Here is a 72089-nt window from a genome sequence, read left to right as displayed (position 1 = left end):
TGTAAGTAGTTTTTGTTTTCGTGTATATTTAATACTTCATACATGTGCCGTAAGATTAGATGTGACGAAGAATCTTAAAAAAATTTCGGATTGTTAGGTAAAACGGTAAACCGCTGGGCGGCAGAGCAGCTGCGATAGGCAACGCCAAGAGCCACGTTCCTAGTGGTGCTGGCCGCCGACAAAGCTTAAAGGGAAAAGAGAGGCGGCAGCCGGAAGGAATCGAAGCATCAAGGACAGAGCAGCCGTGCCGAGCCGAGCTGAGCAGCGCAGAGAGAGAGAGAGGGACACCCAGACAACAAGATCCCCTCCCCCCGCACGCCCGCACTCCACTCCCCCGACTCACACGCGCGCCCGCCATTGCTCCCTTCGCTTTCTAGCTAGCTCCCTTGTCCCCTCCATCGCTAGCTAGCCCGCCTATATCATCATTGCCCTGCGCCGCACGCTGCTCTGCTCTGCTCTGCTTTGCTCGTCTCGACTACGCGCCAACAATGGAGAGGTGGCCGCCGGTTCCGGCGCCGGAGAGGCCGAGGCGGCGGCCTGGCCAGCCGTCCTTCTCGTCGACGCTGCTGGACGCCATCTGCGACTCCTTGGACGAGCAGGCCGGCGGCCAGGGAGCTGCGGCGGAGCGTGCCGCCGAGGCACCAACGCCTGGCAGCGCCAAGAAGCAGCAGCAGGCGGCCCTGCATTACTACTACTACTACAAGCCTTCCTTGGCCGCTAGCCACCGGGCGGCGCGTGCCGCGCCGGCGCCCGCCGACGACTGCTCCTCCGGCCGTGGCTACTTCTCGTCGTCCGAGGTCGAGTACTCCCTCCGCCGCCTCCGCCCCATCCGCACCTCTGGCGGCGGCGTCGGGCCGGCCTCGGTGGCTCCGGCGGAGAAGCAGCAGGCGGTCCCGCCTGGCTCGGCGACGGCGAGGAGGGCGCGGAAGCCGTCCGCCGCCCCCGCCAGCCATGGAGGCTGCCGCAGGCCGGCCTCTCCCGGCGCGCGGCTCGCCAGCCTGCTCAACGCAATCTTCTCCGGCAAGCGGCATTCCGCGCGGCAGCACCCGGCTCCGGCGGACGACGAGCCGACGGCGTGCTCGACGGCGCCCTCCAGCGCGCGCCCCTGCCTCGCCAAGACACCGCCATCGGCGACGGCGCGGGCGCGCGCGACCCACAGCCGCAGGAGCAGGACCGTGCGGTTCTTGGACATCGAAGGCGAGGTGGCTGTGGCAGCGGCCGCCGCTGGCTGCAGGCGATTCCCGGTGGTGGAAGTGGAGGGCAGCGACGGCGGCGAGGAGAGCAGCGACGCGAGCTCCGACCTGTTCGAGCTGGAGAACCTCGCGGCGCTCGCTCCGGCGAACGGCGGCTCCGGTTGCCGTAGAACGTGCGAGGACGAGCTCCCGGTGTACGGGACGACTGGAGCTGGGCTTGCGCAGGACATTGGACTTGTCCGTCGCCGCCCGTTTGGGTACGTCAGCCATGGTCGGAGTTGCAGAGGCTTATTTGATTTCAAATAGGTAGAGGGGGTGAACTGTAAAGTTGTCTCTTTTTTTTTGTGGCATTTTGTTCTCCTTTTCAGGACTTTGGAAGCTTGTATTTGCTGCTTTTAAATTGCTCTGGCGGTAAATATAAGGCCTTGTTTAGTTCACCCTAAAAACCAAAAAGTTTTCAAGATTTCCTGTCATATCGAATCTTGTGGCACATGCATAAAATATTAAATATAGACGAAAACAAAAACTAATTACACAGTTTAGCTGTAAATCACGAGACGAATCTTTTGATCTTAGTTAGTCTATGATTGGCTAATATTTGTCACAAACAAACGAAAGTGTTACAGTACCGAAAACTTTTTACTTTTCACAACTAAACAAGGCCTAAATTGTTATATAAATGGTTTTGTTTCGTGTACTCGGTTACATATAAAGTACTACTAAGAAGGTACTAACTTTTTGTGAAATTTTGGATGCCCACCATATAGCTTTCACAGTAAAGGAATGCCACAATTTTGCTCAAAAATAAAGAAAAAAAAAAGGAAATGCCAGAAAAATTACCTCAACGAATATGTCAGTACAAGGTGCCTATCACATTCAGAGATATGAAGAATTCACAAAAGTGTCAGGAAATTGTGGTATTCAAATTCAAAATAGATGTCCACGCGTGGCCCCCTGAAACGGCCATTTTAATTGCCTCCAGCAGCAGCAAACACAACAAAAGTTTCTTTCTGATCTAATCATTGTGATTGCACAGGAATTTGAAGTTGTTTTGGGCTCGTTCAGTTTTTTGGAATGCACCTAGAAATTATTCCCGCTGATCAAAAGTTATATAAATTAGCCAAAAAATACACGTAGGAATCCCTAGCGGCCAAACGAGGAGGGCCTTAAGGCGAAATTGTTTCAGGGTAGGAAGGCGATACCATTATTTCCACACCGAGGAGAAGACGAATGAATCACGAAGAACTTGTCTGTCCCATACATAAAAATAAGATGTTGAATGAATACAGCGCAAAGTTTAATTGCCGTGCTACGCAAAGATGGACTGCCCATGTTGCTACAGCGCTACATGATCACCGCTAAGCTCTCGGTAGCAAAGTAGTGTATCGCCGTACTACCAAAGCGAGAAAAAAAAAAGGGGAAGCAACAAAGAAAGCTAAGCACTGTCGTCGTAGTAGTTCTCATGTAAAGTAGTCGTACAGTAGTACTAAGGGAGGGAAGGGGAGGCGCCTGAGCACCGGCGTGTCTGCTGCTGCTGCTGGTGGCCACCACGGGAGAGCGCATCATGACGGGGATCACCATGCATGGGAGCTTTGCCATGCTCTGCCGTGACAGGCGACGACTTGCGAGCCAAGGGAAATCATGCCACCCGATACCACATGCATCATCATCTACCCCTTTTATTTGGCACTTGGTGCTGGTGAGTTGAGCGGTGCTACTCTGCCTCTGCTCGGTTCTGCTGTGCCGCTTCTCCCATCGGTACGTTTACAGGCTGAGCAAGCATGCACGCACCTTTCAATTTCTCATGAGTCATGAGAAATTTGTAGACACCACACCGCTGGCCGACGCAGCATCGTTTTTATTTGGCTTTGGTCCTGTTTAGTTCACTCTGAAAACCAAAAAGTTTTCAAGATTTCCCGTCACGTCGAATCTTGTGGCACATGTATGAAACATTAAATATAAACGAAAATAAAAACTAATTACACAGTTTAGCTGTAAATCACGAGACGAATTTTTTGATCCTAATTAGTCTATGATTGAATAATATTTGTCACAAACAAACGAAAATGCTACAGTACCGAAAACTTTGGACTAAACAAGGCCTTTGTCGACGAGTAATAGTAGTACGATTTGGCATGGATCTCGAGAAAACAGACAACGGAACCGAGAAAGCAAAAGGGATGGATGGATCGAAAGGCCCTGACGTTTCCTTCTTTCCCTCACACCGAGGCTGCTTGCTCGATCGATCGGTCACCCATCGGGAAGGGAGGGAGATCACGGCCAAGGCCCAAGGACGGCGCCGATCCCCAGCGCTGTCTGCTCGTGTTCCATGTCCATCGCCCTGCTACTGCTACTGCTCCTGCTCCTTCTGCTGCCGCCGGCGGACAAGAATACGAGTAGCACGCGTCTCTACCTCCTTGTCTCCTTGCTCGATCCACCCTGTGCTGCTTGTGTGTGATCCAAGGCACAAGGGTCTCGTGATCCAAGGCACAAGGGTCTCGTCTCACGCATGTTTCCAATGAGTATCCGCCTGCGTCTCGGCGGCGTCATCTCGCTGTTGGATGATTGGATCGCGGGCGTTGCTTCCAGTGCGGATCCAGTATTTTTTTTATTTTACATTGATGGTGTCACCACCACCTAGGTCTTATTTAGTTTCAAATTTTTTTTTTGCAAAATCTTTCACATTTCCCGTCACATCGAATCTTGCGATATATACATGGAGCATTAAATATAGATAAACAAAATAATTAATTATAACAGTTTAGCTATATTTTGTAAGACGAATCTTTTGAGCCTAATTAATCTATGATTGGACAATATTTATCAAATACAAACGAAAGTACTACAATGTCATTTTGCAAAAAATTTTGAACTAAGTCTGTTCGTTGATCTGAAAAGTCATGAAAATACTGTTCGCTGATTTATTGAGAGAGAAAAATATTGTTGGCTGGTAGAAAAAATATGGCTTATAAGACAAGCCAACGGGAACAAGAGACATAAGCCAGAAATCATTGTAGTAACAACGAACCAATTGTGTTACAGAAACCAAAACCCTCCCAAAAAAAAACAAAAAGATGGGGATACCAGCTCACAACCAACCCTCTTAAGGCTCTAGAGAAAACAACCACCGCCAAACCTTGAAACTAAAGAAACTAGAAGCAACGCTCCAAAAAAAAAAAGACACAGCTCCCAACCGTCTCCGGGCTTTGTTTATTTCCACCCAAAAATCTAAACTTTTTCAAGATTCTCCGTCACATCGAATCATTAGACGCATGTATGGAGTATTAAATATAAATAAAAATAAAAACTAATTACACAGTTTGGTCGAAATTGACGAGACGAATCTTTTGAGCCTAGTTAATTTATGGTTGGATAATAATTACCACAAACAAACGAAAGTGCTACAGTGTCGCGAAATTTTTTACTTCCGGAAGTAAACACGGCCCCGGTCTCCTTACAAAAACAAGGGACACAGCAAAGACAAGCTTCATAGCACTCCTTCCACTTGAAGATTCAAAGCAGTTCGCTTCCAGAAGACCATCAACCATTTTTCTTTCAGCTTGTCGATCTTGTGTTTAATCTAGTTAGAAAAGGAGGTTGGAAAGGAAATATGATGGAGCTATGTTTTTGCACTTCAACTGTCTTTATGCAAGAATATAGAAAAATGAGATCTCTTTTCTCGATTTGATGGAGTTGCTCTTAATGTTTAATCTAGTTGTGGCTCTAGATAGTTCTATATACAATTGACCATGTGAAAATATTGGTTCTGGCAGTTACACTGACAATAGGGATAGTCTGCTCCATCGCCTTGTTGACGGCCATGGTAAAGCTAAGCAGAATGTACTGTCAAGCTTCACTTCAGTTGTATGAGTTGATGTCTCAGGTTCTGTTTGCTTACCTAGAGGCAGCTAAATATCAGTACTGGTGCAAAATGAGCTGCTACTCTAGCGAAAAAACAAATCAGTACTGACGCCTAATAATATTCCAGTGAGCAAAAAAAATTTAGCACCCATACCCAAATGTTAAGGTACCAAAGGTTTGGACATGTCTATATCGTCAGAGTAATCATAAGACTCGGCACAACATGGTTCAGAAAATAAGGATCTGTTTAGTTTCCCCAGCTATGCCAAAAGATTTGACACCAAAAGTTTTGACATCGTAAATTTTAGATGAGGTGTTTAGATGCACCAAAAGTTTTGGCATTCTGTAGCACCATATTAAAAGGAGAAGAGAGGCAGCTCACGGCCCAAGGCAATTTTGCATGATTTTGGGCCTCAAGTGTCCCAAATACTAAAACTTTACAAGGTCGTCTTTTTTCAAACTTTGGCAGGGGTGTTTAGATCAATTTTGCAAAAAGATGCGCTAAAACACCAACACTTTTTGCAAAAAAGGGGAACTAAACAGGGCCGCATAACCATGCCAGGCCCAGGTTTTGAACCGGTTGTTGGATTTCATTCAGATAAACAACGTTCAAAACCAGTAAAGTAATGACTGTAAGTCACGTGAGAGTGTAACCGATGCATGAACTGAGCATAATAAGAATAAGTTGTTGTATGGATAAACAGGTCTTGATTACATGATTGGTTAGAGAAGCAAGAAAGTGACGGTTCACGACATGAAGACTGAACCTTAGCAGCTTGCTGCTAAACTGCTTACCCATCGGTCAGATGCATCTGTTGTGCTCCTCCTCCTACTGTCCACTAAGATGAGCCCGATGGGAAGACCTATTGCATATATATAGAACAGCAAAGAAGGCAAACGAACAAAATTAAAGGACCAAAACACAGTTTATGCTACTGCACAAAGTTAATGTAGTAAGCCTGGAAAAGATTTGGTTGAGAAGAAAGACATGTTGATTGCTGAGCTGAAAACGGCATTTGACATAAGCTACATGGAGAGATTTGAGATACTAACCAAGGTTTAGTTCAGCGTGAGAGGCATCAGATTTCTAAGGCAATATTCCTACACATAATAGCAGATTCAGAGAAGGGATAAAACTTAAAGGCAGTCCCAAAGATCAGTAAGCTGTTGTAACCATCTATGTATAATTGAGGGGTTAGATTATATTTCTCAGAACTGCTTAGCGAAATACAAGAAAACGAAAAGAACTGCTAAAGTACGCAGCGAACCAAAAAAAAAGCGCTTGACTGTATTCACATACCCAAGAAAACATGGTTTCTGAGGACGTACATGCAACTAAATATCGACTGACGGAACAAATCATTGATTAATTCACTCACTAACGCCTTGTTTCAATGTTGTTAGCAAGCATCAATTCACATGCGTTGGGGTGAATTGGAGTAGAACTCAAACTAAATTCCATCTCAATCCACCCCAACGCATGTGGATTGAGGTGAATCCAACAACATCCAAATAAGGCCTAAGTCAGACTGGGCACTTTAAAGCCGAAAACCGGAAACCAAACCGAACCGGACCGAACCGAACCGAAATATCGGTTTCTTCGGTTTTCGGTTTTGGTTTCGGTTTTAATTCCTGGCATGTTCGGTCATCGGCTTCGGCTTCGGTTTTGCTGGCCAACCAACCGAAAAGCCGAGGAACCGAGCAAGCAATGACAAGGCACGAATCCTTGTCTCGTCTCCTCTCTGCGTCCGCATGTAACACAAAGCATCGTACACATAAAAGGCTAAAGGCCCATCACAAGAGGCCCATCACGGCAACACCATCCATCCATCCCCTCGCTCACCCAGGCACGGTGTCATCTTATCCTTTCATCGTAACTTCACTTCACCATAGCACGAGAATAGATCGAGCTGGAGCGGCGGCTCATCGATGTCGGGCTCGATGCGGGGCGCTAGGCAGGGGTGATGAATCAGCGACGGCCGGCCAGGCCAGGCCACGAGGCTATGACGCCTACGCATCGGCGGCGGCCGGCGGGGCGCATCGCGTGGCGGCGCATTGTGGTGAGGTCGCAAGGCCGCGGCATGGTGACACATCCACGGCGGTTGAGTCGCCCGGCGACGCCTGCACATCATTGACGAGTCTACGGCGGGCGAGGTGGCGCGACATCGGACACCTTGAGCGCGGCTGTCCGACCGAGGCAAGCGAAGGCAGAGAGCCGCGAGGGAGGTGCCGAGGTACGCACGCCGCCTATTGCCGTGAACTCAGTTTCTTCGGTTGAAACCGACAACCGAAGGGAAGAAACCGAAACCGAACTCATCGGTTCTTGATTTGGTAGGCAACCGAACGGTTGTTGATTTTGAGAAACCGAATTTTTGAACAACCGATTAAACCGAACCGAATGGTCGGTTTAAACCGAATGCCCACGCTGAGGCCTAAGTATGATAAATATCTCTTTGCACACCGTACCTGTCAGAAACTATCTCTATAAGAAAGTAAGGACTTTATTACCAACAAAAATGAGACATCACACGTCTTTCAATCTGCATGATTGTAAGAAAATTTAGGATTAGTCACACAACTTGCGGTTGCAGACAGTGGGTTGGGGTAATTAGTCACACAATCTCTCTAACCTTCTCACCCAAAGGAAAAAAATATCTGAAATTAGAAATCTGGGACCAGTCCCTCCTCACACCTCTCGCTGGCGACTGCCTCCCATAACGACCGCCGCTCACTGAGCTCACTCGCCCCAGTGAGACGGCACCCGCGGCTCTCAGTGCCGACAGGAAGCTGGTCATAGATTGATCAGAAGCAGCAAGATGAGTGAGGCGAACAGGAAAGCAACATGTCACTTGAGATGAATTTTGTCCATGCGCATCTGTAACTGTAATCCCCTTCTGTTGTAGGCTTACTTATTTTGTTTAATTTGGCAAGGTTCTTCTCCAATCTGTTTGGTTCCAAGTGTTTCTTCTTGTATCTTGCATTCATGTATACTCTGAAGAAATGGCATGTGCTACTTGAAATGTTTTATGTAGGGAAATTTAACTAGCCACCTATCCAAAAAAATTGTCAGCACCTTCGCGAATCAACAGATGTTTCAACTAGAGTGAGCCTTTTATGTAAATCAATATCATTGCAGATAAATATGGTCTATTTATGCTTAGATTATCAATAGATATTGGACTGTAGTTCCCATACTTCTGGTTTATTTTTCTTGTGTATTTCTAACAGTAACTCCACCCTACTTTTAGAGCATAGACAACTGGTTGATTTCTTTTTGCCATTTTGGTTTTTGCTGATACAAGACTACTTTTTATCTTAGATTGTATGTTTTTTGTTTAAGTTTAAAAGGTATGCATGCTTTTAAAAATAAGTTTGTGTTTTAAATTAATTAAGCGACTGAAAAAATGTATGGGCAGTTAAATTACGTCTGTTATGGTTGCTAATCTACAATTGTTCAGATCGCGCTATGTATGCTGTAACACTACAACCGCAGAGGTGCCTCTCTATTTGTTATTAGATCATGCCCCCAATATCACATTTGAAGTTGCCTTGCCCTCGCTATTGCTCTTATTGTTGCCAGCACAGGCCTATCCACCACTCCATAAAGCGCCCTACCTCCCCATGGAGCACCTTGTTCTTCTCATTCAGGTGTGTAACACCCCGGAAACCACAAATACACTAGAATGCTACTAAATTACACAAACAACAACTGCACACAACCAATAAACAATTTGGCAATATCTCCTTTACATTTAAAGCAAGCAAAAGAATAAAATATATAAATAACTGAAATACCAAACTAGGATTAATGAACATCCTAACACTTCAACAGGAATCAAGTTTAGCATCCACACTTTAAACAATCGCCTTCAAATCCATTGAGCAAACCAAATTATTATTTATTAAAACACAAGGTCTCTAAATGAAGAAGTGTGTGATGTGCAACTAATTCCCTTCACTTCCAAGCAAGCATCAAGTACCTGGATTGAGTAAAGCAAGGGTGAGATGAAATATCTCAGCAAGCGAACTTGTTTTGACAAGCTATTTAAACCACAAGTTGAATTAACATCAATTTAATATGGTATTCCCAATTGACATGATATCAAATTAAAGTAACGGTCTTCCAATTTGGAACATAGCCAACAATAGAGAGCTTCATAGTAACATGGATAAAATCCCTTCAATAACATACTTCTCATGAATGCATATGAATGCAATGCATATGTCTCCTGCTTGCACACCCAACAAGGTGTGGAGATGCATCCCATGATGTTATAAATGAATGATGCAATGCACTTGGGCATGCTGCAATGAAATTACATACACCACCAATGATAATTCAACTTCATCTTCACATTTGTGGGCTAACCACATATAACAATATGGAATAATAACATCACCATCAATAAATAAATAAGACCACAATTAAATATGATTGAATAAACCAAGGTCAGTGTTGGCGTTTCTTAGCGAAACCACTAAAGATAGAGTTTGAGTCTATCCCTAATGATAACACTAGAAACGTTCTTGGCATATCCTAACCACCATCACTTCAGAATGATAACCCAAGACTCTTTACGGCGCGGGCCTAGGCAGTGCAGTCTGGTACTGATGATTAGTAATGCCAGATTGGCCTTCCTAACCATCCTTACTTACGATATGCAAAGCTGTGGCCCGACGCCGGGTGAGTGCACAAGGATTAAAATCTTCAGTAAAGGTACTTAGGTACGCCAATCGATAGCTCGGTATGAAATAAGAATAACTCTGCAAGTGCACATAACTATCATTGTAGCATTTCAACCCGTAAATGGGTGTCGTATTTATAATTCCCGTAGGAAGGCATTTATATCTAGCATGGTTATAACATGATTACTTATTAAAATGCATGGTAGGCATAGAGTAAATAGGGGTAAGATATGATATTTGGAGATAGTGGACACACATGTGGGTCATCCTCAAGAATAAAAGATAAAATAAAGAATAAAAGAATATAACTACTGAGCAGGCATGGTTTGTATATAACTTGTGCTAAGAACTGTTAGTAAGTCATCTAACTAGCATGTCTAGAGATAGGATTAGGTTTGAGATGATAGGGAGATCCCCATAGTTGGTCTGCCAGCAAATAGAGACTTTACATGACTCCTACCGAATATCCGAATGTGGGGGAATACGAAGGATGACAGGGCTGTCACCACCCTGCCACCTACCCCTTTGCCCGTGGGATACCCGCATATCCACTGATCTTCGCATACCTGAACACCATGTTCACGTATTTGGAAACAACTCTTAACCCCCACGGGCCCCAACCCTTCGGATTGACAGGCTAGGTTAAGAGCAACCGGAATGGCCCAGTGAACCATCATCTCATCCCTAATTCTACTTCTATTCATATAAGTTAGATGAATGATGAAGAACAGGGATGAATATATCAAGAACATAGCACAAGAACTAAAAACTAGTTCATATACTATGAACATGATATAGACATAACTATACTCTAGTTCATAAGCACAATTGTATAAAGATAACAAGAACTTGCTCATGGAAGAAGACTGATTATGATTCATACCAAGAGGATCCTTTCTTCCTAGGAGACAAGCTCTCCTTGGTAGCTCTTGCCTTGCTCTACTACTAGTCTAATACTAAAGATACAAGTGAGAGGTGTGAGGAAATGTAGATTCCAAATGATGTGTGTTTTACAAATGAGGGGGAGCCATCTATTTATAGCCCAACTAGGACGGTTCGGGGGATCTAAATATGGTAGTAGGTGAAACCGTCCTATGCATGGCGACATGCAACCGCAAGAGAAAGGTGGGGCCGGTTTGCTGCCACCAAGGTTGCGCCCGCAACCAGGTGCGCCCGCAACCTTGTGGGCCCCACCTGGCCACCGCCTTCGCGTGGCTTGCTCCCTGCTGCACCTCCTTTGCTGCTTCGGTTATGATTGGGTCTAGTTCGATGTTGAAGGTGGGCTTCTTATTTATTTTTGATTGCGCACTTGTGAATTCGTCTTTTGCGCTTTCTTTATTTTATTGTTTTCTTCCACTTGTCATATTATAAATCCTGCAAAACAAAATACCATGGTACAAGTGGAACTATGCCAATAGCAAAAGCATATGTGATTTAAATATGTTTATTCCTCTTCTTTTTAGTCTAAGTTGGCAGTATAAAATCCTCCATAGTGACTGCCAACAAGACCCCCAAGCTTAACCTTTGCTCGTCCCGAGCAGATAATTAAGTATGGTTGTTGATCAGGAGTTGCTACTATGCCGATATAATTCAGGAGTGTCATGCCTATAACAAAGCATTCATTCACAATTTAAATAAGTTGTCATACTATCCACTCTTTACCTTAATTTCCCATGGGGCTTTTAGCTTCTCCAAATTCTTGGGTGGTTGCAAGATAGAACAGTTGTAACAGACTCACCAATCATTCATCTTTTGATAGACTATCAATCCGGAGGTTTTTTTATAAGTTTTGCAAAATAAATGAGTTCCTCGAATGATTCTCTCAATCGCTCAATGTGTATGAAATCCTTACCAGAGGCATTGCCTTTAAACCTTACCACTAAGGCTGAGAGTGGAGTTTTGGGCAGTTATAAAGGTGGGCGTACTTACGGCACTTGTATTGCTGAGTCAAAGCCCGGACCATGAGGAGATACAAATCGTACACCTTGATTGAGATGTGCAAGTGTGTGGAGTATGAGGAATTGGTGGAAATCCTAATTCTAAATTTTTTTGGTCACTCCTATGCATCATCTCTTTTATTTGGAGGATAAGAGAGAGAGGAAGAGGAAAACATATGGGCTCTATCTAATTTTTTTTCATGACGGGGACTTTTGATTTTTTCTTTCTTTCCTGTTGTTGGGTATTTTAAACGCAAACAGAAAAATCCGCAAGCGCACGGATACCGATGTAGCCTTCACCCGGGAGTATTCCAGAGTATCGATTTTCCACAGGGAACGTGAGTGTACTAATTAAGACCCAAGATTGCCCAAGGATAACTATATAATTATTTTTGGAGGGAAGAGAGGAAGTTTCCTGAGAGTTCTCTAGTTGATCTAAGAATCAAGATTTACTTCAAGATTATCTATATCGGGACATCAGAGCACTAACCACAGAAAGAGATGAGAAGGGGGCTAGGAAGGTCTGACTACGGTCCTACAAACACCGATCCGAACGTGGTGGAATACGTCGACCGTTAGGGCTGTCACTACCCTAGGGCTACCACAACAATCCGTAGGATTGGGTGCAATTCCAGGTAATCGCAAGACTAAACACCACGTCTAATCTATTAATTACTACTCTAGCGTTATAAAGACTAGAGCACTTGATGCAAGCGGGAATCCAATAAATAACTTGAATGTAAATAAAAGTAATTAGAGAACTCAGGAGTTATGAATTGAAGAACCTGGAGAACGATGAAGAACGAACCAGTTGCTGCAAAAGTACAATGTTGAGGAAGATCCGACAGATCCGGCTCCTCCTCCGCTCTCCTCTTCTCTCTCCCTATTTTCTAGATTACAACTAGAACTAACTAGAACTAGAACTAGAGGAACTAGAACTAGAACTAGATGAACTAGAACTAGATCTAGATGAACTAGAGGTAGAACTAGAAGAACTAGAGGGATCTCTCTACTTGGATGAAGAATTGAAACCCTAACTTTGATTCTGTAGAAGAGGTATGATCTCCAGGGGCCAGGGGGGTCTGGTTTTATAGTCCCTTCAAGTGAATCTGGGCCATCGGATCAAACCGACATTGATCGTGTGGTTTTCCTTGAAGTATTAGGTCGGTGGAGCATGATCTCCGAACTTCACCCTGATTGGTCTAGGGGGGAGGGCGGGCGCCCAGTGCCCGGCTCCGTTACGTCTCCCGTTCGGTCCCGTGGCTTCTGGAGTCTTCTAGATGATAGAAAATTGCGCGGCACATTAATATCTCTATGTAAACCCGACTTGTGGGCCTTTCTTCCGTATTTCCTGATAACCCCCTGCAGAAATAGACAAACACCAAAACTTGTGGAATTCTGTCAGATAAAACCCTAAGTCTAGGTGTTGGTTGTATTTGGATCCTTTTCCATGATTAATTGATGGTTAAATATGAGCATTAAGGACCGTCAACAAGCTCCCCCAAGCTTAACCTTTGCTCGTCCCTGAGCAAAGATGAACTCAAGAGTTTCTGCAGTAGTTTCATAACTTAAAGATACACATGCGTTTAAACAAGATTTCATCTCTGGGTTAGGGTAAACTGTTAATATTTAAACTTACTCATTTACCTTTCACCAAGGGACTTGTAACCGTCACTTCTGTCTTGAGTAGTTAAAAGATAGAACAGTCTAGTCAAGCACCATGTCTCTTATTCTTGATCAGCTATAGCTCTGGAGTTTTTGTAGATTTTCAAATAAAACTCAGAGATTCCTTGTATGACTCTCTCTAGTCTCTCTTTTGTGGTATTTCTGGATCCTTACCAAGGCATTAATGGTGTATGCCTTCTCTCAAAGTATGTGGTATTTGTGGTATAAGGCATAGTGGCATTTCCTTCTCTCTCACCCTACTCTGATAAGTCTTTTGATATCTGGAGCTCATAGGTGGGAGACAGCTAATACATACTTACAAGACATTTATTGCATAGTCAAACTATGGATCCAGAAGAACAAGTCAATAAGTCAAATCAAGATGTGCATGTGTGGCGAATGAATGGTATATGGTGATGATGGTGATAATGGTGAAAGTCTAATTCTACTTTTGCTCTTTTGAGGGGATACATACCTTTCTTGCATTTGAGGCTTTTTGAGGAGAATGAGATGCTCTATATTTTCTTTTTCTTTTCTCTCAGGTGGGTATCTTGTACCCCTAATTCTACTGTCGGACACATGTCCATTTTTACCTCTCGTCTCACTTTTTCTTTTCTTTCGAGGTTCCGGGCACTTGCCCCTTTTTATTTCCTCGTATCTCTTTTTTTTTCTTTTTTTTCTCTCATTTTTTTCTCTCTTTTTTTTATTAGAGCACTCATCTCATGAGATAATATAGCAAGTGGTAGTAACAAGATAACTTGAGCATTTATTTCATAGGGGAAAAATAGAAATATTTTTGGCTATTCTCTCCCGGATTAGGAGTAGAATATTTTTGGGTGGTTCTGGAGATGGAAATGGGTGGATATATGTGGATGGTACTTTCGGAGTAGAAGCAGCATGTATGAATGAACGTGCAAGTGAATCTTGATTTTAACCACATGACAAGCTCCTAAGGGTCTACACAGCTTGACCACACTCAATGCTCATAAGCAGTAAAAAGTAAATATGTGGCTCAAAGTCTAGCAAGCATGTATATATGGCTGTGGTAGGAATTTAAACTCTCATCATACAGGAACTCATCGTGCAACATTTTAAAGATTTTCAGAAATAAAATTCTCCAGAATTCTAGCATCTCTAGGAACAGATAAACAGCAGCTCAACCTTCCCATATCATATCCATTAACGACTTAGACTTTAGATCAAGTACTCTCCCCACAAGTTCAGGTTTAGAGCAAACCTTAATTAATAACAGTCATGCCTAAACTTGAGAGAGATTTTAATTTTGAGAACTAATCATGGCAGAGCAACTACTCATCATATCCATGTGAGAGCTTATCATGAGGGTTCATAGCAAACTTTATTTATTTATTTATTTAGCAAACTAAGCGAAGATATATATAAGCACAAAATCTTTATTTTGGTTTCTATGATTATGCATCTTTTTATTATTAGAGTAAAGTATAAACCTGAGTAGAATACTTAGCTCGATAAATGGGGGTGCTCTCCCCCAAGCTGGATTTTGACGCAATTTCATCTGATGTAGCTAGCAGGTGGTTGAGGTGTATTTGAATGTCAGCAGCATCCTGACAGTGATTAGGATGTCCTCCATCGGCTAGTTTTCTTTGATCCTTGAATTCTGTGGAACTCAAATAGACAACAAAGCTTTGTGGAACTGGTTAAGTGTTAGCATAAATATCTAGCCTTTATCATGTTGAGCCTCCTCAATAAATGTTACTCTCTTTAGTAGGATCATAAATTTATTTTTATATTTTCATTTTTATAGGACAGGAATATATTTATTTTATTTTTATGCCACCACAGTGAATGTACTTATGGGTTTTATGCCATGAGCATACTCACATGGGGCTTACTATCTTCAATATTTTTATTTTCTTTTCAAGATGATATGAACCTGATTAACTAAGCAAACTATTTTAAATAATTGAAAGGAAAAAGATAACTACCAAGTTTACCTCTTGGCAAGGCGTTCGGTGTTTTTAAGTCCTCCGAACGGGACTCTCCGTTTTCTCAGTCGTCCTGGGATTCGCTGGATGGCGTAGTCGGTGGTTCCGGCGGCGCCTCCTCTTCGTGTATAACATTCTTCTCTCTACACACCTGACTCGGTGCTACGGTCTCCTTAGGATAGTTATGTTCAAGTTGTATGTCTTCAGACCTTACGACTTCTCTTTCATAGTCTGCCCATCCGTCCTTGATGATTTGCCTCCTCTGGTTGCGGTTGCGTCGTCTTCTTCTTGCCCTGACCTGCTTAGAGTCTTCAACTATATAGTTAGGGTCAGTAAAATAGCAGCGTACCTTCTCAGAGGGGAAGTGCATGTGGACTTCTCCAGTTCCAATGTAGATGATTGCTTTAACAGTGCTGAGGAACGGTCTTCCAAGGATGATGGGTGGATCGTACTTGTCTTCTCCCATGTCAATAACCTTAAAATCATCTGGAGCTGAATGTATGTTGGTTGTAGGGACATGGTTCCATGCAGGAGCTGATAAGTGACTGCGGCCATTATGTTGACGTTAGATCCGGTGTCGTAGAGTGTCTTCTGAAAAGAATATCCGTTGATTGTGCACTTGATGCTTGGAACACCAGGGTCATCCTTCTTGATCAAGAAAGGTGACTTGAGTTGACGATCTTGACCTCCTTGAGCTGTGGTGACCATCTTAGCTGACTCAGTCCATATTTGCTTGTTCCTATTCCACCTGTTGATCCTCTTCCTTGGTTCATGTCGGGATTGCTTTAAGATTTGTGTAGTCTTATTCTTGAAGGAAAACGTCTTCTTTCTCCCTTTGATGTAGAAACTGATCTTGGCAGCACTAGCGTAGATGACAGCTCCTGAGGTGTTCAGGAATGGCCTCCCTAGGATGGGTGCCCTCTCATCAGTACCAGTCTCTATTACCACGAAGTCTGCTGGGGCGTACAAGGTACCAACTCGGACGCAGAGGTTCTTCAATATTCCCTTTGGGGAACTTAGTGTCCGATCTGCAGGCATGCCGATGGAGATCAGGATGACGAGGCGTCCTGGATTGTCTCTCTTGACCGGCAGAAGGTCAGTAACTACTTTCACAACGGGGTTACTCCATTAGTTACGTCCTCAAGCATCCTAGGGCAGTGATTGCCTGAGTGTCCAGTATCTCCAGTGTGTTTGTACTCGTAGATCTAGGTTCTTCACTTGGTGGAGTCTGGGAGTTGTAAAAGTCCTTCATATTTTTCTCGAAGTGTACCTGCTCATAGAGACAAGGCAGAGATCAAGTGCATGGGCCCTGTTGGTGGAAAACACCAACAGAACCAAAAGTGTATTTGTTCTCTCTAACCTCAAGCATAGTGAGCAAGACAGGGTTGATGGATAATAAGATCATGAGTGTAGCATTTAAAACATTTGTCAGATCAGATCGCTCAACCTAATGGAAAGATAATCTATCTATACTTATGTTATATATATATGTATCTTCCAAAGATTGTGTGTGCAAAATTTTAGCTCATATGATTAGGAGTGTGGAATCACAAAGGTGGAAGGACTAAACATGTTGAATCAATTGGGTTGGTTAATCTAGAGTTGTAAATCATACATGTTTGTCTCTTTTATTCATGTGAACGCCAGAACCAAGGATAAGCTTTATAGAAGTGATAGTCAAGTACCTTAAGATGTTACCTTACTTGAAGAGTGATGGTACAGTATCACCTTGTGAAAGCTTTCCTTTCTTATCGGTTGTGCATCGTGTTTGTGGCACACTCCATGGATCATCTCTTATGAGCTATGTCTTCCTTGTGTAAATTGTTAAACTTCATGTGTGTCTCTCTTTGTCTCCAATGTGAGTTTATCTCAGGACTTCTCAGGTCGATATTGAAAGTTTTCCTGCAGGGGTTAGTCCAACAAAATATGCAATATCTACTATAGCATACTATCGGCTCAAAAATCAACCTAGACACCATGTCTAATTTGATTTAGGAGGGTATTTTAACCTAAGCACCATGCTTAATCTAAAATCCCTTAGAAGTAAGATCATCATTCCTAGCTAAGCACCATGCTTAATTAAGAGATAAATGAAACTACTCCAAACCTAGACATATACTAAAGCAAATAAAGGTGGCATGAGAGCATTTATAGAGATCTACTCAAGTGGAGATGAAGTAGCGTGATTAGTATTTAACAAATTGAGCATGTCTCAAAGGTAAGGACAACCAACATAGCAACATGGCAAAGGATGTTTTTATGTAAAGTACTCCCCCAAGCTTGAATTTTGCAAAATTCAAGTTTGGATGAATTTAATTCAATGTTGTATGATGATTGGTTGGACATACCTTGTGCTTGTCATTCATCCGATCTTCTTGCTCCAATCCTGGAAAGGTAAGTGACAAGAATACCCGAAGGAATATTTTTACAATTATCCTAATATGCTCAACACACAAGGTAATGTTGCAAATAATTAAAAGCTCATGTTATGATCTGATCAGTGCTTGTTTTAGGACACTAAGCTTGTCCTTGGGAAACCATTAATTTATGTCAGCGAAGTGGTTTCCCCTCCAACGCTGACCTATATCAAGATCAACTCAACGAGATCTGCAAAATTTATTATAGACATATGCATCGACAACCGCCCTTTTAAAGTTTTTATAAATAGAAAGGAAGTGGGGGTTGGAGATCTCGAATGTGGTGATGTTGGAGAGACCAATGGATTGTGAAGATGTTGCATATGAGCATGGAGTAAATGAAGTGGCTATGAAATAAATTCCATGCTCATTAATGCTTAGAGTGAAATCCATGTGGTATGGTGAAAATGATAAGGTGAGTGTGGTAAAAAAAAAGGAAAAGAAAAAGGATACACGGACGACTTGGTTCGAAACTAGCACAGCTACCGTTCCCCGGCAACGGCGCCAGAAAGCTTGTTGGGTATTTTAAACGCAAACAGAAAAATCCGCAAGCGCACGGATACCGATGTAGCCTTCACCCGGGAGTATTCCAGAGTATCGATTTTCCACAGGGAACGTGAGTGTACTAATTAAGACCCAAGATTGCCCAAGGATAACTATATAATTATTTTTGGAGGGAAGAGAGGAAGTTTCCTGAGAGTTCTCTAGTTGATCTAAGAATCAAGAATTACTTCAAGATTATCTATATCGGGACATCAGAGCACTAACCACAGAAAGAGATGAGAAGGGGGCTAGGAAGGTCTGACTACGGTCCTACAAACACCGATCCGAACGTGGTGGAATACGTCGACCGTTAGGGCTGTCACTACCCTAGGGCTACCACAACAATCCGTAGGATTGGGTGCAATTCCAGGTAATCGCAAGACTAAACACCACGTCGAATCTATTAATTACTACTCTAGCGTTATAAAGACTAGAGCACTTGATGCAAGCGGGAATCCAATAAATAACTTGAATGTAAATAAAAGTAATTAGAGAACTCAGGAGTTATGAATTGAAGAACCTGGAGAACGATGAAGAACGAACCAGTTGCTGCAAAAGTACAATGTTGAGGAAGATCCGACAGATCCGGCTCCTCCTCCGCTCTCCTCTTCTCTCTCCCTATTTTCTAGATTACAACTAGAACTAACTAGAACTAGAACTAGAGGAACTAGAACTAGAACTAGATGAACTAGAACTAGATCTAGATGAACTTGAGGTAGAACTAGAAGAACTAGAGGGATCCTCTCTACTTGGATGAAGAATTGAAACCCTAACTTTGATTCTGTAGAAGAGGTATGATCTCCAGGGGCCAGGGGGGTCTGGTTTTATAGTCCCTTCAAGTGAATCTGGGCCATCGGATCAAACCGACATTGATCGTGTGGTTTTCCTTGAAGTATTAGGTCGGTGGAGCATGATCTCCGAACTTCACCCTGATTGGTCCAGGGGGGAGGGCGGGCGCCCAGTGCCCGGCTCCGTTACGTCTCCCGTTCGGTCCCGTGGCTTCTGGGGTCTTCTAGATGATAGAAAATTGCGCGGCACATTAATATCTCTATGTAAACCCGACTTGTGGGCCTTTCTTCCGTATTTCCTAATAACCCCCTGCAGAAATAGACAAACACCAAAACTTGTGGAATTCTGTCAGATAAAACCCTAAGTCTAGGTGTTGGTTGTATTTGGATCCTTTTTCATGATTAATTGATGGTTAAATATGAGCATTAAGGACCGTCAACACCTGTCTATGCCTTTTTGGCTTTTCCCTTTGGATATTTTTTTTTCAACTATAGCCCATATGTCTTGATGAATGGAATCAGAGAAATTTAAAGAGATGTCATGAGGACAAAAAGTAAGGAGTGAATTTGGGGATGCGCAAATCTCAGGATGAGAGTTTGGCATTTTTATTTGGTGGAAAGCTAAGGCACAACTCTCAGGATAAGAGTTGGCAAAAATTTTTGGTGGATGGAAGGGTGCATATTGTGCGCGACTTCTCAATGTAAGAGTTGGCTTTATTTGGTGGGTGTAAGTGAATCTCAATCATGGGTGCATGACCATAATCTCACTCTAGGATCTCAGAGATTTGACCCGACTCAAAGTTCCGCAAGCCGCATATGACTAAAGGTTTTAAGAAATGAGTAACAAGTCATCTGGCCTTGGTAGGTATTTCATAATCATTGAGGAACCCTTTGTTTTAAATTTTTGAAAAGAAAACTCCGGACGTCAAGTTTCTCTTAAGACAAAGTCATAGCAAAATCTATTTGTACCATATCATGTCTTGCAACAACTTAGAAAAGGATCATGCATTCGCAACCCACAAGATTTCAAGTTTTCAGAATATGACATTTTTAGCCAACAAACTTAAATCTTGATGAAGACTAAGTTATAACTTAGACACTAAAGAATTATAGATAGAGCAACTATTCATTATTTCAGCAGAAGAGCAACTAGCATATTAAAACACATATGAGAGAGGAATTATATATATATAAAGAAAAGAGTACTGAAAATTAAATACTAAAATTGAAGTGCAAGAAAATAAGATACATGTTACCTCTGTGGGGGTTCTCCCCCTAGCTAGCTTATTGTTGTGGTCCCTGGAAAAATCCAATAGACTGTAGCAATGCCAACTACTCCTCGTGCCGTCAACGGTTTGCGTCCTCCAGGTCCACGAAGCTCTGCTGGGTCTGCTGATGCCACTGGGTGGAAGTCTGGATGTGGGCATTAAGCGTACCCTGGATCTGTCTTTGCTGGAGCTCCAGTCCACCCAAGCGAGTGTTGAGGGAGTCTAGGGTGACCTGAGGGTGAATAGGAGGTGGCATGTATTCTTCATCTAGGGTGTGCTCCTGATGTGGTTGCCCAGATCCTCCTGCCTCGTGTGAATGCTATCCCCTGGAGCCTCCTACTCCGTACATCTCCTACCAGCACGAGCCTCTTGCCTCATATGGTGAAGGAACATACCCCATACCATAACCATACCTAGGGATGAACCCAGGTGTGGTCATAGTTGGGGACCATCCCCTCTCTGGTGCAGCTGGTGTTGGCGTAGGCTGGGTTGGCTAAGCATGCTGTGCTGCCTCCTCTTGCCTAATCCTGCATGATTCCCTGCGAGAAGCAGAACTCCTACGAGCTTCTTCTTTCTAAACAAGCTCGAAGGTGAGAGATGGGCAAGTATATAAAGCGAGATCTGGGTTAGGTAACGGAATCTCGTTTATATATCCCAAAAAATAAAACACAAAGCCATTTCCAGATGCATTGCGCTTGATCACATGGGCTTGTGCCAAATAACGCTCATTAATCATGATGCGAGGAGAGGTAAGGTAAACAATAGAATTAGCAGCCTGTGGATTAACACTAGCAGCAAGACGAGTGATGAGTGAAGTGCACAAGATAGGGGTGGCAGTTTTAAAAGAATGCAGCCAATGCTTAACAATTTCATAAACAGGTGCAACTTTGATTTTCTTAAGCATGGCATAAAGCATCTTCAACTCAAGATCCAAAACTAGATGGGTATCTTCCCTAGAGAAAAAAGAACAAGCAAGCTACTTATGCAAAAGCCTAAGTGTGGGATGATGGATGTTGTTGGCATTGGGTTAGAATTTTCCCACAATGTTCTATCCCGAGATGAGGTGCCAGAAACTATGACGATTATAACCAGAGAGGGAAAAATCCAAATTGATAGAGCAGCGCGCATTAAAGCCTAAGTGCGCCGCCACATCTTTCCAGAAGAGAGAGTACTCAGTGCCAAAGCAATGGAAAGAAATACCATTGTCGACGATTTGCAGAGTGCCCAAAAATTGGATCGTCAGAAGATGTGATCCAAGCTCACGAACGGGGGCAACTCGGCTCCAACCAACATGACCGAAAATGGTATTAAATTCTACATCCATACCTATCTGTTTGAGGAAGACGAGGTCGAAAGTCGGCGAGTGTAGGAATACGTGTTCCTTCAGGAGCTCGTACGCCTGCTTCTCCCGATCACTCTCCAAGTCGATGAAGGGGGCGTCGGCTTCGTTGATGGCGTGGCCGGTGAGCGTCTCCCCTTCATCTTGAGATGGTTGACCCTCTTGGGCAGGAGCACTCGAGCTGGATCCCCTGCGTGAGCGACGACCTCTCCGGAGTAGCCCGGAAACTCGATCACCGACTCCACTCATGGTGGGTAGCTAGCACTTTGAGCTTGAGCAAGAGGTTGTGCAGATTTTTCTTGCACAAAAGCTTATGTGGACAAGAGTGAAGAATGGTGGAGTAAGTGGAAGATGGAGGTGTTGACACTTGCTAACACCACTTGAATACTAGGTTGTCATCCCCAGCGTGGCACTAGAGTGTACTATGGTATTTATACGCACACAGATAATCCGCAAGCGCACGGATACCGTTGAAGCTTTTACCCGGTTAAAGGTTTTATCATATCCACAGGGAAACGGGAGAACTGATCTACGCTCTAACTTAACCAAGATAAGTAAATAGGTGTGAATAGGAAAGATGGTAGAATCGAATAAGAACAATATTAAAGATAAGATAACAGTGAGTGATAATATGGGAATAGAGAGTAGAGCAATTCTAGTATATGGGCGATGGTAGCAGAATAGAGAGGATAACTATGGTTTCTCTACTTCAAAGGGGTATGTCTATGTCTGGGACGAACCACGTGATAAGAGTACACCACAAAGGATGCTTATCCATAGGCCGATAAACCCTACCCGTCCTGCTAACGAGAGGTGGACTACAGGGGACCAACGTAACTGTCACCTACGCGGCCTACCACACGATCCAGCTAGTCAGGGGATATCCACAAGTAATCTAGGTCTAAGCACCACGCTTACACCTATACTACAACTCTGTTGACGGTGGATATACCATAGAAATCCACATACAAAACACCGTCAACATGCCTCGGTTGCAAGGGGAAACGACATGACATGAACATATTTTATCCATAACTAGTTCCACTTGTACTCTTAGCTTGTTTATGCAGGAACAACAAATTCAAGACATTATTTGACAAAGCCAACATCAGAATCATCAAGAGGAGATCGAGGGGACAACAGGTGACATCCTGGGCCCACAGGGAGGGGGTCGCCCGACCCCTCTTTGGTGGGACCCAGGTGTGCCACCTAGTCCACCGACATAAGGGACCCCTGCGGACACTGCTGGTGGGCCCAGAGGCCCAGAAGTGGGGTCGCCCGACCCCACATCAAAGGCGGTTCCAGGGTCGGTGGCCTCCCACCGACCTTCCCCACATGTCCCACATGTTGATTTGCCCCTGCCGTTGATCAAATGGCGGTTGTGAGGTCGGTTTGATCCAAGGGTGGAGAGAAGATGTCACGCGGATCGATGACGTGGCGATGGAGTAACCCCTACTCCATCTCCCTCTATAAAAGGCAGCCTCCATCCTTCATTTCAAGTGTGCAATTCCAAGGCCAAGTGCATTACAAGTTCCAAGCATACAAGTAGAGTAGTAGTTAGTCTAGAGTGGGAGTTAGAGTCGAGTCGAGCGAAGCTCGGGGTCTCCGGAGTCGTCTTCTGGAGAGTCTGGTATAGCTCTTGTACCTTTCTACTTTCGTAAGACTTTCCTTTTATTAATATATTATTCTTACTTTACTTTACTGAGTTCTTACTTAGTGCAAGTCTTTTAGTCTTGTTGTGCATTTACTTTAGTAATATAGTTGTCTTAGTAAAGTTAGTGACCTGTAACCACTCCTGTGTGTGCATCATCGTCCTATCTTGTATAGGAGCTCTAGCTAGCTGCAACTAGTTAGCGTTGTAGGATTAAGTGTGAGCGTGGTGCTCATACTTAAGATTACCTTTGATTACCGCTGGCTTGAACGGAAAGTAGGAGCGCACTCCCTAGTAGGTGACAGATCGTGGGCGGCATTAGGTTCTCCTCACGTACAGGCTAGTTCTTAAAAGGTAAGGCGTCCATAAGCCCAATAGTCGCTTTCGGTAAGGGGTTAGGTGAAAAACCTTCTAAGCGTCTTACCAGCTCGGCTATCCCTCGCACACAGTTAGTAAGGCTCTAGCGTAGTTAAGGCAATTATCTATTAAGTAAGTCACAGAAGTCAAGTTAGATACATAGGAGTCCTTTACTCGCTCGTTGTCCTCCCACCTAGCTAACTCTACCATTTACCTTTAGCATAGGACCTTGGATTCACCACTACCCTTCCTATTCGTTATTTACCACCCTTATTCACTAGTTGATACTAGATAACTCAAGGAATCTCATTCCCCTTTTTGTTAAACACACTTAGCCGCTTTCCCTTGGGAAAATATAAATTACGATACCTTGGAATACTCCTTGGTGAAGTGCTACAGCGGTACATTCTGTGCGCTTGCGGAATTATCCAATAGTAAATAGAGTTACCCTACCAGGGCACTTCTGGCGCCGTCGCCGATATCCGGTGGTTGCGTTAAGAAGTGTCAACAAGCATTTCTGGCGCCGTTGCCGGGGAGAGCGTCTGTCTAAGAGTTTTAACAAAAAGAGAATCCAGAGTTTGCTAGTTATCAAGTAGTGATAGGGATAACCCATCACTTGTCTTGTCTTCCTTTATTGTGAAGCCTGACAGTGTTTGAGCGGTTTCCAATTGCCGTCAAACTTCGTTGAAGATCCTGAGCAACTGTTGAGGAGAACTAGACGTCGTCAAGTTCCACCTCAAAGGTTCATCTCGAACCTGAATCCGTTAGAGGAAGGAGTATCTGCACCGGTTATCAAAGAAGCTATGGCCCAGAAGACCATCTCTGAGTACTCTACGCCGTCGGCTGACAATGTCGCCACGGGTCCGCAGCTTAACTTGGGGGATGCGACTTTTGAGTTGAAGCCTGCGCTTATCAATATGGTGCAAGCTAATCCCTTCTGTGGAAAGCCACACGAGGATGCCAATGCCCATCTCCAACACTTCTTGGAGGTGTGCGACACCTTCACCATCAAGAATGTCGCCGCAGACGCCATCCGTCTTCGCCTCTTCCCATTCTCGTTATTGGGGAAGGCAAAGCAATGGTTCTACGCCAACAAGGGTGAAGTGACCACGTGGGAGAGGTGCGCCAATGCATTTCTCAAGAAGTTCTTTCCGATGGGCAAGACCAGCGCCCTTCGTGGAAAGATTTCCAGCTTCCAACAGCAAGCAGATGAGACGATTCCCGAAGCGTGGGAACGTCTGCAGGAGTACATTCGCGCCTGTCCTCATCATGGGATAGAGGAGTGGCTCCTAATCCAAGGTTTCTACCATGGCCTGACCGGTTTGGCCCGTAGTCACCTTGATGCTGCCGCTGGAGGAGCATTCTTGCAACACAATGTCAAGGATGCCAAGGACCTCATTGAAAAGATGGTTATAAACCAAGGATGGAATGAGGAACGCCTCCAACCCAAGAGAAGAGGTGTCCATGCCTTGAATGAGGTGGACATGCTCTCTGCTAAGATGGACCTCTTAATGAAGAAGATGGAAGAAAGTTCCAAGCAAGAGACCATTCAACCTTACGCCACTGCACGGGCCATTGAATCTGATTCATGGTGCGAAGTGTGCGGAGGAGATGATCATTCGGGAAACAATTGTCCCGAAACAAAGGAGGAAGTGAGCTTCATCAACAACAACAACAATGGGTACCGGCCCCAACAACAGCAATGGAACTCGCGCCCCTTCTACCAAGGTAATCAAGGTAATGGTTACAATCAAAATTTCAATAATTCTTTTGGTAACCAACCTTCTCTTAGAGATCTTGTCTTAGGCCAATCTAAAATCAATGATAGCATTAACAAGAAAATGATGGCTAATGATAAGATCCTTGAAAACTTAAGTGAAAAGTTGGATAGCTTTAACTCTGCTATGAAAAATCAGTTGAGCTTTAACAAAATGCTAGAAACACAATTAGCTCAATTAGCAGCAGCTGTCCCATCCTTCGAGCAAGGTAAGATCCCAGGGAAACCTGAGGACCCAATTGAAGGAGTTAAACTAGTTACTACGAGGTTCGGTAAGCCTCCGGTACAATCCAACTGGAGCTATCTTCTGGATTCGCCCTTCATCACCAAGAAGGACGACCCAGGCCTGCCGACCATCACCTGTGAGATCGGACCGCAAATCTTCCACAACGCCTTCTGCGACCTTGGATCGGGTGTCAACATCATGGCCAAGGTAACTTATGATAATTTGCTAGGGGGGCCTTTGCACCCCACATTTGTTCGTTTGCAGATGGCAGATCAGACGATCAGGTTCCCTGAGGGGTTGGCAAGGGACATACTGGTAAAAGTTCAAGACGACTACGTCCCTGCCGACTTCATCATTCTAGATATGGGATCCAATAATGATGTCTCGATCATCTTGGGAAGGCCATTCCTCAACACGGTCAATGCAGTCATCTATGTGGGGTCCGGCCAGATTCACCTCCAATTCCCAGGATGGAAGGTAAAATGTCCATTCAATGGTTATAAAGCTAACATGCAGGTGAAGGACAAAGAACCTCCGACTAAGCCTCGCCACATCCGACGCCGAAGGGACAAGAGAGGTAAGTCGGCCAAAAGGGCCGAAAAGAAAGAAGAGGAACCCGCTGAACCAAAAATCAATACCAAGCAAGTATGGCGGGAGAAAGAGGTGCAATCAAGGTCCACGTCTCCGGGACCATCTGATGCACCCGAAGAATGAACAAGATGGAGAGGTCCTGCTCTACGGACCTAAAACATGGAGCCCTTGCTGATAAGGTAAATCAGTAGTTATCACATATTTATTTTCTGCATTTCAATTTCTACTATTCACTTTTCAATTGCATTCTTACTTTGAATTTTGCATATCTTATTTCGACAAAATGTTTAGCCATAATAAATAAAATCTTGAGAATAACTTGTCATAAAAATTTGAGCTGCTGGAGCTCCCAAAGGGGGGTCGCCCGACCCCACCTTGGGGCCCACTTCACCACATTTCAACCTTGCTAGTCATAGAGGTTCCAACCCAGCACTTGGATGCTCTGGGAGCTCCAATGTGGGGGTCGGCCGACCCCCATATTGGCCCCACTTGCCTCCTGCTGGCCACCATTTGAATCACAATGGAGTCCTATGCTTGTAACACTAGCTAAAGTTTGAAAAAGAGTGGTCCCTTGATCCTTTACTTTAGTCATAAGATGCTCCTCTCATCTTTGATTCTTTTGGGACCACTCCACTATGCTTAAATTCTGCAAAGTGGTCACCTAGGCATGCTTGAGTGCTCCCATGGTCCATAGGAATCACTTTAGACATGTCTCCACTTTTGCCATTCATCTTTTACCTTTCACAAAGCACTAAAACAGGGAATCTCAGAAACAATTTGAAAACTTTTGGTCCACACCTAGCCTTTACTTTTCCGGACAATCAATGACACAATGTTTAAAGTGGAGAAGGGGCTAGGATGGGGGTCGGCCGACCCCCATTTTGGGCCATCTCTGCAAAATCTTGAAAGCATGCAGAATGGTTCCCTGTATAAAGCTAAACTCAAATTCAAAGTGCTTCTAGGGGGGGTCGGCCGACCCCTATATTGTGGGTCCACTACTTGCCCTTCTCCCCCTATAAATACCACAGCATTGTGAGCTCAACTCCACACCCAAAACCACCAGAACCATTTCGAGCTCACAATCCTTTCTCTTCTCTCTTTGTTACAAGCCATTTCTCAAGTTTAGTTTAGAAATAGTCATCAAAACAAAAACCCAAAAGATTCCCCTTGCATAGTAGTAGTAGTAGGAGCTTGGTTTGCCTCACTTGTGTAGGAGGATGAAGAAGCATATCTTCGGCAAGTTCAAGAAAGCAAAGGGTGAGAGCTCTTCTCAAGGCTCTCACCATGCTCATGGAAGGGAGGAAGAAGAAGGTTACCATGGGATGGTACCCTACGAGCCTCCATCAAGGATGAGAGAGCCCGAGAGCGGCCTCATGTTAAGCCAAGAAGAGTTGCAAAGGTACTACATCATCCGAGAGGGTCTCTTCCTACACACTAGCATCATCGATCCGGACCTTTTGGCCCGCACAGGTATGGATGTTGAATTCGATAAGGTGTTTAGAGCAATTGGTTGGAGTAGTTTTTGGCAAGTGCCTGAATTTGGAAAAGAATTGCTTGCTAAGGAATTTCTATGCACCCTAAAACTCACAAATAATGGAATATCTTTTCGCATGTGTGAGCAAGAACATCAATTAAATTGGAGTTTGCTAAACACTGCTTTAGGGTGTGAACATGAATGTGAACTTGATCTAGATCATGCCACTAGAATGTTCGATAAATTTAGATTCTGGAAAGCAATTTCTGGCTCTAATGATTGTTCAAATCCTACTCCCATTGAAATCCATAATCCAACCTTGCGCTTTCTTCACTTCTGGATCATGTGCACTCTATATCCTGGCATGGGAACTGATACTTTAATTGATGATGAACTTAAAATTCTCTATGCCATGGATAGTAAAATCAAGGTCTCCCCTGTGAAACTGCTAGTGAACTATTGGCTTAACTCTATTGAGTATGGGAAGCCCATCTATTTCACATCCTTTATTACTCGAATAGCCGATACTTTTGGATTACTTGAATCACATTATTTTGAAGACATTGGCTATGTTAGAGGAGTGGTAGATGAGAACTTCTTCATCAATGCTAACATGCTCATAAGAGATCCAAATGGTGAACTTAAAATGATTTATCCGGGCTATACAACCGAAATTCCTCTCCCATGTGCGAGGCGCCGGTTGTATGGGGTCCGCACACTTACCATTAGACTAGCCCGAGTGGCAAGTCCAGATGTTGCAGGGACACGCAGGGTGACAAGAAGGATGATGCAAGCCGCCCAGATGGAGCAAGGAGGATCCTCGCACCATGACGTTGAAGAGGGCGATGAAGCGATGTCAGTGGATGCTTCAGACTCCATGGGTCTACCTCCACAACGCACTCCACGCCCAAGGGACAGGGCTAGGCGTCACCAGCCCACAGGTATGGACAGTCTCATTAATGACATGGGCGAATTGCAGATTGGGCAAGAAGCAACATTGCAACTGGCGTTACAAAACGGCCAACATATCCGACGTGTGCGAGAGGAAGACGCACAACGCTGGGCTGGATGGTACCAAAATTTCCCGCCACCACAGTGAGCGAAGATCTAGCTTGGGGGAGATCCTCTCCCCCACTAAGGTAAGTATTCTATCCTATTTATTTTCATGCATTTTATCATTCTTACTTAAAAAAAAATAAAATAAATATTTATTAGCATTTCCCTTTAGCATATATGCTTCATGTATGTTTATATCCCTCATGGAAATTATGACTAGTTGCTTGTTAATGTTTCTCTAGTGCCTAGTATACAACTTAGTATTTCTCTAAGTATGGATCACTTAGCTCACTTAAACTGCCATGAACCTAAAAACTTTGTGGGTTGAAAGTGCTAGAACTAAGTCTAAGTTGTTGTGGGACATGAGATAGTAAGACAAGAGCTACTATAATATTTTTCTAAGCATGCATGATTATCAGAGATTTATTCTTAAAATGATCAAAACCTTAATTGTTCCTCAATGGTGATGAATTCCTACCACAGCCATATCTACTTTACATAATTGCAACCTTTCCACATAAGCTATTTGCTTTGTGTTGAGTGTCGTCAAGTCTTGTTGACCCTTGTTAAGAGACTTTTCATGCTCCTAAGATCAAGATCACGTACACACCACATATATATATGCTGCTTCTACACTGGAAGTACGCAACCACATGTATTTCGCATTCACTAAATAGGTTGCTCCATACTCTAAATGTTAGAACATCTCTCTAAGCATTATTTGGTAAATGAGACATCAAAAGGCTAGGCAAAATGAAATAAAAAGATGGACATGTGCAAGTCCACAGAAAAAGAAAATTGAGCACATGAAAGCTCATATATAAAAAAAAAGAAGAAAAAAAAATGCTAGCCATGTCTCAATACATAGAGAGTCTATCAAATAAAGGAGCAACCTAGTCCACCATATATCACACTTGCACATCTTGATCTGGGAGTATGACACTTCTCTTCAAGGATCCGAGCTTTGACTTCGCAATACATGCAAAGTAAGTATGCTATCTCCTTTCATCCCTACCTTGAACTCCACATAAGCCTTTTAGAAATAGGATGAAATAGAGAAGGCAACTCTTACCATATACCTTGGTGAGGAATCATACACCATTTGAGTGACATGAGAGAACCATAAGAGGAACAATTAAGCTTTCTTTTGAAAATATCACAAAACCTCTGATATCAAACTTGCTAAGAATGAGAAAGTTAGTGCTCAAGTCAAACTGTTCTGTCTCTCAACCACCTAAGACAAAGGAAAAGCCATAAGCCCCATAAGGGACTAAGGTAATAGGGGTAAGTTTACATAGCTAAATTTTTCATGCAAAGAGAAGAACTTTGTTGTACACATGGTACTCTTGAAATGTGAACATAGTAACAATACCTGATCCACCGAGGCTAAGTTTGATTGTTTGCTCGGGACGAGCAAAGGTTAAGCTTGGGGGATCTTGTTGATGGTGGATATACCATAGAAATCCACATACAAAACACCGTCAACATGCCTCGGTTGCAAGGGGAAACGACATGACATGAACATATTTTATCCATAACTAGTTCCACTTGTACTCTTAGCTTGTTTATGCAGGAACAACAAATTCAAGACATTATTTGACAAAGCCAACATCAGAATCATCAAGAGGAGATCGAGGGGACAACAGGTGACACCCTGGGCCCACAGGGAGGGGGTCGCCCGACCCCTCTTTGGTGGGACCCAGGTGTGCCACCTAGTCCACCGACATAAGGGACCCCTGCGGACACTGCTGGTGGGCCCAGAGGCCCAGAAGTGGGGTCGCCCGACCCCACATCAAAGGCGGTTCCAGGGTCGGTGGCCTCCCACCGACCTTCCCCACATGTCCCACATGTTGATTTGCCCCTGCCGTTGATCAAATGGCGGTTGTGAGGTCGGTTTGATCCAAGGGTGGAGAGAAGATGTCACGCGGATCGATGACGTGGCGATGGAGTAACCCCTACTCCATCTCCCTCTATAAAAGGCAGCCTCCATCCTTCATTTCAAGTGTGCAATTCCAAGGCCAAGTGCATTACAAGTTCCAAGCATACAAGTAGAGTAGTAGTTAGTCTAGAGTGGGAGTTAGAGTCGAGTCGAGCGAAGCTCGGGGTCTCCGGAGTCGTCTTCTGGAGAGTCTGGTATAGCTCTTGTACCTTTCTACTTTCGTAAGACTTTCCTTTTATTAATATATTATTCTTACTTTACTTTACTGAGTTCTTACTTAGTGCAAGTCTTTTAGTCTTGTTGTGCATTTACTTTAGTAATATAGTTGTCTTAGTGAAGTTAGTGACCTGTAACCACTCCTGTGTGTGCATCATCGTCCTATCTTGTATAGGAGCTCTAGCTAGCTGCAACTAGTTAGAGTTGTAGGATTAAGTGTGAGCGTGGTGCTCATACTTAAGATTACCTTTGATTACCGCTGGCTTGAACAGAAAGTAGGAGCGCACTCCCTAGTAGGTGACAGATCGTGGGCGGCATTAGGTTCTCCTCACGAACAGGCTAGTTCTTAAAAGGTAAGGCGTCCATAAGCCCAATAGTCGCTTTCGGTAAGGGGTTAGGTGAAAAACCTTCTAAGCGTCTTACCAGCTCGGCTATCCCTCGCACACAGTTAGTAAGGCTCTAGCGTAGTTAAGACAATTATCTATTAAAGTAAGTCACAGAAGTCAAGTTAGATACATAGGAGTCCTTTACTCACTCGTTGTCCTCCCACCTAGCTAACTCTACCATTTACCTTTAGCATAGGACCTTGGATTCACCACTACCCTTCCTATTCGTTATTTACCACCCTTATTCACTAGTTGATACTAGATAACTCAAGGAATCTCATTCCCCTTTTTGTTAAACACACTTAGCCGCTTTCCCTTGGGAAAATATAAATTACGATACCTTGGAATACTCCTTGGTGAAGTGCTATAGCGGTACATTCTGTGCGCTTGCGGAATTATCCAATAGTAAATAGAGTTACCCTACCAGGGCACTTCTGGCGCCGTCGCCGATATCCGGTGGTTGCGTTAAGAAGTGTCAACACATACCACATGGATTTCACTTCTATCTATAAATTCTTTGCTCCAAAGGGCGAGTTATTAGAGCCACCACCATCATCACATCCAATTGTTACAGATGGCTATGACCTCGACCCTGATCTAATAGCCATGATTCAGGAGCAACCCTTCTCTGGGCAAGTAGATGAAGATCCATACACCCATCTTAGAGAATTTGAGCAGTTGTGCTCTTGCCGATCTATTTCTGGCATGACACAAGAAACCCTTAAATGGAAATTATTTCCATTCTCCCTTTTGGGAAGAGCAAAAAAGTGGTATGCTCATTCTGTAGGAGGCGTTAATGGAAGTTGGGATGAACTTCGGGACAACTTTTGTCTCGCTTTCTTCCCACTTTTTCGCATCGCTGACCTTAGAATTGAAATTCTTACATTCAAACGAAGAGAGAAGGAAACTTTAGGAGCAGCTTGGGCTAGGTTCACATGCCTTACCAATTCCGGTCCAAACCTTTCCCTGCCTGACCATGTACTGTACTACCACTTTTATCGTGGTCTAAGCAAGGAAGCTGCTCTTCACCTCGACATTGCTTCCGGAGGCTCATTCACACACAAACTTACAGATGAGGGGAAAGCTATCCTAGAAAGAATCCTTGAAAATACCGCTTACACAGGCATTTATGATGAGTTTCCTGAAGAAGAAAAAGAAGTCGAGCCTGATCTTAAACCAAAAGATGAGGAACTTGCAACCGAGTTAGAAATTCCACCTGACCCATCCATTAATTTGGTTGTAGAGAAACCTCCTGATAAAGGAATGCAAAACCAACTAAGGGATGATGAACCACCACTTTTAGAGCATCCCTTTGAATTCGAGGAAGATCTTTTTGAAGATTATGGAAACACCTCGAATTTTCCTATCCAAACACGACCTCTAGTAAGGACCACTCAATCTGTTCTAAGAGTAGAATATGTTGACATAGAACACATCAAAAGCCTTTCGGCTATTCTGAGTTACGAATGGCTAACAGAAGCAGAATGCCAAATTAGAAGGTCCCCTAGGAAGGTCCACTACAGTCCATATGTTGGGATAAATGTTATTTCCAAGGAGTTAGCTGACACTCTTTATCCCAACGAGTCCATAACCCCATCTCAAAAACTTTTACAAAGTCCATCTGGATTAATTCTAGAAAGCCATGGGGTATTAAGGGCAATTTCTGTTAGAATCAAGGAATCTGGAATATGTCTAGACTTTCACCTTTTTGACATACCAGAGATTCCTCTCTTGATTGGCAGACCAATCATGAAACTTCTACAGGAACAACCACAACGAGGTCATTTAGACTTCAGGGTTGGGAATTCCACTATTGTTGTTCCTCTTGCTAGATCAATTAACACGATAGTGGAACCCAAACTTGACCCAGATCCTATTGAGGAGGTCTTAATGGTGACTCAAGAGGAGATGACCCAACCATTCTTTAATCATGAACACTTTGTTCAAGAAGAAGAAGAGTTGGTAGAACCCGTTGAGCTAGACAAAAATGAACTACCTTCACCTCCTTCGATAGAATTAAAACCTCTTCCTTCTGGCCATAGATATGTCTTCTTGCACAACAACTCAAAAACTCCAGTAATTATCAGTGACAAGCTTTCCGATTATGAAACACAACAACTTGTCACTGTTCTTGAAAGACATAGATCAGCTTTTGGCTACTCTCTCGAGGATCTCACGGGCATTAGTCCCATTCTCTGCACTCATCGTATCCCTATTGATCCCAATTTTACACCTTCAAGGGAACCACAACGGAGACTTAACAATGCTATGCGAGAGGTTGTTAAGAAAGAGGTCCTCAAACTCTATCATGCTGGGATTATTTATCCTGTGCCACATAGTGAGTGGGTTAGCCCTGTACAAGTAGTGCCAAAGAAAGGAGGAATGACGGTCGTTAGGAATGAGAAGAATGAACTCATCCCTCAACGAATTGTCACTGGGTGGCGTATGTGTATTGACTATCGAAAACTCAATAAGGCTACAAAGAAAGATCATTTTCCGTTACCCTTCATTGATGAAATGTTGGAATGGCTTGCAAACCACTCTTTCTTCTGTTTCCTTGATGGTTATTCTAGATATCACCAAATCCCAATCCACCCAGATGACCAAGAAAAGACTACCTTTACATGCCCGTATGGAACTTATGCATACCGACGAATGTCGTTCGGATTGTGCAATGCTCCAGCTTCTTTCCAACGGTGCATGATGTCTATTTTCTCGGACATGATCGAGAAGATCATGGGAGGTTTTCATGGATGATTTTACCGTCTATGGCAAAACCTTCGATCATTGTTTGGAGAATTTAGATAGAGTCTTGCAGCGATGTGAAGAAAAACACTTAATCCTGAACTGGGAGAAATGCCATTTTATTGTTCAGGAAGGAATAGTGCTAGGACATAAAGTGTCCGAACGTGGTATAGAGGTGGACAAAGCAAAGATTGAAGTTATTGAAAAACTTCCACCTCCCACGAATGTGAAAGGAATCCGTAGCTTTTTGGGACATGTAGGGTTCTATAGACGCTTTATCAAAAATTTCTCTCAAATTGCTAGACCCCTAACTAATCTCCTAGCTAAGGATGCACCTTTCATCTTTAGTGATGAGTGTCATGAATCTTTTCAAACTCTTAAGAAAGCACTCATCTCAGCCCCGATTATCCAACCACCTGATTGGAATCTTCCTTTTGAGATCATGTGTGATGCTAGCGATTTTGCGGTTGGGGCCGTTTTAGGACAAACCAAGGATAAAAAGCATTATGCCATATCCTACGCTAGCAAAACCTTGTCTGGACCACAGCTCAATTACACTACAACTGAAAAAGAGCTTTTGGCTGTTGTCTTTGCTATAGACAAGTTTAGATCTTACTTAGTGGGGGCGAAGATAATCATCTATTCAGACCATGCTGCTCTCAAGTACCTCCTCACTAAGAAAGATGCTAAGCCTCGTCTAATTCGGTGGATTCTTCTACTCTAAGACTTTGACATAGAAATCCGAGATAGGAAGGGAGTTGAGAATTCTGTAGCCGACCACTTGTCTAGGCTTCAGTATAAGGAAACACATGATGAACTTCCCATAAATAACTACCTAAGGGATGACACCCTACTTAAGATAACACATGCAGATCCATGGTACGCAGACATCGTAAACTTTATAGTAAAAGGCTATGTCCCACCTGGCGCAAACAAAAGGAAGTTGCTTCACGATAGTCGTTTCCACCTTTGGGATGAGCCATATCTTTTCCGAGTCTGCGCTGATGGACTCTTGAGAAGGTGTGTTCCTATGGTTGAGGCTACTCAAATTATGGAAAGATGCCATGCCTCGCCATATGGAGGACACTATGGAGCATTTCGGACACATGCTAAAATTTGGCAAAGAGGTTTTTTCTGGCCAACGATGTATGAAGATACAAAGGACTTTGTCAGGAGATGCCACCGGTGTCAAAAACATGGGAATATTAACTCACGAAATGAAATGCCTCTCACAAATAATCTTCAAGTAGAACTTTTCGATGTATGGGGCATTGATTTCATGGGGCCATTCCCTATGTCCGGGAATTGCGAGTATATCTTAGTAGCTGTGGATTACGTGTCCAAATGGGTAGAAGCCTTACCTTGTCGATCAGCTGATTCAAAACATGCCAAGAGAATGTTCCATGAAGTAATCTTTCCTCGCTTTGGTATACCCCGGATAGTCATAAGCGATGGAGGTTCCCACTTCATCGATAAAATCTTCCGGAAGTACCTAGCCGATCATGGAGTTCGACACAACGTCGCAACACCATACCATCCTCAGACTAGCGGTCAAGCCGAAACATCTAACAAACAAATCAAAAATATTTTACAAAAGACCGTAGATGAGATGGGTAAGGGGTGGAAGGACAAACTTCCTGATGCACTTTGGGCATATAGAACTGCATTCAAAACACCCATAGGCATGTCACCTTATCAACTTGTATATGGAAAAACTTGTCATTTGCCTGTGGAAGTAGAATTTAAGGCTCATTGGGCACTCAAGAAATGGAACATGGATCTCCATCTCGCTAGCGAGAATCGTCTGATGCAACTATCTGAGCTAGAAGAATGGAGAGAGAAAGCCTACCACAATTCAAGGATCTATAAAGAGAGAACAAAACGATGGCACGATAAGAGAATCAAGCACAAGGAGTTTAAGCCTGGAGATAAGGTTCTACTATTCAATTCAAGAGTTAAGCTCTTTGGGCATGGTAAGCTACGAAGTAAGTGGGATGGACCATACAAGGTTATTGACACTTCAACTCATGGAGCCATTACCATCCAAGATGACATAGGTAACACTTTTAAGGTAAATGGTCAACGCTTGAAAATCTATCTTGAGCCACAAAGCAACCTGGTAGAGGAACTTGATGCGATTGAGTTCATAGAATTCTCATACTAAGCTCTCATAAGCTCTAGACAATTACCTAACCCTTAATATGCTCCACGAGTTTTGTTGTCTATTTGGGTTGTGCAGGATTTTGAGGCTTAAGAAGAGTGAGACCGAACATGCAGGCCACAAGAGTAAACGACTATGTCAACATCCAGCTTGGGGGAGGCACCCCCACGTGTATCTAGATAAGTATTACTTTTCTTTCTTGGTTTTATTTACTAGTATTCAGAAATAAAAAAATGCATAACCATGAAACCAAACAAGTTTTTCTTTTGAGTAATATACAATAGTTTTGTGTAATACTAAGTTTTAAATAAAATAAAAAGAAAGTTTGATTCAAGTCTAGGTAATTGACAAACATGATATGAGAAGGTCTGAGCTACTATTTAACTTGTTCCAAGTTTTGCTAGAGTTCTGGAGATTTTATCTTTTGAAAATCTAAAAATTCATAAAAAAAATATATGAGATCATAATACCTAGAGTGTTATAAGATATAAATATTAAAATTGTGGGCACTTGCTTTGTTCAAGCCATTGTTAATTCTTGTAGTTTTGGTTGAGAGAATTATCATGCTCCCAAGATCAAGATCTTTTTGTTTTAAAATATAAAAGATTCACTCTTCCGAAGTATTATTACGTTAGAGGCATGGGACTATGCAAAAATTTGATTCGAAAAAAAAAGAGTGAGACGAGAGGTAAAAATGGACAAGTGTCCGAAGTAGAATTAGGGGTACAAAGATACCCACCTGAGTGGAAAAAATGGACATGTGTCCGACAGTAGAATTAGGGGTACTTGCTGCCCACTTGAAAAAAAAGAAGACTGAAAAAAAGAGAAAAAGAAAAAAAAAGGAGAAAAAAATGATAGCCCATGGTCCCTCTAATAAGCAATATGCCAGTAAGAGATGACAAACTTTTCAAAAAGGTCAAAAGGTCTTGATCTAAGAGTATGACATTCCTCTCCCTTGCTCCGAGCATTGACATAGCAAAATGCAAAGTAAGTATGCTAAAACTTTTAAAGCTCTACTTATATATCTTTCGAGAAGAAGGCAATGCCTCAGTTTCATTTTGCAGACTTATAAAAAACTCCAGAACAAAGGTAAGACAGAAGAACTTGAGACATAGTGCTTGACTTGATCATTCTGTTTTTCAATCACTTAAGACCTTATTGATAACTTAAAAACCCTGTAGTAAGAGGCATAAAAGTAACCCCTGTTTTCTTGTTGATTTTAGCTTTGCTCAGGGACGAGCAAAGGTTAAGCTTGGGGGAGCTTGTTGACGGTCCTTAATGCTCACATTTCACCATCAACTAATCATGGAAAAGGATCCAAATGCAACCAACACCTAGACTTAGGGTTTTATCTGACAGAATTCCACGAGTTTTGGTGTTTGTCTATTTCTGCAGGGGGTTATTAGGAATTATGGAAGAAAGGCCCACACGTCGGGTTTACATAGAGATATTAACGTGCCGTGCAATTTTCTACCATCTAGAAGACTCCAGAAGCCACGGGAACGAACGGGAGGCCGATCGGGCTCGGAGGCAGGGCGCCCGCCCAACTCTCCTGGGAGCCCGCCCAGCTACAGTGTCCAATTCGGACCCGTTTCGCGTATTATGCTCCACCGACCTAATACTTCAAGGAAAACCACACGATCAATGTTAGTTTGATCCGACGGCCCAGATTCACTTGAAGGGACTATAAAACCAGACCCCCCTGGCCCCTGGAGATCATACCTCTTCTACAGAATCAAAGCTAGGGTTTCAAGTCTTCATCCAAGTAGAGAGGATCCCTCTAGTTCTTCTAGTTCTACCTCTAGTTCATCTAGATCTAGTTCTAGTTCATCTAGTTCTAGTTCTAGTTCCTCTAGTTCTAGTTCTAGTTAGTTCTAGTTGTAATCTAGAAAAGAGGGAGAGAGAAGAGGAGAGCGGAGGAGGAGCCGGATCTGTCGGATCTTCCTCAACATTGTACTTTTGCAGCATCTGGTTCGTTCTTCATCGTTTTCCAGGTTCTTCAACTCATAACTCCTAAGTTCTCTAATTACTTTTATTTACATTCAAGTTATTTATTGGATTCTCGCTTGCATCAAGTGCTCTAATCTTTGAAACATTAGAGTAGTAATTAATAGATTAGACGTGGTGTTTAGTCTTGCGATTACCTGGAATTGCACCCAATCCTGCGGATTGTTGTGGTAGCCTTAGGGTAGTGACAGCCCTAACGGTCGACGTATTCCACCTCGTTCGGATTGGTGTTTGTAGGACCGTAGTCAGACCTTCCTAGCCCCCTTCTCATCTCTTTCTGTGGTTAGTGCTCTGATGTCCCTATATAGATAATCTTGAAGTAATTCTTGATTCTTAGATCAACTAGAGGACTCTCAGGAAACTTCCTCTCTTCCCACCAAAAATAGTTATATAGTTATCCTTGGGCGATCTTGGATCTTAATTAGTACACTCATGTTCCTTGTGGAAAATTGATACTCTGGAATACTCCCGGGTGAAAGCTACATCGATATCCGTGCGCTTGCGGATTTTTCTGTTTGCGTTTAAAATACCCAACAGTTGCCACTCTCTGGCGCTTTGTTTGTGCTCTGTTACTCTTGGCACCTTTTCTCTTCTGCTGGCTAGACTGGGGGGCATCGGCACCTTTGCTTTTGGTCCTCGCCGATGCGCCGGTATGCTGCGTCAGGAATAAGAATTCGTAAGCACAAGTGTGGCAGATGTAAAAATGGAATTGGTATAAATGAAAAGGTTTAACAATTACCTTGAAGGCCTGTGCTAAGGTGGAGGCGGCTACCGATGGAGATGTCTTGGTCCTCTTGGTGGTCACTTTCTTAAGGCGTACGCCTCGATGCATGATGGCAGCTAGAGTGGGAGCGTTGTTGCCGATTGAAGAGATTAGACCTGGTGGGAATAGGTCAATCGGCTTGCCACTCCTGCTGACCGATGGAGGGGTATTGTCAACCTGCAAGATGACACAAAGGTGAATCACCGATAGAATTAAAATTGAGAAAATTGAAACATCGGTTTGAAGATACTTACAGTATTATCGGGGACTTCGTACTCGGGATCGATCATGCCGCGGTACGTAAGAGCCGATCTGCAGAACAGATGCTCCTTCCGTTCTGCCCACCATCGCTTGTACGCCTGAGTGATGAAGGCGGCTGGAACCCACTCTGAAAAGTTTACATCTGTATCGGCACTTGATGGCAGTTGGGCTACTCGGATCCATTCAAGGAGGCTAGTGATGGTTTCCCTAGGTTTTATCACATCGGCATAACATAGTGCAATCGGTAGCTGGCCGAAAGCTAATTGACGAGCTAGTGCCAATGGATTGTAAAACTCATAAGTCTAGATGGAGGTTTTCCCACTGCCAAAGAAATTCACTGGTATAGCTCTGGGAGTGATCAGTGCCATCATTACTTCATGATCCTTGTTGAGAGCATCATTGAACGGGTTGAAAACTAGAGGAAACAAGGTGTCTGGATCATCATAAGGCAACCATGCTCGCTGCTCTCTAGTCAAGCCCTCATACAAGGTTTGGAAGAATCGGCTGATTTGGTCTGCATTGCCTCCTGTGCCGGGCAGAACTATGACAGCCTCGCCAAAGTTTAGGGGAGGGCGTGTTGCCGATTCTTCTTCATCCAATTCATGGTCCTCGGTTATATCTCTAGGGAAACGCTGCGCGAAGAGATCAAACTCAAGGCGCCTGTGCATGTGGAGGCTGAGCCACATGTTGACAAACCACCAGGGACCCCCCAAGTTGCCGATAGACTGGCCAAGCAGGAGTTTCTTAGCTACCTGGTGGAGAAGATGGTAGGCAGCACCAAGCAAGTATCGGTCGAGAGGGAATCGGCCACCGTTAGCCAGTCTCTCTGCTGCCGATAGATAGACGGAGGTCGGGCCTGCCGATCGGCCGCAGAATACGAACTTGTCCAGCCACATGTTCAGAAAGGTGGTTTGTTCCTTTATATCGACGGACCCCGTTTTGCGGTACTTCTGAATGTATCCGGACCAGCCGCCGATGGAGCGGGTTTCTACCTTGGCACTAGGCGTAGTGTCAAAGAAGTGGGTGCTATCGGCAGAAGATACGTCTAGGCCGGTAAGCATAACCACATCGCCAAGAGTAGGGGAAGCAGGGCCGTGGCCGAAGACAAAAGCATTGAGTGTGTCTGACCAGAAGTACGATGCAGCTATCAATAATGACTCATTCCTATGCATATCGGCGATGGACATGCATTGGTCTAGTTTTCTCTCGCCCCATTTGACTTCATTCGAATGGCTAACCCTCAAGAACCAGTCTTTCCATCCCACGGTAGGACTGGGCCAGGAACGGAAAGTATCCTTCCATAGATCCAAAGAGAAGTTCTCGGCTCTAAAAGGGATCCTGTTGGTTTCTGCGTTAATGAGGTCGGTTGGATCTGGATTCCCTAACGGACCAAGACATTGGAGGTGTGGTTGATCGGTGGGGATGACAATTTTGTTGGACAGATCCTAATGGTTTTGAAGGTAAAGGAAAAACAAAGAAAGAAAAAGAAAATGTTCAGTAAAATGGATTACGGATGAACAGGGATGCGAGAAAAAGCACAAAAGGTGGAGTGAAGAACTGACCTCAGGAACGGTGAAGTTGATGGACATCTTATCACGAAGAGGGTGGTCGAAGGCTTCGGAGTTGGTGAAGGAGGGGCTTCGTTGAAGATCTTGGAGTTCTCGAACAGCGCCGCCGCCAGGAAAGTGAAGTTGGAGCTGTGGAATGATGTGATGGAGAATGAGTACCCGAGAAGGAACTATTTATAGGACAAAACGGGCAAGGGCAAATCCAACTTATCTCTTCGCCGTATCCGTGAAATCCGAGGGTACTCAGGTAGATGTGGTAACTGTTCGCACGGTAATCAAGGGATTGTGCAGGCGATTTGACAGGAAGCGGTCATTATCCGGAGATATTTTACTGTGCGAGATCTCCTGGTCGGTCCATCGGCAGCGCCTTGTAACGGTCATATTGCCGATGGGCGAATAAAGTGGGAATAGCCGTTTGGGAGGATAAGATATGGACGTCCTGGTTAGTCCGTCGGCAAGTCCCTGTAACGGTAATATTGCCGATGCGCGACTAAAGTGGAAATGTCCGTTTGGGAGGTTGAGGATTTCGAGGAATCTGCAGAAGAATAGGATTAGAGTTGTCCAGATTAAGGCTGTCGGTTGCCAGATTGGTAGCATTAATTGCGGAAAGACATCATTACTGCAGAGAATTTCGGAGCATTAATGATTTCATACTCCGAAATTGGGGGGCATGTGTTGACACCATTTTTGGACACGTATCCAGAGACCAGCAGAGTATAGATCGGCAGGTGGAGTAAGAGTAACTAGCTTGCAGAAGAGTTGCCGATGAGGATGGGTGCTGACGAAGAGAAGATTGAATATGACTAGGTCCAAAGGTGGTAACGTGTTCTTGCCGATGATCAATATTGGTGTTTGCCGATGGCCATAACAGGAAGACTGCCGATGACTCTGAAGGAAAGCGTGGAGGTTGCCGATTGATCTGTGGCGGTGTCTCGGTCGGTTACAAGGGGGTGGTTTTATATTTTCCTTAGTTGTTTAGAGTCGTTTTGTATACGAATTCTGTTTAATTTGGAATTCGAGTCCTAGTCGTGTCTGGTTGTAGCTCTTTGAGCAGGGTATAAATGTAGACCCTAGGGCTTTGTAATCAATCAAATACTAGTTTTTACTCATATTCTAGCATCTATTTTCGACGACTTCGTCATACCTTTTTTCTTTTATTACGAGTTCTTAGGAATTCGTCGACTTAAGCTCGACGTGTTCTCAAGTTCCGCGTGAATACCTCTTGGCTGTGGCATCCGGGCGCATCGCTGTTGTCAGGACCAAAGTATTCGAGTTACCACCTTTGCCGATAGTAAGGTCAAATCGGCTGGCACGCCTTAACGTTTAAATCGGGTATTAGCCCTTTATGTTTGCAGATCCGCTTTTGCATCAACATAATTGAAATAGAGGAGTATTTTTTATATTTTTTTAGAAAAATACTTATTTTAAGATTTAAGATGAAGAGAAGTATATTCCAAAATCAAAATGGGCTTGTTAATTGTTACTTCGTTGCTTCAAGTGAAGGCTTTAAGGTTTTTTTCTTTCTTTCTTTTTTTTTGAGAAAGTGGAGTCCAATCACTAATATGTGGGCCTGAAATATAGGCCCTTTAGGTCAGTCTCAATGAAAGTTTCATTTGAGTTTCATTCACATTAAATAGGTTGCCACATAGGCATTTTGGATGACATGGCAGCGTATTTAAGAAGAGAGAGAAGAAATGAGTTTCATCTAGTTGAAACTCTTTAAATGCCTATGAAACCATGGAATGAAACTTTTTATTGAGAGTGGGTGTTTTATCTAAGTTTCATTTTATTTCACATAACATGACAATCTTAGAAACACCGCTATGAAACTCTCCACTGACACAGGCGGCCCAGATTACGTCAAGATCATTTGTGCGCGCAGTCGATAAAAGACGACCATCTCAGCAGCAACTAGCAACGATCACCACGTGGCGGTCGCCCTAAGAACACCTAATCCTCATCTCGTATAAATATTCGCCTACACCCTTTGATTCCAAGATATTTCGTGTCACTTTTTCTGTTCGCTCAGTCCACCTCCACCGCTTCACCTGTTGTGTTCCCAATCCCAATACAGAGGAGGTGGAAGGAAAAAGCCTTCCCCTCGCCGGAGATGCTGCCGTCGGCGACTGGGTACACTGCCGGCGACGTCCACTCGGCACGCGAGATGTTCCATCCCTTCTACCTCTGACTTCTTGCGCCGGCGGCCTGCAGAGAGTAGTTGGATACTTCATACTTGGATTATATTGGATCGAGCTCTAGATAGCCTTGAAGTTGAAGGTGAGCTGGCGTGGGAGAGGAAACCTGGAAAGCGATGAGCTTTAGCGCCGCAAGAGTTGCCGAGCATGGCGGTGAGGTCGAGGACGCAAGGGGGATGCCGGCAGAGGTGAGCTGGGAGATGCTCGACAAGTCGCGGTTTTTTCTACTCGGCGCCGCGCTCTTCTCCGGCGTCTCCGCGGCGCTGTACCCAGCCGTCGTCCTCAAGACGCACCTCCAGGTTGCTGCCCCTCCACAGGCCGCGCCCTCGGCGGCAGCGGCGGCGATTCTCCGGCGCGACGGTCCCCGTGGGTTCTACCGTGGCTTCGGTGCGTCCCTCGCGGGCACGGTGCCCGCGCGCGCGCTCTATATGGCGGCGCTCGAGGCCACCAAGAGCGCCGTGGGCTCCGCCGCGCTCCGCCTCGGCGTCGCGGAACCGGCCGCCTCTGCTGCCGCGTCGGCCGCGGGCGGTGTCTCTGCTGCCGTAGCTGCGCAGGTCGTGTGGACACCCGTCGACGTCGTCAGCCAGCGCCTCATGGTCCAGACTGCGCCCGTCGCTGCCGCCCACTACCGCGGCGGCGCCGACGCGTTCCGGAAGATCCTACTCGCGGACGGCGTGCGCGGCCTGTACCGCGGCTTCGGTGTCTCGTTGCTGACCTACGCGCCCTCCAGCGCCGCGTGGTGGGGCTCCTACGCGACGGCGCAGCGGCTCCTCTGGCGCGCCGTCGGCCCCGCGCACCACGACAGCCGCGGCGCCGCGATGGCCGTGCAAGGCGCGAGCGCCGCCGCGGCGGGAAGCGCGGCCGCGCTGGTGACGATGCCGCTGGACACCGTGAAGACGCGGCTGCAGGTGATGGACGGTGGGGCGCAGGCGCCGACGCTCGCGGCCGCGGCGCGCGCGCTGGTTCGGGAGGGAGGCTGGGCTGCTTGCTACCGCGGGCTCGGGCCGCGGTGCGCGTCCATGTCGCTGTCTTCGGCCACCATGGTCACCACATACGAGTTCCTGAAACGGCTCTCGGCCAAGGAAGGCTCCCTCTGACTCTGAGGTCTGAGCTTGGATTGAAAGTGTATCCATGGGAGTGTGAATGGATCATCCTTGTACATGTCCAAAGTCCAAATGCGTACACCTTGCTCTGATCTCTTGCTGGGATCTAAGGATGCAAGGTTTCTGCTGGGTTTGTCTGTCGATGGCGATGACGACGAAAATTTCTGTAAAATAAAGACTGTTTATTATACTTCTTGGAAAATTGTGGTGGGTCTCGTTCCTCAATTGTGCGAATGTGCAGACCTTCATTCCACTGTGGCAACTGTGGCCACTGAAGCTGCTGGTGCACATTTTATGATTTTACTGGTAATATTTTTTATTTTTGGCAGGAAAGGGAGCAGGCCAGAGATATTTCCGGGGAAATGTTCTGTTTGGGTGCAAGAATGGAAGTGCTATTCGAAAGGATTCGAGGCTGTGTCAGGTCAGCATTTTTTGATAAAATTTTTAGAAGTTACTAAGGCCCTGTTTAGTTCCCCACCTAAAAATTTTTCATCCATCCCATCGAATCTTTGGAGACATACATGGAACATTAAATGTAGATAAAAAAATAAACTAATTACACAGTTTAGTTGAGAATCGCGAGACGAATCTTTTAAGCCTAGTTACTCCATGATTAGCCTTAAGTGCTACAGTAATCCATATATGCTAATGACAGATTAATTATGCTTAATAAATTTGTCTTGCAGTTTCCTGACGAGCTATGTAATTTTTTTTATTAGTTTCTAAAAACCTCTCCCGACATCCTTCCGACACATCCGATGTGACATCCAAAAAATTTTCATCCACAATCTAAACAGGCCCTAAGCTCTTATTGAATACTCCTTCCGTGGACTTGCATTTATTTTAAAATTCAAACTTTATGTCATTAATAACTAACAATTAGTCTAATGAAATAAAAAATGTGTTACTATGTCATTTAAATTTGGATTTACAAATATTTCTAATGATTAAATTTTACTTTAGTCATTATATAAATTATATATTATAAGAGAAATTAGTGGTTTTAAAAACCATACTTTGGCCTTGTTTAGTTTCTAAAAAGTAGATAAAATTTTTCAAGATTCTCGGTCATATCGAATCTTGCGGCATATGCATGGAGTATTAAATATAGATGAAAACAAAAACTAATTCTACAGTTTATCTGTAAATCACGATATGAATCTTTTGAGCTTAGTTAGTATATAATTAGATAATGTTTGTCAAATAAAATTGAAAATGTTACAGTGTCCCAAAATAAATTTTTTTTCGAAACTAAACAAGGTGTAGATAGAATTATTGTACAATCTGTGCCCAGTCGACTCTGTTGTCGTTGGACTGACAAGCCTCCTCATCATACTGACATGACAGCTGCCAAGATCTTGCGATAAACTACCTAGGGTTGCGTGCTAAACTGAAATAAAGCAAGCCACCATACGAGGAAACACATATGATAAGTCACATTTCAGATCAGGATTAGTACTAGTGTACTACTACTACCACCAGATAGCAACATCTGGAAACAAAGGTAATGCTGCTGAATAAGCAAGGACCTCTTTTTTCCTTACCTTGTGGGCCCATGCTGAGGTGTATACAATCAGTTGGAATATCTTGCCATTATTTCATCCAAGTCATTCTGGATTAGGTTTGGTCCTGGTGGTTGCTGGTAGGACCAGCAATGGCGATCCCGCGGCGGTTGGTACCCCTACCTAACCAGAGTGACCACAATGCCTGCCTTGTGCAAACACCGCATATCGTGCCATTGCTTTCTGCTTCGTGAGTTTTCATCGGTAGAAACGGCTCCAAATGGCGATCTTGCTTGAGCTGGATGCTCTGCTGTCTGCTCCCTCGTGAGGAGACTTTGGCATGCCTCTGCTATTTCAAATATTCAATGGCTGGAGATGGCATTTGGAATAGTATCAGCCTCTGATTGGCATGGTGATGTCCTCGGAAACATCACTTCTTGAGGGTGAAATTTCCTTTGTCCTGTCCCGTTTCTCGAAAACTATCACGTTTCATATACTTCAAAACGTTAAAAGAAATCACAGCCACTTGTCAAGGATAAGTATAAACCTTGTATGAAAATGGATGGTGTGGTTTATAGTAGCTTAAAGGCTTTGAGAATCCAATGTCTGCAAGTAGGTGCTCTCGTTGGTTCCTATGAGCTGCCGCCTGTGAACACTACAACAGCCGGCATTTATACGTACTTTTAGTTGTACTAGCACAACGGGAGCCAAAAAAATTCAAAGCAATAGAGGAGTATAAAAGGACATGTTGCTTCCAAACACTGCAATCTACTTGATCTTAGCAACATGTTTTGAGCCACATTGAGATATAAAGCACCAATTTTACATGAAAATATGAAGGCAAACTTATTTATAGAAAGGACACTAAAACACATAATACAAGCATGGAGTACATTCAAATTAAAGTGATCATGGTAGTAATAGAAGTGTCATTGGAATGGTTTTCCCGTAAGATAATTTGGATTTTACATTTACAGTGATCAGAAATTCCTTTCATCGATAAGGAAAAAAAGGGATAGTTCTCATCACTTGAAATTTCTAGTATTTACTTAAAGTGTTTGTTCATACGAAGGCTGTCATTTATCATAAATGGTTCATGCAGGAAAGCAGGTGGACTAATGAATCTAAGCAAACCACTAACATAAAGCTGAATACAGGTCCAGAGCAATAAGCAATTACAAGTCTAGACTCCAGAGCAACTTCTGACTTGAGACTTCAGAGCAGTCATAAGACTTCAGAGCAATAGATGAAACAGCATTACATGTTTAAATAATAGAGATAAGTGGAGAACAAAGAAGAGATACATCATCACCTTGTAACACCCCAAAACACGTTTTGTATGTCAAAAAGCGTAAAATAGTAAATACTTTATTAGGAGTTATAGTGAGTGGCAAAAAATAACTTTTTTATGTCATTTGGATGGACAATGAGAGACCATAAATGCTTAGAGCTCGTCGGATGCTTTCAATTGCACTACTCATATGTTTTGTTTGGAGTTTAGATCATGGAGATATAAATTTCAGAAAAAAAAATAAACAGGAAACATGTTACTGTAGCGCTCCGCTACAGTGCCCGTAGTGGCCTTTTATATCCCCTCCCAAGGGCTTTAGGTGCCATCCATAGCTGTTCATATTGAGGAAAAAAAAGAAGAGAGGGGAGAAGAGAAAGGAGAGAAGAGAAGGGAGGAGGTGGGAGAAACTGGGGTTTCGCCCATAGATCACGGATCACTGCTGTTTTTGTTCCTCATCTAAAATCATTGGGGTAAGATCCTTCTTTTCTTTTTTATTTTTGTGGAAAATCGATGCTAGGGTTTGGCAATTCCTTTGGATTAGTTGACGAGTTAGGGTTCTAATCTCGAAATTGGCCCTGCTGTTTTTTCCAGATTGCGCAGTTGTAAGTTGTATGCTGTTTTGGGATATGTTTATATATCTAAAAATCATAGGAAAATTATATTCAAATAGCAGACTTCAATATCTTTCTTTTGGCATAACGTTCACTCTTGTAGCCCTTATGGTCTAAGAGATATGGTCGTTGTTTGTTGATGCATTTGTGCTGTCAGAAATCAGGACACAGTTAGATACATTCAGTTTTATGTTGTCATACATCCATAATCTCATGGTATGATCTAAATAAAACGTGTTTGTAATTTTGTAAGCTTTCCAGATTGTTAAATATCATATATTTTCGACCATTATAGCTCCAGTTATTTGCGTTTATGTCAGTTGTTGTTGTTCTGCTGTCTAAAAAGTGTAGTTGGATTCTTGACTCGTTATGAGTATCTTTTAGTCCTTAAAATCCAAAGCTTATAACATGAAAGTTCTAGAATATTAGTTATGTTTTCTATATTAATAAAGATCATCATTTTTGGATAAGCATAACTCCACTTATGAATTTTAGAAGCTTACTATCTTGTTTTTGTCGTCAAAAAAGTTCATTTAAGTTCAGAGATTATTTATGCTATCTTGAAGATCTCATACGCCAGACTGCTTTATATAAAAGTTGTAGATAGTGGAATTTTATATCTTCTATAAAATTTCATAATTTTTGAACATGTAACCTATTCACACTAAGAATGTAAAGTAGGGTTGCTGTTGTTGATTGGTTGTTTGGTCGCTGTTTCCAGTGACGAAAATCTAGATAGTTTTGGATCTAAGCAGTTTTTGACCCTATTAAAGAAATAATTAGGTCTTCTATTACTAACAAAAGTTCTAGGATTTTTGTTAAGCTTTCTATATTGGTAAAGTTTGTAATTTTTGAATAAGTATATCTCTAGTTATGAATTTTTGAAGTTGGATGTTCTGTTTTGGACGTCAGAAATATTCAGTTAGGTTCCATGATATTTATCCCATCTTGAAGGCTTGTTATGCAAAAACTTATAATAGCCATGTTGTTTATAATTGAGTTTTACATAAGCTGATAAATTTTGAGAACTTTTGGATGAGTATTCTAATGTAGTAGGTGAATTCCCCGCGCGTTGCTGCGGAAATTTCTTAAAAATAAATCATTATATACATAACATTACTATATGATATTCAGTCTATTATGTATGTATACATATGAATTTGACTTGCATGTATTTTATTGTATTAGATCTAGTAAAAAATTGCTAAGCTAATAGAACAAAAACTAATATTTGGTTACATTATAGAGGAATTAATTGGTGATGAAACAATAGTGTATGTACATGACTTGTATGTTAATAGATTAAAGATTCAAAGTATTTCACATGATATAGATGACATGGTCATTTTTTGTAATTAATATAGGATGACATGGACTTAGTGGGGAATGATGTGGACTCCTTGTAAGAAGAGATAAAATATTTAGTGGGTCACTTAGTGGAGAATGATGTGGATATCTTGCATGAAGAGAGAATTCATCTAGTGGGATTTAGCTTTATAAGAGTTATAGATATGAAAAAGAGAAGAGTCGGTGCTGCTGTCTTGATCGGTAGCGCAAATGGTAGAGGCTTGAATGTTGGGTTTGGGGCTTTTTAGCGCGTATTTGTTCTTACTCTTGCTTGTATGTTGGTGTATGTACTGAGTATTATTTGTGATCAGGTGGTAGCACTTCAGAACGTCGCTAGTGCTTTTGTTCTCCTTCGGTAAAGAGGCAAGTGAATGTAGCGGTGGTTTGCTACCGTTTTGGCTTGTTATTTTCATCACCTACAACTTATTGTCTCTAAGAATACCATACCACTAATATCCAAAATTGCTGACTGTTGGCAGTCAACATGGAGGACTTTATACTGCCAACTTAGACTAAAAAGAAGAGGAATAAACATATTTAAATCACATATGCTTTTGCTATTGACATAGTTCCACTTGTACCATGGTATTTTATTTTGCAGGATTTATAATGTGACAAGTGGAAGAAAACAATAAAATAAAGAAAGCGCAAAAGACGAATTCACAAGTGCGCAATCAAAAATAAATAAGAAGCCCACCTTCAACATCGAACTGGACCTAATCGTAACCGAAGCAGCAAAGGAGGTCCAGCAGGGAGCAAGCCACGCGAAGGCGGTGGCCAGGTGGGGCCCACCAGGTTGCGGGCGCAACCTTGGTGGCGGCAAACCGGCCCCACCTTTCTCTGGCGGTTGCATGCCGCCATACATAGGACGGTTTCACCGACTACTATATTTAGATCTCCTGAACCATCCTAGTTGGGCTATAAATAGATGGCTCCCTCTCATTTGTAAAACACACATCATTTGGAGTCTATATTTCCTCACACCTCTCACTTGTATCTTTAGTATTAGACTAGTAGTAGAGCAAGGCAAGAGCTACCAAGGAGAGCTTGTCTCCTAGGAAGAAAGGATCGTCTTGGTATGAATCATAATCAGTCTTCTTCCATGAGCAAGTTCTTGTTATCCTTATACAATTGTGCTTATGAACTAGAGTATAGTTATGTCTATATCATGTTCATAGTATATGAACTAGTTCTTAGTTCTTGTGCTATGTTCTTGATATATTCATCCCTGTTCTTCATCGTTCATCTAACTTATATGAATAGAAGTAGAATTAGGGATGAGATGATGGTTCACTGGGCCATTCCGGTTGCTCTTAACCTAGCCTGTCAATTCGAAGGGTTGGGGCCCGCAGGGGTTAAGAGTTGTTTCCAAATACGTGAACATGGTGTTCAGGTATGCGGACATCAGTGGATATGCGGGTATCCCACGGACAGAGGGGTAGGTGGCAGGGTGGTGACAGCCCTGTCATCCTTCGTATTTCCCCACGTTCGGATATTCGGTAGGAGTCATGTAAAGTCTCTATTTGCTGGCAGACCAACTATGGGGATCTCCCTATCATCTCAAACCTGATCCTATCTCTAGACATGCTAGTTAGATGACTTACTAACAGTTCTTAGCACAAGTTATATACGAACCATGCCTGCTCGGTAGTTATATTTTTTCATTCTTTATTTTATCTTTTATCCTTGAAGATGACCCACATGTGTGTCCACTGTCTCTAAATATCATATCTTACCCCTATTTACTCTATGTATACCATGCATTTTAATAAGTAATCATGTTATAACCATGCTAGATATAAATGCCTTCCTACAGGAATTATAAATATGACACCCATTTACTGGTTGAAATGCTACAATGATAGTTCTGTGCGCTTGCAGAGTTATTCTTATTTCATACTGAGCTATCGATTGGCATACCTAAGTACCTTTACTTAAGATTGTAATCCTTGTGCACTCACCCGGCGCCGGGCCACAGCTTTGCATATCGTAAGTAAGGATGGTTAGGAAGGCCAATCTGGCATTACTAATCATCAGTACCAGACTGCATTGCCTAGGCCCACGCCGTAAAGAGCCTTGGGTTATCATTCTGAAGTGATGGTGGTCAGGATATGCCAAGAACGTTTCTAGTGTTATCATTAGGGATTGACTCAAACTCTATCTTTAGTGGTTTCTCTAAGAAATGCCAACAAGCATTTCTGGCGCCGTTGCCCGGGAAGGCATTTAACATCTTGCTGGAAATAACATTGATTGCATAATAAGCATGGGTAGTCATAGTTTAAACAGGCTAACTTTGTTGTTTTCTTCCGTTTTTTTATTGGAATGAAAACAGGATAGTGTATGACTGGTTTTGACTTGCCAGACAACTTCCTCAGCAATCCAGAGAAACTAGTAGGGAAGAAAAAGGCATTCATCACTTCATCCTCTGCTACGTCACCGGCAAAGAAACCAATCACCCCTGCACCAACTGTACTTTTCGCGATGGCCAAGACTCTCCGTGACTACTCCACTCCCGCTGTTGCCAACGTGCCCATTGGGCCCGCTGTCAATGTTGGGAATGGCAACTTTGAGATTCGTACTGGCCTCATCTCGATTGTGCAGGCAAGTTAGTTCTGTAGCTTGCCAAGCGACGATGCCAACGCTCACCTTCAGCACTTCCTTGAGTTGTGCGACACTATCGTCATCAAAGACGTCGCATAAGACAGAATCAGGCTCTGTCTATTTCCTTTCTCCCTCACGAGAAAGGCGAAACAGTGGTTCTACCAGAACAAGGAAGCTGTAGACACCTGGAACAAGTGTTCCGCGACATTCCTCGCTAAGTTCTTCCCCATGAGCAAAACCAGTGCTCTAAGGGGGAAGATCTCCAACTTCCAGCAGTCTTCACTAGAGTCCATCCCCGAAGCATGGGAAAGGCTCCAGGAGTACATCCGGGCCTGTCCTCATCATGGAATGGAAGACTGGCTAGTCCTCCAGAACTTCTACGAAGGCCTTACGACCATGTCAAAGGGGCACGTTGATGCCGCAGCTGGAGGTGCCTTCCTTTCTCTCACCATTGCCCAAGCTACCGCCCTCATCGAGAAGATGGTGGCGAACCAAAGTTGGGGAGAAGGAAGGAAAACACAAAAAGGTTCACAGTCCGCCAAGGAGACGGAGCTGTTGGCTGCAAAAATCGACTTGCTGTTACAGAAGATGGACGGCACTATAATCAATACGAACACCGTCCAAGCCATAGACTCACACACATCGTGTGAAGTCTGTGGTGACAATGGCCACTCAGGGAACAATTGCCCTGAGACCCAAGAAGAAGCTTCATTCGTCGACAATGGGTATAGGCCACCTCAGCAAGATAACAGTGGGTGGTACAATCAGCACCGCCCACAAGGTAATAACTTCTCAAACTCTTTTTCAAATTAACCTTCCTTGAAAGATCTCGTTCTGGGACAAGCTAAGATCAATGAGAATCTTACCAAGAAGCTGTCCTTTAACGAAAAAGTTTTTGAAAATATAAATGCTAAGCTTGAAGCTCTTTCTTCGTCTGTTAAAAATCAAGCTAGCTTTAATAAAATGATAGAAACACAGATGGCTCAGATAGCTGCTTCTATCCCTGTCAACGACACGGGGAAGATTCCGGGGCAACCCGAACCTTCCTCTGAGTTTGTTCATGCAGCTACAGGGCAATGAAGGAAGAAGAGTCTCGCCAACAGACTATAAACGTTATGCCCTTGCCGAAAGGTCTTTGGTATTTATCAAAAAAAATATACATATATATATATAAGGAAAGAATTTGTATCTGATAGGCCCGCACTGTCATCCAAGCTTGGGGGAGGTGCCCCCACTCAGGTATTATATTCTAATCCTCCTTGAAAAAAAGAGAAGAAGAGTTTTTATCTTTATAAAAAGTATATAAAAAAATATTTTATTTTCTACCTCTCTCTCATTTTATGAAATTCCTTGTTTTAGTCTAAAATAAAATTTCTCCAAAAATCTTATAAAAATCATTTCTTGTTTTTAGAGGCTTTTAGATTTTCAAATCCTATTTTTATTTTATTTTTGAAAAATAAAAAGTTTGGAATAAATTTGTGGAAAATCAAGATCTGGAGCAAGTTTTCGAACCAGACCCATCAGCAACCGACCTTGGAGTAGCCGTTGGAGGGCGCTACCAAAAGGGGAGGCAGAGTGGGGCGCACCAGGTTGCGGGCGCACCTGGTTGCGGCCGCACCCTGCCCAGCGGCTACTGGCCACCGCCTTCTGGCAACGGCTAGTGACCGTTGTGGAGGGGGCTCCCGCGCCTGCAATCAGCTCTATAAATAGAGAGGATCTCGGGTGGAGCACCTCACCCCTCTCACATTCATATTTTCTTCACTCCCTCCTGTTGACGGTCCTTAAGTATCAAATTTAACTATCAAATAAACAAAGAAAAGGATCCAAATGAAATCAACATCGAGACTTAGGGTTTTATCTGACAGAATTCCACGAGTTTTGGTGTTTGTCTATTTCTGCAGGGGGTTATCAGGAAATAAGGAAGAAAGGCCCACACGTCGGGATTACATAGAGATATCAACGTGCCGCGCAATTATCTTACATCTAGAAGACTCCAGAAGCCACGGGAAGGAAGCGGAGACCGAACGGAGTCAGGGACAAGGCGCCCGCCCAAGTCCTTAGGGCGCCCGCGCACCTTTTTCGGCCAATCACGCTCAATCTCGCGGATTATGCTCCACCGACCTAAAGGATCAAGAATAACCGTTCAATCAATGTCGGTTTGATCCGACGGTCCAGGTTCACTTGAGGGGACTATAAAACCAGACCCCCTGGCCCCTGGAGGAGGCACCCCTTGATCATTATTCATTATTCATAGACAGAGCAAAAGCTAGGGTTTAGAGATGAGAGCTCTCCTCTCTTCTCTAAACTAGAGTAGATCTAGATAGTAGCGAGATGGAGAGTGAAGGAGGATTAGAGGAGAGGCCGGCCTGTCGGTTCTTCCTCCGGTTGTACTTCGCCATGATCAAGCTCTAATCAAGCTTGCTCATGGGATGACTCTGGTAATCTACTTCTAATTCATTATGCAATTACTAATCATGTATGTTCTGGTTCACAACTCTTTTGAGTACTTCTAATCTATAGGACCCTATAGGTTAGAGTTGTAGTATAGGTGTAAGCGTGGTGCTTAGACCTAGATTACTTGTGGATATCCCCTGACTAGCTGGATCGTGTGGTAGGCCGCGTAGGTGACAGTTACGTTGGTCCCCTGTAGTCCACCTCTCGTTAGCAGGACGGGTAGGGTTTATCGGCCTATGGATAAGCATCCTTTGTGGTGTACTGTTATCACGTGGTTCGTCCCAGACATAGACATACCCCTTTGAAGTAGAGAAACCATAGTTATCCTCTCTATTCTGCTACCATCGCCCATATACTAGAATTGCTCTACTCTCTATTCCCATATTATCACTCACTGTTATCTTACCTTTAATTTTGTTCTTATTCGATTCTACCATCTTTCCTATTCACACCTATTTACTTATCTTGGTTAAGTTAGAGCGTAGATCAGTTCTCCCATTTCCTTGTGGATACGATAAAACCTTTAACCGGGTAAAAGCTTCAACGGTATCCGTGCGCTTGCGGATTATCTGTGTGCGTATAAATACCATAGTACACTCTAGTGCCACGCTGGGGATGACAACCTAGTATTCAAGTGGTGTTAGCAAGTGTCAACAAGCATTTTTGGCGCCGTTGCCGGGGAAACGGTTGCTTAGTTGACTACGAACTAGTTTAATCATTTTATAAAAAATAAATAAAAAAATATTTTCCTTTTATCCTTTGCCTCATCTCTGCTATTCTTTCTTCTTATCTAATCCTTGATCTCTGGTCTATTATGAATTCCAACATGTCTATCTATGAATTTCATAGACCTATGGGCACACATCTCGAACCACCAAAATCTTCAAAGCCTATCATAGCATCTAGTTTTGAGATAGACCCGGAATACATAGAATTTCTTCAAAAACAACCTTTCTCAGGAGAAGGTGAGGAAAACCCATACACACACCTAAGAGAGTTTTATCGAGTCTGTGACCTCCTTCGCATTGAAGGCATGTCTGATGAGACCCTTAAATGGAAGCTCTTTCCGTTCTCTTTAACGGGAAAAGCTAGACATTGGTATAAACTCAACATAGGAAGTGCTCATGGAGATTGGAAGGAGCTATACAATAGTTTTCTCTCTAAATATTTTCCGATCTCCAAAGTGGAGGATCTTTGGCTCGAGATTCTTTCTTTTACACAATTAGAAGAAGAATCTCTTGGCGAATCATGAGACCGCTTTATTGACCTTGCTCTCACAGGCCCAAATCTTTCTATTCCAAGAGAAGATCTTCTAATTCACTTTTTTTAAGGGCCTTAGTAGGGAAAATAAGCAAACCCTTAATGCGGCCTCTGGAGGATCTTTCCACCGCCTGTCCGCTAGTGAAGCTTGGAATTTGATTGATTTAATGAGCGGAAAGTCTCCTAGCATTTATATCCCTAAGAAAGTGAAAGAATGAGTTCCTAGACAAGAAGAGGAAGTTTCGATAGCCAAATTACAACCACTTCAGTCCCAAACTTTAGCTATCGATCCTAAACCATCAATACCCCAAAAGTCTCCAAGGGAGGAAGGAATTCCGACCTTAAATCTTTTAGATGCTGATGGTTTAGACTTCTGGTTCTATAAGAGACCTTCAAGCATGGATAATTCAAATCATTGCAATAATGTTTCTCTTAGAGAATGTCCTGGTTCCTATCATGAAGAAGTCGACGATGACATATCAAGTGAAGGAGAGCTAAGCCATATAGACAATTCTATCTACTCCCCTTCCATGTTCATAAGTTCTAAATCCATCCTTGACCTTAGAGATCCCTCTTATCCCTCTTCTTTTCAGTCTCATGATGATCCTAGCAATTCACCAAGACGACCAAACCATAGGAGTCATGAAGACCATAAGGATGGCATGTCAAGTAATGCCATAGAAGGAGAGCTAAGCCATATACAAAATTCTAACACCTCCCCTATTTTGATCACAAGTTCTAAATGGCTAGAATGTGTAGAATGGATGGATAAGGAAGAAGCCTTAATAGGTTCTGACTTTGGCTCAATTTCAAATGGTGAGTTCTTGACTCCCTTTGAAGATGAGATTCATCCAACTACAGAAGAGGACATAGGTGAGACCAATCCAGGAGAAACTCCGAACATTCAGATTAGAGACGAAGATAACATTAATGAGCATGGAATTTATTTCATAGCCACTTCGTTTACTCCATGCTCATATGCAACATCTTCCCAATCTATTGGTCTCTCCGACATCACCACACTTGAGATCTCCAACCCCCTCTTCCTTTCTATTTATAAAAACTTTAAAAGGGCGGTTGTCGATGCATATGTCCATAATAAATATTGCAGATCTCGTTGAGTTGATATAGATATAGGTTGGCGTCGGAGGGGAAACCACTTCGCCAACATAAACTGATGGTTTCCCAAGGACAAGCTTAGTGTCTTAAAATAAGCATTGATCAGGTCGTAACATGAGCCTTTAATTATTTGCAACATTACCTTGTGTATTGAGCATATAAGGATAATTGTAAAAAAAATATTCCTTCAGGTATTCTTGTCACTAACCTTTCTAAGATTGGAGCAAGAAGATCGGATGAATGACAAGCACAAGGTATGTCCAACCAATCATCATACAACATTGAATTAAATTCATCCAGACTTGAATTTTGCAAAATTCAAGCTTGGGGGAGTACTTTACATAAAAACATCCTTTGCCATGTTGCTATGCTGGTTGTCCCTACCTTTGAGACATGCTCAATTTGTTAAATACCAATCACACTACTTCATCTCCACTTGAGTAGATCTCTATAAACGCTGTCATGCTACCTTTGTCTATTTACTAGCAAGTGTTGGTTTGGAAGTACTCGCCATACTTCCATTGGCATTTAAATTAAGCATGGTGCTTAGGTTAAATAGCCTTCCTTAATCTGATTAGACATGGAGTCTAGTTTGGTTATTGAACTAAGAAAAACTGCTTGAGTAGATATTGGTATATTTTGTCGGACTAACCCCTGCAGAAAAACTTTCAATATCGATTTGGGAAGTCCTGAGATAAACTCACATCAGAGACGAAGAGAGTGACACATGAAGTTTAACAATTTGCACAAGAAGGACATAGCTCATTCATCATAGAGAGATGATCCATGGAGGGTGCCACAAACACGACGCACAACCGCTAAGAAAGGAAAGCTTCCACAAGATGATATTGTACCATCACTCTTCGAGCAAGGCAACATCTTAAGGTACTTGACTATCACTTTTATAAGCTTCTCCTTGGTTCTGGCGTTCATATAAATAAAAGAGACAAACGTGTATGATTTACAACACTAGATTAACCAACCCAACTGATTCAACATGTTTAGTCCTTTAATCCTTGTTCTTAGTACTACCTCCATGATGCCACACTCCTAATCATATGAGCTAAAATGTTACACATTCAATCATTGAGAGATATAAAGAAAAAGACATATACATAGATAGATTATCTTTCCATAAGGTTGAGCGATCTGATCTGACAAATGTTATAAGTGCTACACTCATGAACTTATCATCCATCAACTTGTCTTGCTCACTATGCTTAAGGTTAGAGAAGAACAAATACACTTTTTGGTTCTGTTGGTGTTTTCCACCAACAGGGCCCATGCACTTGATCTCTGCCTTGTCTCTATGAGCAGGTACACTACGAGCACAAACACACTGAGCAAGATACTACTAACACCGCACTTCGAACTGCTGGGCAAACGAAGAACATGGGTGACACCGTATTAAAAGGTGCAGACGTCAAGGTCCGCACCTGAATCAAATGACGCACCTGAAGAATGAACACGATGAGAAGTCTTGACAAGAAGACTTAAAACATTGAACCCTCGCCGAAAGGTAAGATAGGTAGTTATCCATATTTATCCTTTCTGCATTCCCTTTTCCATTTAATTATTTACTTTCCTTAAATAGATTATTAGTTAATCATGCTATCTTGAAAAGAAAATAAAAATGTTAAAAAATACTAAGCCCTATGTGAGTATACGAGTGGCATAAAACCCATAAGTACCTTCACTGTGGTGGCATAAAAATAAAATAAATATTTCTTTTCTACTTTATAAAATAAAAATATAAAAACAGAGAGTAATATTTATTGAGGAAGCTCAACGTGATGAAGGCTAGATATTTATGCTAACACTTAATTAGTTCCACAAGCTTTGTTGTCTATTTGAGCTCCACAGAATTTAAGAATCAAGAAGACTAGCAGACGGAGGACATTCTAATCGCTGTCAGAATGCTGCTGACTTTCAAATACACCTCTGCCACCTGCTAGCTACATCAAGAGAAATTACGTCAAAATTCAGCTTGGGGGAGAGCACCCCCATTTATCTCGCTAAGTATTTCTACCTATCTTTATACTTATATTATATTAGAATATTAAAATACATAAACTATGAAAAACCAAATAAAGATTTTGTGCTTATATATATATCTTTTGCTTAGTGTGTTTAATAAATAAATAAAGTGGCTATGCCAATCTGAATCTTAATAATAAAACTCTAGCATGGATATGATGAATAGTTGCTCTGCCTAATTTGCAAATTTGAAGTTCTCTCTCAAGTTTAGACATAACTGTTATAATTTAAAGCTTGCTCTAGATCTAAACTTGTGGGATGAAAACTTGATCTGAAATCTAAGTTGTTAACGGATATGATATGGGAAGGTTGAGCTGCTGTTTATCTATTCCTAGAGATGCTAGAATTCTGGAGAATTTTATCTTTGAAAAATCTTTAAAATGTTGCATGATGAGTTCCTATATGATGAAAGTTTAAATTCCTACCACAGCCATATATACATGCTTGCTAGACTTTGAGCCACACATTTATTATTTACTGCTTATGAGCATTGAGTGTGGTCAAGCTGTGTAGACCCTTAGGAGCTTGTCATGTGGTTAAATCAAGATTCACTTGCACGTTCACTCATATATATGCTACTTCTACTCCGGAAGTACCATCCACATATATCCATCCATTTCCATCTCCAGAATCACCTAAAAATATTCTACTCCTAATTCGGGAGAGAATAGCCAAAAACATCTGTGTTTTTCCCTTGTGAAATAAATGCTCAAGTTATCTTGCTACTACCACTTGCTATATTATCTTAAGAGATGAGTGCTCTGAAAAAAAAGAAGAAAAAAAAGAGAAAAGAAAAAATAATAATAAACGAGGAAATAAAAAGGGGCAAGTGCCCGGAACCTCGAAAGAAAAGAAAAAGAGTGAGACGAGAGGTAAAAATGGACAAGTGTCCGACAGTAGAATTAGGGGTACAGGATACCCATCTGAGCGAAAAGAAAAAGAAGAGCATCTCATTCTCCTCATAAAGTTTCAAAAAGCAAGGAAGGTATGTATCCCCTCAAAAGAGCAAAAGTAGAATTAGACTTTCACCATTGTTATCACCATCATCACCATACACTATTCATTCGCCACACATGCACATCTTAATTTGGCTTATTGATTTGTTTCTTTGGATCCATGGTTTGACTATACAATAAATGTCTTGTAAGTATGTATATTTTATCTCCCACCTACGAGCTCCAGATATTAAAGCCTCATTAGAGTAGGGTGAGAGATAAGACAATGTCACTATCCCTTATACCACAAATACCACATATTTTGAGAGAAGGCATATACCATCACTGCCTTGGTAAGGATCCAGAAATACCACAAAAGAGAGATATGAGAGAGTCATACAAAGGAATCTCTGAGTTTTATTTGGAAATCTGCAAAAACTCCAGAGCTAAAGCTGATCAAGAATAAGCGACATGGCACTTGACTGGACTGTTCTATCTTTTAACCACTCAAGACAGAAGTGACGGTTACAAGTCCCATGGTGAAAGGTAAAGTAAGTAAGTTTTAAGTCTTGACAGTTTACTCTAACTCAGAGATGAGACCTCATTTAAAAGCATGTGTACCGTCAATTTTTAAAGATATTGCAACAACTTATGATCCATAGCTGAGTCTATCCTTGCTCAGGGACGAGCAAGAGGTAAGCTTGGGGAAGTTTGTTGACGGTCCTTAAGTATCAAATTTAACTATCAAATAAATAAAGAAAAGGATCCAAATGAAATCAACATCGAGACTTAGGATTTTATCTGACAGAATTCCATGAGTTTTGGTGTTTGTCTATTTCTGCAGGGGGTTATCAGGAAATAAGGAAGAAAGGCCCACACGTCGGGATTACATAGAGATATCAACGTGCCGCGCAATTATCTTACATCTAGAAGACTCCAGAAGCCACGGGAAGGAAGCGGAGACCGAACGGAGTCAGGGACAGGGCGCCCGCCCAAGTCCTTAGGGCGCCCGCCCACCTTTTCGGCCAATCACGCTCAATCTCGCGGATTATGCTCCACCGACCTAAAGGATCAAGAATAACCGTTCAATCAATGTCGATTTGATCCGACGGCCCAGGTTCACTTGAGGGGACTATAAAACCAGACCCCCTGGCCCCTGGAGGAGGCACCCCTTGATCATTATTCATTATTCATAGACAGAGCAAAAGCTAGGGTTTAGAGATGAGAGCTCTCCTCTCTTCTCTAAACTAGAGTAGATCTAGATAGTAGCGAGATGGAGAGCGAAGGAGGATTAGAGGAGAGGCCGACCTGTCGGTTCTTCCTCTGGTTGTACTTCGCCATGATCAAGCTCTAATCAAGCTTGCTCATGGGATGACTCTGGTAATCTACTTCTAATTCATTATGCAATTACTAATCATGTATGTTCTGGTTCACAACTCTTTTGAGTACTTCTAATCTATAGGACCCTATAGGTTAGAGTTTGTTGACACTTCTTAACGCAAGCACCGGATATCGGCGACGGCGCCAGAAGTGCCCTGGTAGGGTAACTCTATTTACTATTGGATAATTCCGCAAGCGCACAGAATGTACCGCTGTAGCACTTCACCAAGGAGTATTCCAAGGTATCGTAATTTATATTTTCCCAAGGGAAAGCGGCTAAGTGTGTTTAACAAAAAGGGGAATGAGATTCCTTGAGTTATCTAGTATCAACTAGTGAATAAGGGTGGTAAATAACGAATAGGAAGGGTAGTGGTGAATCCAAGGTCCTATGCTAAAGGTAAATGGTAGAGTTAGCTAGGTGGGAGGACAACGAGTGAGTAAAGGACTCCTATGTATCTAACTTGACTTCTGTGACTTACTTTAATAGATAATTGTCTTAACTACGCTAGAGCCTTACTAACTGTGTGCGAGGGATAGCCGAGCTGGTAAGACGCTTAGAAGGTTTTTCACCTAACCCCTTACCGAAAGCGACTATTGGGCTTATGGACGCCTTACCTTTTAAGAACTAGCCTGTACGTGAGGAGAACCTAATGCCGCCCACGATCTGTCACCTACTAGGGAGTGCGCTCCTACTTTCCGTTCAAGCCAGCGGTAATCAAAGGTAATCTTAAGTATGAGCACCACGCGCACACTTAATCCTACAACGCTAACTAGTTGCAGCTAGCTAGAGCTCCTATACAAGATAGGACGATGATGCACACACAGGAGTGGTTACAGGTCACTAACTTCACTAAGACAACTATATTACTAAAGTAAATGCACAACAAGACTAAAAGACTTGCACTAAGTAAGAACTCAGTAAAGTAAAGTAAGAATAATATATTAATAAAAGGAAAGTCTTACAAAAGTAGAAAGGTACAAGAGCTATACCAGACTCTCCAGAAGACGACTCCGGAGACCCCGAGCTTCGCTCGACTCGACTCTAACTCCCACTCTAGACTAACTACTACTCTACTTGTATGCTTGGAACTTGTAATGCACTTGGCCTTGGAATTGCACACTTGAAATGAAGGATGGAGGCTGCCTTTTATAGAGGGAGATGGAGTAGGGGTTACTCCATCGCCACGTCATCGATCCGAGTGACATCTTCTCTCCACCCTTGGATCAAACCGACCTCACAACCGCCATTTGATCAACGGCAGGGGCAAATCAACATGTGGGACATGTGGGGAAGGTCGGTGGGAGGCCACCGACCCTGGAACCGCCTTTGATGTGGGGTCAGGCGACCCCACTTCTGGGCCTCTGGGCCCACCAGCAGTGTCCACAGGGGTCCCTTATGTCGGTGGACTAGGTGGCACACCTGGGTCCCACCAAAGAGGGGTCGGGCGACCCCCTCCCTGTGGGCCCAGGGTGTCACCTGTTGTCCCCTCGATCTCCTCTTGATGATTCTGATGTTGGCTTTGTCAAATAATGTCTTGAATTTGTTGTTCCTGCATAAACAAGCTAAGAGTACAAGTGGAACTAGTTATGGATAAAATATGTTCATGTCATGTCGTTTCCCCTTGCAACCGAGGCATGTTGACGGTGTTTTGTATGTGGATTTCTATGGTATATCCACCGTCAACAGTATGGTGAAAATGGTAAGGTGAGTGTGGTAAAAAAAGGGAAAAGGAAAAGGATACACAGACGACTTGGTTCGAAACTAGCACAGCTACTGTTCCCCGGCAACGGCGCCAGAAAGCTTGTTGGGTATTTTAAACGCAAACAGAAAAATCCGCAAGCGCACGGATACCGATGTAGCTTTCACCCGGGAGTATTCCAGAGTATCGATTTTCCACAGGGAACGTGAGTGTACTAATTAAGATCCAAGATCGCCCAAGGATAACTATATAACTATTTTTGGTGGGAAGAGAGGAAGTTTCCTGAGAGTTCTCTAGTTGATCTAAGAATCAAGAATTACTTCAAGATTATCTATATCGGGACATCAGAGCACTAACCACAGAAAGAGATGAGAAGGGGGCTAGGAAGGTCTGACTACGGTCCTACAAACACTGATCCGAACGAGGTGGAATACGTCGACCGTTAGGGCTGTCACTACCCTAAGGCTACCACAACAATCCGCAGGATTGGGTGCAATTCCAGGTAATCGCAAGACTAAACACCACGTCTAATCTATTAATTACTACTCTAATGTTTCAAAGATTAGAGCACTTGATGCAAGCGGGAATCCAATAAATAACTTGAATGTAAATAAAAGTAATTAGAGAACTCAGGAGTTATGAGTTGAAGAACTTGGAAAACGATGAAGAACGAACCAGATGCTGCAAAAGTACAATGTTGAGGAAGATCCGACAGATCCGGCTCCTCCTCCGCTCTCCTCTTCTCTCTCCCTATTTTCTAGATTACAACTAGAACTAACTAGAACTAGAACTAGAGGAACTAGAACTAGAACTAGATGAACTAGAACTAGATCTAGATGAACTAGAGGTAGAACTAGAAGAACTAGAGGGATCCTCTCTACTTGGATGAAGACTTGAAACCCTAGCTTTGATTCTGTAGAAGAGGTATGATCTCCAGGGGCCAAGGGGGTCTGGTTTTATAGTCCCTTCAAGTGAATCTGGGCCGTTGGATCAAACCGACATTGATCGTGTGGTTTTCCTTGAAGTATTAGGTCGGTGGAGCATAATACGCGAAACGGGTCCGAATTGGACATTGTAGCTGGGCGGGCACCCAGGAGAGTTGGGCGGGCACCCTGCCTCCGAGCCCGATCGGCCTCCCGTTCGTTCCCGTGGCTTCTGGAGTCCTCTAGATGGTAGAAAATTGCGCGGCACGTTAATATCTCTATGTAAACCCGACGTGTGGGCCTTTCTTCCATAATTCCTGATAACCCCCTGCAGAAATAGACAAACACCAAAACTCGTAGAATTCTGTCAGATAAAACCCTAAGTCTAGGTGTTGGTTGCATTTGGATCCTTTTCCATGATTAGTTGATGGTTAAATGTGAGCATTAAGGACCGTCAACAGCAACTCCCCCTCCTCCTCCGGTATCTCCAATTCCGGTGGAATCCTCTCCTTCTTCTCCAGAAACACAGACTCAGCAAGTACCATCTCCTCCTCAACCGCAAGAAGCGCCACAAGCAGAAGATCCTCATCTAGAGGAGTCTCAACCAGAAGTACCTCAGCCAGAAGACATATCGGCTGATGTGCATGAACAAACCACCGACCTAGCAGCATCGGTGGTCTCTTCCATCCAGACAAGTACTGCTCTTCCTCAAGGTAACATATTTTCATGAGATTACTGCCGATGAACTTATTTTCTCTGTCTTACAATTATCTCTTTTATTTTTCCAGCTGATATAGTTCAATCGGCAGTCTCAGCCGATCAACCTGTGATTCCATCGGCATCTTCCAGTCAAAGGCGAGAGATCGCCTTGAAGCAAGTAAGCCATCCAGTGTCCATTAGTATTAATTATCAATATATGACCATGGAATGACTCACTCTATCTCCTTTGAAGGAACAAGACTCTCCCGACAGCCTCTTCTCCTTTGCCATTGACGTCTCTGAAGATGAAGGCGAAGAAGCAAGCTCCTCTCGAGCAGTTGGGGTTACATCGGCAGAGATCAGGGCAAGGCTGGAAGAACTGTCGGCTCTCCTTCATCAAGACACAGCCCAACTAGTTGATGACTCTGACTCGGCCAAGGCTTTATTCAAGACCCTGAGAGGCCAAATCCCCGCTGATGCCGAAGAAATCCTTTTCCAAGCAGCACATCTAGAGAGTCGTCAACTGCAATACCAGAGGGCTAAACGGCGCCTTGCCGATAGAGCCGCTCAGACCCAGCTTTCTGAGGATATGATGAAAGAAAAGCTCCTGACCGATGAGAAGCACAAGAACATCGGCACCTTGAAGTCCTCAGGAGACGCGCTGAAACAGAAGATCTCTGATCTATCAGCAAAAAGAGAAGCCCTGTTGGCAGAACTCAAGCAAGTAGAGGATGCCCTATCCCAAGCCCAATAGGAAGATAATCAACTGCCAGAGACCATCAAGCTCCTTGAGCAAGAGCAAAATGCCCATGGTCGCAAAGCACTGCAGTTGAAGAAGAAGTTGAAGTCGATAGAAGGTTCTGCCGATGAAGACGTCAAAGAGATAGAAGCAGCCAACCAAATCCGCCTATGTGCCATATCGGCCATCCAAGCGCTGCTAAACATGTGAGCCCTTCATCGGCAACATCCCCGCTTCTCCCTGCTTTCCAGCTTTCTTGATATTTAGTCTAGCCGATAGGACTGTTATCGACATCTTTTGAAATATTAAGTTCGGCCCCAAACACATTTCAATCTAGTCGATAGGAGTGTTATCGGCATTTAAACTTTCATGCATCGACCCATATACTGGGGTAGTACTTCTTTAGATATTTGCCATTTAATGCTCTGGGAAATTCAACAACTTCGAGAGTTTCTAAAATGTAGGCATTACCAGGAGCCGATCGACTTATCCGATAGGGACCCTCCCAATTGGGAGACCACTTTCCAAATTTTGAACTTTTAGTCCCGATCGGTAAGATTAATTTCCATACCAAGTCTCCATCAGCAAATTCCTTAGCCTTTACTTTCTTGTCATACCATCTGGCAACTCTCTTCTTATTCTCTTCTATACTCATCAAGGCCTTCAGCCGATGTCCTGCTAGATCATCCAACTCGTCTGTCATTAAAGTAGCATAATCATCGGCAGCCAATTGATCTTGAAAAGATATCCGCCTAGACCCAGCCTTAATTTCCCAAGGTAGCACTGCATCATGCCCATACACCAATTGATAAGGTGAAACCTTGGTTGATCAATGACAAGCCATCCGGTATGACCACAAAGCTTCATTTAATATTGTATGCCACCTCCTAGGATTTTCTTCATTTTTTCGCTTGATAAGCTTGATGATCCCTTTGTTAGATGCCTCGGCCTGCCCATTAGCTTGAGCATAGTAAGGAGAAGAATTCAATACTTTAATTCCCATACCGATTGCGAATTCATCAAACTCCCCCAATGTAAACATGGTACCCTGATCGGTAGTAATTGTTTGAGGAATCCCAAATCGGTAGATAATATGCTCTTTCACGAAGTCAATCATATTGACCGATGTAACTTTCTTCAAAGGAATAGCTTCAACCCACTTAGTGAAATAATCGGTGGCAACCAAAATAAATTTATGCCCTTTGCTAGACGGTGGATAGATCTGGCCGATCAAATCAATAGCCCATCCTCGGAACGACCAAGGCTTTATAATAGGGTTCATGGCCGATGCGGGTGCCCTTTGAATATTACCAAACTTTTGACATCCTTGACACCCTTTGAAATACTTAAAGCAATCCTCAAGTATAGTCGGCCAATAATATCCATTCCTTCTAATCATCCACTTCATCTTGAAAGCGGACTGATGTGCTCCACACACCCCTTCATGGATTTCTCCTATCAAACTCTTAGCTTCATCATCACCCAAGCATCGGAGAAGAACCCCATCAATAGTTCGATAATACAATTCATCTTTGAGGAGCACATACTTGGTGGCTTGAAATCGAACCCGTCTTTCGACTTTCTTAGATGGATCCTTCAAATAATCAATGATTTCTTTTCTCCAATCATCGGCACCGATGGCCGATATTGCATTAACCATAGACTGATACCCCGAGGCATGCTGAGCCAACCGATTGGCCTCTTCATTATGTAATCGGGGAATATGCTCTAATCAGAAATCTTTGAATTCCTTTAGCAGTTGCATACTCCTTTCGTAATAAGTTATAAGAACTTCACTTCGGCATTCATAGCTTCCAGCCAATTGATTTATAACTAGCATAGAATCCCCGAAGACCTCCACAGCATCAGCATGAACTTCTCTTAATAACTCCAATCCCTTTATTAAAGCTTGATACTCAGCTTGATTATTCGTCGTCGTGGCAACAATTGGCAAGGAAAACTCATACTTCCTTCCCCGAGGAGAAATTAATACTATGCCGATTCCTGCCCCCCAGTCACACGTGGATCCATCAAAGAAGAGCGTCTAAGGTACAATTTCCAAAGCCTCCACTGCACCACAATGTTGAGTTACAAAGTCGGCCATAATCTGCCCCTTAACTGCCTTAGCCGATTCGTAACGCAGATCAAATTCCGACAGCGCCAAAATCTATTTACCGATCCTGCCACTCATAATCGGCATAGACAGCATGTACCGGACTACATCATCTTTGCAAATAACAGTGCATTCGTCCAATAGCAAGTAGTGTCTCAACTTGACACAAGAGAAATACAGGCACAAGCATAGTTTCTCAATAGCCGAATACCTGGTCTCAGCATCAATCAACCTCCTACTTAAGTAATAAATTACACGTTCTTTCCCTTCAAATTCTTGAATTAAAGCCGAACCGATGACCATCCCATCGGTAGACAAATACAATCTGAAGGGCTTCCCTTGCTAAGGTTGAACTAGGATTCGAGGATTCACTAAATAATTCTTGATTTCATCCAGAGCCAGCTATTGTTCTTTCCCCCAAACAAATTCTTGATCGGCTTTTAATTTGAGAAGAGGACTGAAAGCACGAATTTTACCAGACAAATTAGATATAAATCTTCTGATAAAATTTACCTTGCCGATCAAGGACTGGAGCTCAGTCTTGTTGGTAGGGGCAACTATTTTGTTGATGGCCTCAATAGATCTTCGACTAATTTCAATCCCCCTTTGATGCACCATGAAACCAAGAAATTGTCCTGCTGATACACCAAATGCACACTTATTGGGATTCATTTTCAAACCATGCTTCCTCGTGCATTCCAACACCTTTCGTAGATCGGCAAGATGCTCTGTGAAGTCTCCAGACTTAACCACCACATCATCAATATAAATTTCCACCAACTTGCCGATGAACTCATGAAATATAAAATTCATGGCCCTTTGATAAGTAGCACTAGCATTCTTCAAGCCGAAGGTCATAACTATCCATTCAAACCATCCAACATGACCAGGACACCTGAATGCGGTCTTTGGAATATCTTCTTCAGCCATGAATATTTGATTATATCCTGCATTGCCATCCATAAAGCTAATAATCCGATGCCCAGCCGCAGCGTCAACTAGCAGATCGGCAACTGGCATTGGGTATCCATCCATCGGTGTAGCTTTGTTAAGATTCCTGAAATCAATGCAAACCCGAAGCTTCCCGTTCTTCTTGTAGACCGGAACAACATTGGAAATCCACTCGGCATATCGACATTGCCGAATAAATTTGGCTTCAATAAGTTTAGTTATTTCGGCCTTGATATCGTGAAGAATATTAGGATTACATCGGCGAGCTGGTTGTTGATGTGGCCGAAATCCAGACTTGATAGGTAACCGATGTTCAACAATCGATCGGTCCAAACCAGGCATCTCAGTATAATCCCAAGCAAAGCAATCTTTATATTCCTTCAACAAATCAGTTAACTGTTGCTTACACTCAGGACTTAACTTAGCACTAATAATAGTAGGTCTAGGCTTATCACCACTACCTATATCTACTTCTACCAAAACATCGGCCGATGTGAACCCCTGGCCTAACTTTCCATCATCGGCGAACCTATCCATTAAAAACCTTCGTCAGAACCGACTCCTTGGATCGGTGGAATTTCATAATCGGCAACCTTGAGAAAATCCTTTTCCCAAACTTCTCCTGAAATACACCTAGTCCTTTCGTAGGTGTCTGCCTCTGCCGATGCAATAACATAGGAAGAATCTCCCGGGACAATCTCAATCTTGTCACCTACCCACTGGACCAAGCATTGGTGCATTGTAGACGGGATGCAACAATTGGCATGAATCCAATCTCTCCCTAGCACAGATTGTAGGCACCTTTCTCACTGATTAAGTTTTGCTGCCGATGGTCAATTCTACGCAGATAGCTCCCTTAACTGGAGACACATTGCCTTCAAAGTCTTTGAGCATCATATCGGTCTTGGTCAAATCCTGGTCTCCTTTTCCAAGCTTCCAATACACTGTATAAGGCATGATATTGATAGCAGCCCCACCATCAATCAGAATCTTAGTCATCGGCTGACCATCAACCCTTCCTTTGACAAACAGAGCCTTAAGATGTTGCCTTTCATCATCGGCAGGCTTCTCGAAGATAGCTGTCATCGGATCCAGAGCCAACTGAGCTATTTGATCAGAGAACTCCAACTCATCATCACCTGGACGGCGCAAGGAACTCCATCGGCAACATAAAGACCATGTTGACATTTGCCGATGGACCCTTCCCCTTAGGATCTGGTTGTTGCTAATCCCCAGACTGTCCAGAGTTCTCCCCCTTGCTTAACTCTTCTCGCCTTTCGCGCTGCAGCCTTCTTTTCTATGTCCTAGTCAACCCCTCTAGACACCACGGAGGAAATTGCTGCTGCCTCACCGCTGGGCGACGATTTTCCCTTGACTCCATCCGATAAGTGTTGGCATCCCTGCAAAATATGAACTCATCGGGAACCCGTGCATTGGCCATTTCTTCAAGTTCCTCCTGGCTCCTGGGGAAATACTCAACACGATCTCCAAGCCTGTCGTGCACGCGGAGCCTGCCCCCCAGCCGATCATGAACGGATGCTCTCCTTCTAATCGGCCCATTAAATTGCCGATCATTATCACGATAGCGCCGATCAGACCTGTCGTACCGGTCATAACCGTTGCACTCAGGACAATCTCTAACAGTGGGAAGTTTGATATTCTCCTCCCAACAATGAATGAAGAACGGGCAATTCCAGTGATCCCTATGCCGATTCCACTCCTGTCGGCGTCTTTCTTCTTCCCGGCGATAGTCCTCTTGCCGGCGCCGATACCGATCTTCACGTTGCTGCCAAGTCTCCTGAGGCCTTCTGTGGGTTATCACAATACCAGATCGGGGAGACCTCCCAGAGTTAGCTCCCTCTTGGACTAGGCCTTTTCCTTTCGCATCGGCGGTAGTGATTTGATGCTGAGGATCCACCGATGCACTTCTTTCAGCTGCTTCCGATGTCAAGACCTTGGCCTTTCCCTTAGCATCCAGCATGTTTGTTGGGAAAGGATGTTGATCAATCTTCATCGGCTTCTGAGCTTTGGAGCTGTCAAATTTGATCCTCCCTGACTCTATAGCCGATTGCAGCTGTTGCCTAAACACTTTGCACTCATTGGTGCTGTGAGAAGTTGCATTGTGCCATTTACAATACTTCATCTTCTTCAACTCCTCAGCCGATGAGATCACATGATTAGGTGATAATTTGATCTGACCTTCCTGAAGTAGAAAGTCAAATATCCGATCGGCCTTAGTGATATCAAACGCGAACTTCTCTGGCTCTTTATGCCCAAAAGGGCAAGATATCGGCTTCTTGTTGTTCACCCACTCTGCCAAGCTGATGACCGGTTCTTCATCAGAATCTGAGCTTGCTGCTTCATCAACAAAGGACACCTTCTTGTTCCATGCTCTCTTGGGTTTGAAAGGTTTGATATCCTGATCAGAAATCCTCTGCACCAAATGACTTAAGCTTTCAAACTCCTGAGATGCATACTTGTCCTTTATGTGTGGCAACAGACCCTGGAAAGCCAAATCGGCTAGCTGCCGATCATCCAGAACCAGGCTATAGCATTTGTTCTTGACTTCCCGTATCCTCTGCACAAAACCTTCAACCGATTCATCATTGCGTTGCCTCAATTTGACCAAATCGGTTATTTTCTTCTCATGGACCCCAGAAAAGAAGTATTTGTGGAATTGTTTCTCCAAATCGGCCCAAGTAATCACTGAATTGGGAGGTAATGATATAAACCAGGTGAAAGCCGATCCGGACAATGATGACGAGAATAAACGAACCCTTAACTCGTCCCTGTTACTAGCTTCCCCGCATTGGATGATGAACCTGTTGACGTGTTCCATGGTCGACGTGTCATCCTGCCCAGAAAACTTAGTAAAATCCAGCACCTTGTACCGATTTGGAAGCGGGATCAAATCATACGCTGGAGGATACGGTGTCCGATAAGAGTAAGTGTTGACTTTGGGTTTTATTCCAAATTGATCTCTCATTACTTCGGCAATCTTATCGGCCCAATAAGCATCGGCATCTTGCCGATGAGGTGGTTGCGGATCTGGCGCCTGCTAGTAAGCTTCCACGTGTCGGTGCGGTGCGCGATCTGCATAGAACATTGGATTAATAATTTGTCCCCCAATCTGCGGACCACCGTGCTGTTGTGCGCCGATCTGCTGTCCGCCGATTTGCTGGCCTCCCAGATGTTGACCTCCAAATTGCTGACCAGCGATCTGTTGGCCGTGATTCATCGGCTGATTGACTGCCCCTTGGTTCTGAAACCCAGGATAGATCTAGCTTTGCTGGAACCCTGTAGCCTGATGATTCGATTGGGGCGTTTGCGGAAAGACTTGCTGCCCAAGCCATCCATTATTAGCATTCATCGGCATAGGACCTGCCGATGACTGGTAATTGGGCATGATCATTGAATTGACATACCCTGGCTGAGTCACAAACCTCTGCTGCATCAGCATTGAATCTGCCGATGCATTAGGCATCCGGAACGTTGGAGCTTGAGAGTTCCCAGTGTAAGGTCTTGTAGTAGTAGTTGTAGTGTACTGAGGACTCTGATTCATCGGCATGCTTGGGGGTGCCGATGCCAATAGTACCCTTGCCTCTCACATCAGTCGTCTGTGATGTACCCGGTGTTAACTCTGGAGGCATACCATAACCCCACCAGTTAGGAGGAGGAGTCGATCCCGACATTGCCGATGCCAACAGATCTGTAGCGAGTTTAATCTGCCCATCTGAAGTCGGTGGATTTGTTGTCATCGGCATAGATTGTGTATTAGTGACTCCTAATGTGCTTGGAGGGACGGGAATTTCCAGGCCCGCAGCGGCTGTAGCAACCGATGGAGCTGTGACCACCGGTGATCCTGGCTGATGATGAGAAGGGCCCACATAATCTGGTGGCAATTGTCCTTCCTTGAAAGTTCTAGCCACGACATTGAAAACCCTATTGGATAGCACACCAGCTTGGTTGATCAAAGCACGGTTGATAGCACTATCAACCATCTCTTGAAGTTTATCAGGATTGGCTTCGAAAGTAACCTGTCGAGGCGTCGGCAGTGCATCCTTCTAGATTACCTCGCCGCTCCTGTTTATGCTGAAGGACCTCAGGCATTGCTGCTTGTAATCCTCCATGGCTTTAGCAATAGCTTGCTTCTGCTCATCCTTGAGATTGGCTTCCGTCACGGGGATGACGTTCTCCTGATCAAACTCAGAAGTCTACATGTTGATCTTGATCTTGAATTGGACCCACTGGGCGTGCCAAAAGATGTGTTGATGCAAAAGCGGATCTGCA

At 43.4% G+C, this 72089-nt stretch overlaps 2 protein-coding genes across 2 annotated transcripts; both read left to right on the top strand.

Annotated features, from left to right (window-relative positions):
* On the top strand, positions 124-1630 carry LOC8059637 (protein BIG GRAIN 1-like). Its single transcript, XM_002467249.2, has one exon. The coding sequence runs from the start codon at positions 489-491 to the stop codon at positions 1497-1499; it is 1011 nt and encodes a 336-aa protein (XP_002467294.1). The 5' UTR covers positions 124-488; the 3' UTR covers positions 1500-1630.
* On the top strand, positions 42598-44339 carry LOC8067560 (solute carrier family 25 member 44). The gene has a single exon (XM_002467248.2). The coding sequence runs from the start codon at positions 43151-43153 to the stop codon at positions 44129-44131; it is 981 nt and encodes a 326-aa protein (XP_002467293.1). The 5' UTR covers positions 42598-43150; the 3' UTR covers positions 44132-44339.

This window comes from Sorghum bicolor, chromosome 1, assembly GCF_000003195.3.
Source record: "Sorghum bicolor cultivar BTx623 chromosome 1, Sorghum_bicolor_NCBIv3, whole genome shotgun sequence".
NCBI lineage: Eukaryota > Viridiplantae > Streptophyta > Magnoliopsida > Poales > Poaceae > Sorghum > Sorghum bicolor.
Note: the sequence above shows the minus strand (reverse complement) of the source record. Positions and strands in the feature narration are given on the sequence as shown.

What these genes read in the sequence shown, in the direction of transcription:
- LOC8059637 (XM_002467249.2), top strand. Translation starts at nt 489, where the DNA reads ATGGAGAGGTGGCCGCCGGTTCCGGCGCCGGAGAGGCCGAGGCGGCGG.
- LOC8067560 (XM_002467248.2), top strand. Translation starts at nt 43,151, where the DNA reads ATGAGCTTTAGCGCCGCAAGAGTTGCCGAGCATGGCGGTGAGGTCGAG.